This window comes from Apaloderma vittatum, unplaced genomic scaffold (genome assembly GCF_000703405.1).
Source record: "Apaloderma vittatum isolate BGI_N311 unplaced genomic scaffold, ASM70340v1 scaffold1786, whole genome shotgun sequence".
Taxonomy (NCBI): domain Eukaryota; kingdom Metazoa; phylum Chordata; class Aves; order Trogoniformes; family Trogonidae; genus Apaloderma; species Apaloderma vittatum.
Window position 1 is genome coordinate 15,906 of NW_009723163.1, and position 62,551 is coordinate 78,456.

Consider the following 62,551-nt stretch of genomic DNA (forward strand, 5'->3'; position numbering starts at 1 on the left):
ATCACATTGACATGGACTAATAGCTTGGTAGATTATCAGAGCAAGCAGACAACAACTGAGAAAATTATTGGTACCTATTAATATGAGAATGCTAACTGTTATGCTAATTGTGTATTCAGAAGAGAACCAGAGGGCAAATATATGGTACCTTCACAAAACAAAATGTTTCAGCTGATGTTATTACTGATTACATTTGAATTCATACTTTTCAGAACACTTGTGGTTTTTTACGTGTATGCTTGACAGCAAATTTCTAAACATATATTTGATGATGCATCCTGGTGTCAACTGTGCAAGGTCTGCGGTAATTTGTTATCCTAGAGAGTCATCATCAAGTTGGACAACCCAGCTCAGGATGGGAGGACTTTTGAATGGTAATGTCATTTCCTTAACATGTGCCACAGTGCTTTATTTTTTTAAGGACACTGCTGACCACTCACAAATGCACACAAAGTTATGAATGCTGCTTTTCCCCTGTAGAAATATGTCTATCTTATTTCTACTATGTGACATTTTGTGTCACTCATAGGTGCCGGAACATGGCTCTGTATAAATGAGACACCAAGCTCCTAGTTTTTCTTGCTGATTTCTCCTGCTGCATGTAAGAACAAGAAGTGTAAGAGCAGCTTTTTTTTTTTCTCTCCTGTTACCAGAACAGTGCTATTTCTGACATCTTAACTTCTGAGTGTTGTTAAGGGAGGACTAGATAAAGCAGTCTTGTCCTGAACTGCCATTGTGGAATACCGATATAGCATCCTCTTCTCCAGAGCTGGGGACTTGAGAAAGACCTTCAAAAAACTTCATCCTCAGGCAATGAGCTAAGTTAAATGATTGTATCCATCACATATGTGTATAGCACATTTTTAAAATTCTCCAGCGAAGATGTCCCAGCCTCTGTGGGAATAGCCTCAGAAAACACAGGATTTTTGCTTTGCATTGAGATGTCAGAGAAATGTGTTTTGGATTGCTTAATGGTAAAGACCAAGTAATGAGAGCAGTCCTGAGAGAATATAATACATCTGCAGAAAAGTCTTTCTATCCTACATGAGGTTTTTTAAAGAGATGACCTCTCTCTTACAAGAGAGGTGTCAATCAGGGATATTCAAGGGCTACTGGAACATGCTCCTACTTGCTGATCATGCTCTTGAATTTTTTACCCTACTTCATTTGGCATGATTGAAAAAAGAAGTAAAGAAAAGTAGTCTGACATAAAATTGCTATTAAAATGTGAAAGAAGGGGCAACACATTCTCTTTTTTCCTGGGGACAACAGCGGTTAATTCACAGGAGCTTTTTAAATACCACAGCAGCTTCATCAGAATGAGAGGTTTTAGCCATTTCTGCTGAGATGTGCTTTCAAAGAGAAATGATGTTTCCTGGGATACTTTGGCAGTTCTGAAAAACATACTCACCTCATTGCAAGACTGATGAAGTTTGAGTACCATTAGCAATAACCATCTCTGAATATCTTCTAAGGATGCTACTGTTACTACCGTTGAAGACTCAGCAATCTTGCTGTAGCAGCATAAAAATTAAACTGATGAGCTGCAATTTAAGTATTTAACAATAAGGTATCAAGTGAACTATTCAAACATGCTGCAGCTTAGCAATTCATAGCTGTAACTAACCGAGAATGCAACAACGAGTATCAGAGATATTAGTGAGAAGCACACAATGTGAATGCTGGGGAGGGCATAATGGGTGGCAGAAGAAATGAAGCAGCAAAGACAGATAATTACTGAAGGGACAATGATGTTAGTAGCTCTGAAGCTGACAGCAAAGCATTAACTGTCTGATCCAAACCGATTGAAGCTGATGATGCTGTAGTAGTAGCAGCCAATTTTTCTGTTATATTCTAATAGTTAAGGTGCTTGGCCAGGAAGAGAACTGTTTTCAGACCACTGCAGCTTTTTTCTTCCTTTGTGTAATCAGGAATGTAGGAGTTGTGGGAACAAAATAGGAAGAAAAAAAGAGTGGCTCCAGAAATAAAGGCTTAGACACTCATCTTCTGCATAACAGGTTAGTGACTAGTACTTTCCATGGGGAAACAGAATCAGAGAGTCATAAAGATCAACCGGTGCCACAGGAGCCTGCTGGTGACCGAGCAGTGGAGCATCTCCACACAGGAGTGCTGCCTATCCATCCGCTGAGCAGGGTGAGATGCTTCCTGAGCACTACTGACAACAGAAAATTAATGTGAATGGAAAAGGAAAATTATTTGGGCTGGAGTGCATGAGATGCTTTGTCAGCTGTGCTCCAAAATGGGGAGCTGCAATCCCAGCAGCTCAGAAACCCTAGGAATGATGGAGCTCTGCTGAGCTCCTGGTGTTCTCCCGGGGACCTGAAGGATCCATTCAAAGATTCAGATGTTAATTTCTGGCCTGAACGTGGGCCAGTACCTCTTCACTTTAAATGGGCATTTCTCAGAACCAGAGAAATACACAAAAACAAGAAAAGCATTTGACTGACCAGACACGTGTTTTGACACTTCTTTGTTGTTGATATTATTTTTCATTGCCTGCAGGCTGTTCTTCCTGTTTTTACTCAGGAAAATAACCATGAGTGAAATCAGAGTCAAGCTGTTCAAATGTAGCCAAAAGGATGGGGGGTTGCAATCATATTTAGTTATTATCCATCTTGTGGAACCCAAAAACTGATGTATGCATATGATTATTTATCATATTGCTGTAAACTGCTTTGACTGACAGGAGGGAACAAATAGCTTCATACCAAGATCAAACAAAAAGGGTCCACACATATGTATTAGATGACTTTGAAGATCCTGAAGCTCCTTCTGAGTCAGTAAAATATACAATACAAAAGTGAAATGCAGAAGAGTTTGTTACAGTATATTTGTCATAAAACTGAGTGAATTACAGCAACACTTGCAGAAAAATACTGTACCAAGAACGGCACATAAATATCACTTTTAAAATGCAAATATTCATCATGAATCTGTCGTATAAGAATATAACACTTTGTTTTTTACTCAGTAAAGGACTTAAAATGTAAGGATATATCAAAATTATTTGTGTGTAGCTAATAAATAGTATTAGATGGTGAACATTAGGCTCCCAGGCAGAAGAAAAGGACGGCTATTCCTCTAGCCTGAAGACCCTCTCTGTGTAATAATAAGCACAATTCTCATGTTTTTCTTCAACATTGATGTGTTCAACATAGAAAAAAAAAAGAGTTTTAAAGAGGATTTTGCAGACGATTTGTACTGGTGTTTGTAGATGTTTTTACAAGAGGAGAATTTGCACAGAAATAAAAAGTCTATTAACATTTGTAAGTGCAATTGCCCAAGAGACAAAAGGGATAGAGAAGAGGAGGATGCCATTCAAAATTATGACAATCACTGTGAAAATTGTTCTTTCTCTATGTTCCATAACAACTATCAGTCAGCATGAAAGTGAATCTGTTTTTTATTACAATTCTTTTCCTCCAGTTTGTGACCAAGTTATCTTGCTGAGATAAACTGGTGAATTTCTAGCACTCACATTTCCCCTTTGGAAGTTATAGAGAAAAAAAAAAGATTTTTAAAACTATGTTAACATTACAGTGCAAAAATGAGAACAGAGGAATTCACATTTCAGTCCCACCATTTTCAACAGTGCCTCCCTAATTTCAAATTATGGTCGTTGTGTGATTTTGAGTCACGTTTGATTTTTTGTTTGATTTTTTGTTTGACCTTTTGTACAAAGAGGCAGGTGCGAGGAAATATTCAGTCCCCTAAGAAGATGTTACAATAATAAAGACAATCTTGGGAAGACAAGGCAAGGAGGGGGAGAGAAATGCTATAAACCCTAAAAAGTTATTTTCCATTCCCTTGCCTCCCATCCAGAGGGTGCTCAGTGCTTTTCAGAATATGTTTAACCAACACAATCTATCCTATTATGATTTTAAACTTACAGTGCTAGTGATTGACTGATGTTGCTAGTTAATGTAGTGAATATGTTTCCATATATGCTTCATCTGTGTGGTTTAGCTGTGTTGAAATCATATCAATTTTCAGTGTTAACTGTTATGCAGCATAAATAGGGCCTGCACAGAATTTTGAATTGGGAACTAAATGAAAGGAGGCAGAGATAATTCCAGCTGTCACTATCAATATTTCCAAATGTTGGTTTGGTTGGTTGGGGTTTTTTTTGTGTGTGCATGCCTCTCCCATTTTAAATACCAGTTTGGATAAATACGGATAAAACAGAAACTGCTTTTTACTCAGATTTTGTTTCCCCAGGTACCAAACAGGCAGAAGAACTGATGTACACACAGAGCACAACTGTGTTGGCCACGTTCTGACTCGCACAGAAGACACATGCTGCCTGTCCTGCAAGAAATACCTGTAATTTGCACAAATTGTTCTGTGCTACTCATATTACAGATAAAGGCATTACCAATGCAAAAAAAAAAAAAAGCTGCTTATTCAGCACATTGTGACTTTCCAGCTCATAGTTTAAGGCCTCTTAGTGCATCCTCCCTGTGGGAACAGACCAGCTCGGCTGAGAGCACACAAAGCTGAGGTGGAAATCTTTTGCCAGATGCCAACAAATAGCCAGGATTTGGAAGACGAATTATGTATTTTTTAAGATTATATTTAACTTCTATTGGCAGAAAAAGATTGTGGCATTAAGACCACGTGTTAACGTGTGCAGGCACACTTACCTATAAAGAGACCAGAAGGCTCAGCTAAGTGTTCCTTCCTCTGTAGGTGAGAAGGGGATGTAGAGGCAAAGCAAGTGGCTGGAACATGCTGTTATGAAGATTTGCAGGAAAGAGCATTTCCTCTCTTCTTACCATCTCTATTAATCTGTTTTAATCTTGGAGACAGAACAATCCAAAAAAATCCAGCATAGCTGCACTTGCTGTGCGTTTCTCTTTAGCACGCTGAATGATTTTACACATCCACAACCTAAAATATGTAGGGAATAGCTCCCTCCCCTGCAAAGTAGAAGGTATTGCGGCAAGCCATAGAAGACCAATGTTGAACGTATTCCTTAAGCGTTAAAGGGAAAATCAGCCTGTTTAGTTGGATTGCAGTGGTAAATTGCACTTGCTGATCCATTTGTACAGTATTTCCTATATTTAGAGTGTGTAATTTGTGAATTATAGTCAGGCATCTAACTTGCAAGTTCATTTACAAATATAATAAGAGTCTTTAAGAAACACAAGAGAAACAGTTCATTAAGGAAATTCTTCCATAAGAATAAACAAACTTTTCATCTCTTAGACTTTTTTTCTCTGATTGGAGGGCTTATACATTCTTCCAATAAAAGAGGCATCTGTTTCATAATCAGCATGTAGACAGCATAATAGTGTAAGAATACAAAGACTACAAGAACTGCAGATGCTGAGTCAGTTCATCTATCATAATACCTTCTCTCAAAAATATTTGATATCAAATTCTTCAAGAACAGTGTACAAATAGCATACACAGAGATCAATTTTTTTACTTAAAATTGAGTCCCCAACCCCCCCCAAACCACTTTTCTGACAGATCAAGGCTTGAGGTTTATGAGTTTTCATTAGTTCTAACATGTCGTGTGTTTGCAAGAAAACATATGAAGTGATTTAACAGCTTATGCATCCTCTGTAAGAGGTATGGCCTAAGAAGTAAATTAATGGGTTTACCAAAGATGAAAACTGTTGCAGGTAATATTTTCTGCTTGCATTTGCTTAGCTGGTGTTTGGAAATATCCATACTAATTGGGACCCCTGGGTGCAACAGCAATACAAATAATATATATAATGTGAGTATTGATCAAGGTCCTCCTCTTCCCCTAGTGCTAAAATTAGAAATATGAAATTACAAGAAGCACTAGAATGGATTCCAAATGAATTGAAATAATATCTACAATAATAAACTTCTATTATGTTTTTCAGAAAACTTGTAAAGGTATTTTAATGCTTAGCAAAAGATGCCAAGGCAGATTTAGACCAGCAGCTGAAAGGATGCTATTTTCAGAGGTTCATCAGCCAGCATATAGCAATTCTTTTTCTATCTGTCTCTTACATCACATCAAATTTCTACATCTGTTTTTTTTTAAGGTATATCTGATCTTAAACTGCTGCTAATGCTAATAAACATAGCATTAAGAGTCCATTTCTTGTCTCATATGCACTGATTACACCATAAGTAGCCCACAGCTAAATTCAGGATCCCCAACATGTGGTCCAGGGTGGCCAAGAAAGAGTTTGTAAGGTACTACCCAACTGCTTACCTTGAACTATTCTAGTTCAGCTGTATTCTTCATCCAGTCTTTATCTGCATAGCAGAGACCTTCCCAGAACCGTGAAATTAAATGAGAGGACAATAATCTTGATTATACTCCACTGATATCTATGGAAGTTTTTGCCATTAGCTTCAAATAACATCAGGATTAAAATCCTAACCAGCCAGAGCCCTGGTGTAAAGGGGCAGGTCCCGCTGTATGACATGAAAGCCTGCTCATTCCAGAATCAGAATTGTCCCTTCTGGTGTAGAGTGGGCCAAAGGAATGAGACACTTGGATTTTAAATCTGAACAAAGAAGTTTATTTGTCAACTTTAATTAAAAATTAATATGATATTATAAGTTTGCTGGATCCTGTGTATTTTGTAGGCCCACATTTGTGGAACAGACTATTAACTTTGCAGCTACTGAGGAATCCATTATTTTTATTCCCACTAACATTTTTTTTATTCTGAAAGTATAATTGCAAAGAAGCTTTTCTTTACCTTTAGAAGTTTAAACATTGGCTTTCAAAACAGAGTTACAACCTCAGAGTTACACAAGTGAGAATTGAGTCTACTTTATTGAAAACAGTTAATAAATTCTGATTTCAGACCCTCCTACTTGATTTTCTATAGAGGATCTTCTCAGTGTTTATACACATCATGCTCAACATATGCTTAATAACAAATAATGTGCAACCTACTAGTACTAAAAAAGTAAGTCCAGACATATGCCATTTAATAAGAAGCCATTAAAACTGACTGTCGAATACGAATATCAATCATTTTCCAGCATCTGATCTGCAAAATACCGAGATATGTTTAAAGCAAAAGCAAACTGCTAAGCTTCTTGAGTTTGGCCATGATATATAGCATGAGAGTCCTTGTGAAATCCTCTCTTGCAATTGGTGAAACATTCGCATTTGTGGAGAAGCTGGCAACAGGAAGATGACTATTTTAAGAACAGTAAAATAGTAGCAATGGACCAAGAGGTTTCTTTTCTGTGAGATCTGGATACTAGGCAGAGTGCAGGATATAAAGCCCTTTAGGTCCCCACCTGTCACTGCTGACACATGATATTCTCGGACTTTTCTTTGCTTCCTGATGAGTCTTTCCTCGGATGACAAAGCTGCAATAGGAATAAAGATCAGATCACAGTCATTACCAAATTATTACTGGAAAAATTATTACTGGCAGAATTAGTTACATGGAGTTTTTGATGCACTTTATTTCTTTTTTTTTTATTTTTTGTTTTTTTGATACAGCAACTATTTTAAACCCCACAATTGCTTTTTGGTGTTGTTAGTACTATTTTGCTGGGTTGCACATCATTCTTTTGGCTTCTAATTTGTCAGCCACAACGAAGGGCATAACATTATTATGATTGATTATGCTGTCCCAGTTTCTTTCAAATGACATATTGGCCCATAGCTGAGGACAGTATGTAAATGTATAAATATATATCCAGTTGCAATGCTGCACATATGATCTTTCAAAGGTATGCAGAGACATTTAAGGAGCATCTGAGGTCACTTGGCTTGTTCAGCTTGGAGAAGAGAAGGTTGAGGGGTGACCTCATGGCAGTCTACAACTTCTTCAAGGGGGACAGTGGAGGTGGAGGTGCTGATCTCTCTCTGGGGACCAGTGATAGAACATGAGGAAATGGAATGAAGCTGCATCAGAAGAAGTTCAGATTGGACATTAGGAAAGTGTTCTTCACTGAGAGGGTGCTCAGTCACTGGAACAGTCTTCCCAGGAAAGTGGTCACCACACCAAGCCTGTCAGAGCTCAAGTAGCATCTGGATGATGCTCATACAATTTAGTTTCAGGTAGTCCTGTGAGGAGCAGGGAGTTGGATTTGATGAATTTTGTTCTATGTTATGCTAAGTTATTCTATGAGTGTAAGCAACATGAGCTACAGGAACATTCACCAAAAAGTTACGAGGGGAACTGTAAATTCTCATTTTCTTTCAGTTTTCCTGCAGATGTAATTGCAAGACAATTTCAAGTCAATTAACTGTAAAAATCTGATAAGATATAGCCCTATCTCTCCCATCTGACAAAAGCTGAGGAAGACTATAAGAAGCGAGGTTGATGAATAATGTCCTTTGATGTGCCTTCGTGGTTTAGGGATGTGCTGTGCCATAGAGTTCATATTTCTAATTAGTCAGGAATAGCCTCGAAGTAGGAACTGCGAAGCAATTAACTATGGGCATAAATCTCATTGGGAGTTAAACACAGGCAAGCTTCTGGTGAAATCCAGCCCTTCTTGAAACTGAAAGCAAAACACACCTATTGATTTCAGCAGCACCAGCAGCGTATTGACTGCATCATTTACCAGTTCAGCACCCATTTTGTCCTTGATCTGTTTGATTTTCTCCTCCTTAATGAATTTTCCAGTGTGAAATTCACCTCCCATTTTATGCTAGAAATGTGTCGTGACCAGCAGCCTTTTCAATTCACAAGACCAAAATGCTGAGAGTTTCAGCTGATGGCCTAAATCTGTGGCTAAATTAATCTTGTATCTCCTGCAGTGAGGTGGTGTCATTGCAGTGGAATAACACCAGCCTTGGCTGTGAAGAAACCTTTATTTCTTGTGGCTTTTGGAACTGAAAAAAAAATTAAACCCAAAAGGAACAGGGTGAATTTATGAATGATGTTACCTCCAGTGCATTGCCTGAGAAATCATTCCCTGTGACACTACATAGACTAAGGACTTTGAGATGGGAATAACAAGACTGGTGGGCTTGTGTCATGACTGCATTCAACTAGAAGTTGTCTTCTAGTTGTTGTGTTGATGACAACATCCAGAAAGCCCCTGAATGTTTAAAGGAAAAGTGAAATGTGTTATAGATTTTTCACAGTCTTTACACTAGGAAGAATTATGTGCAACATTAGGCTTAAATCGATTTTCAGTGTTTAAACACTGGCCTGGACAGTGAGTCTGATTATTGTCTGCATTTATTTAAATATCAGTATTGAATGTCTAAGTTCCAATAATTTCCATCTTGGTTTAAAATTTTGTTATGGAAACCTTGTGATTCTGAGAGTTGGACTTACTGAGGAACTTTAAAAAGAAAATAAGTTGGTTTTGTTATTTAAACTGTGATAGTGTTGCTTAAATATTCAGGTTAGAAACGAGTAATAAAAACAGAAACTGAGCCACAGAAAAACCTGGGTGCTGAAAAACACATCTTACAGGAACCATATATCTACATTTATAAAGGACTTAAATTTTCTATGATCCTTTGTTAATAAACTTGGTCTTTGGATGTCTTTTCCACTGGCTTTGTGCAAAACAGGCAAGAAAGGGTCTGAGTTTACCTGGCATTCACAATGAAATGCAAATCCACTCTAGACTAAATGACAGATGCTTTCTCCATCCTCTGTAAAGAAGGTATTTTGGGACAGAATAAATTGCTAAGATGGGGCCTTGGAGGGCTGTCGGTCCTTATCTCCACCCAAAAAACCAATCCTATGGGAGCTGGCACATGTTAAATGAAACAATCAAATCAGGAAAGAAAGACATTTGTCTCATCCTGTGTGGCACTCCTTAAGCCACTATTTACATTCAGGGAAAAAAAAAAATTGTTCACAGCTATTGCATGCCTTTGAGAATGAGGAAGCAAGATAGTTTTATAACTAAACATGTATGACAGACTTCTCATCTAATCCTTCATCTTCTGAGGACCCTCAGTTCTCACTGAGGGCATATGTAGTACAGGAGCGATAGCACCTTGCAAATACATGTAAGAAAGAGTATTTCAGGGGTTGCGAGTTCAACAAAAGCAGTGACAGAACTTTGGTACAGGGATGCCACATATTCTCCCTACTTTGCGGTTACGTTTACTTGCTGAACAAGCCATATTTAATTCATTTTGCTTTCCTCTCTGCAAATCATGATGGAATTAGAATGATAGAAAAGTATAATTTCAGCCTCTATGCTTTGTGTGATGTTCCGCTAATTTGCACTCACTTAATTAAGGTCTGACATGGCTCAGCTATTCTTTACACTTATAGTGGTTGGCCATCTGGGCTTCACTAATAAATAAGCACTTTAATGGCTGAACTACTTAATAAACTTTCAATGAGAGAAGAGGGAAATTAAGTCAATTCTTTCATTATGAAAATAATGAAAATAATGCTGTGCCATCTAATTGCTCCAAAGCAGATGTCACTCAAATTCAGTTAAACTGTTTAATGACCTGTGTGCTTATTACTGATTTGACTGAAGGTTTGACACAGTCAAAGTAAATACAACTGTCTGGTAAGGCTTTAGCTTCTTATATTTCTGCTTTTTGCTATTTCCCAAAATATCAATCTCAATCTGTTCTTTTCTTATGATGCATTACAAATTTGCACTGTCTTGTCTGAAATCAGAGTTAATGCAAAATTGTTAACAAACATGTTTTCCTTATATTCAGTTCCAAATGCGTAGTTTTGGTCTCACAAAGAACGTGTCAAATGATTCAAATGCGATGCAAGCGTGAATGTTTTTGGTTACACAGACAGCAGAGCTCCGCAAGGAAGATCTTTGTTTAGTGATTTAGAATTTGAGGTTTTTTTAGCTACTTATTGGGAGAGATATTAAGGCTGCTTTTTCTCTGTAAACAATTTCTTATAATATGCCAAGTTTTAGAACATGGTAATGAAATCTATACAGAAGTTCTTCTTGGTTTATTAAGAAAAAGGCATGCAATATTCACTGATTATTAAAAAGCTATTCAGCACTTCCATTTTTATAAAGTGATTCCCTCTTCCTTCTCTCCCTTATCCCTCTGACTTTTTTAATTAGCTAATTATCACTTAGCACTTACTACTTACACAGAATTCAGAATGGATTATCTCCATTACAAACTTACACCCATGTTGCAGATTTCATGACCACCTAGGCCTTGCAAGGGGGCTTACCCAGTCTTTCCTGACAGAAAAAAAGAAGGAAGGTCAGCCTGGCTATGTAGTGGTTGAGACTCAAAGAAATTCTACAGATGCTGTGCCTCCCACAACATGTGCACTGTTGCTGTGCCACGTAACTTAACCTCATGGTATTCACCAGCCAAAGCCGTTTTCTTGACCTTGCTACAGGTAGTAAGGTCAGTTACAGTTGGTCAAGGCAAATGTTTGTAGGAAAGGTCTAGGCATAGCTAGTCCTAACTGGGGGTGGGATAAGGACTAGATGTCCTTTTAAAATCTGATTTTCCACTGGATCCTCTGCAAATGCCTATTTATTATAGGCAAACAAAGTTTTTCAGATGAACTAATAATTCCAGTAAACCCTAGTGCTGATGTTCTGGATGGATGGCTTCCTGCTAAGGAGTGAGGAGCCTTCAGACATTCATCTCAGGTCAAAGCTCTCTTGATTTCCAGACTCGATGGGAAGCAGACAACCTGGGAGCTGTGGAGGCCCAAAGCCATCCACATGGTGATGCAGCCCTAGAGCAATAGACCCTGAAAAAAAAGACCCTTCAGAATCTGGTGCTGCCAGGAAGCTGGCAAGCCTCCAGCGGAGCATTGTCTGTCTTCCAGCAGAAGGATTTGAATGGGATGTGTTTCTGCAATGTGTTTGTGTTTAGAGTTAGTTAGCATTTTCCATTTTACTAGCCACTTTTTAGCCTACATTTGCCACATCACAGCTCTTATTTGTGTTGGATCAACAACCCACAGCAGCACTTCTGTTCATTTCTCTATCCTTGAGGGAATATGGGGCTACCTGAAAAGCACTATTCCGCACTCTAATTCTTGAATGTGTCTCTATGTTTTCAAAAATAGCCAAAGGTAATCTTTGAGTAAGAGCTTTGCTACATGGAGTTTGAGACCATTGTAATTGTGGGGGTTTTAACTGGTTGTAAACTCTTTGGACTGAAACTCACCTCATTTGTGCTTTCCCATGTTCAGAAGTCATCCATCTCTGTTAGGAAATATGTATGTTTATCTTCCTATCAATATACTAAAAGGAAACTTGTAATTGTGAGGACTTTACGGTTCAGACACGGCTAAAACTCGTGATGTAGAAAATGTTTTAAGTTGCTCTGGAAAATACAGATATTTAATTTGGAAATATGAAAGAGCATAGCCAAACCCAACTCACTTGACAACCAAATACCAGAGATTTGCTAGAAACCCTTCTGGACATCTAGGACATGCAACAAAATCAAAAGCAACAAATCCAGTGACTCCATCACTGTATAACATTTTCCCTCATTTTGTCACCTCTGTGATTATGGTCATTGGCTGCAATTCACAAGCTTTTTTGGAAGGTGAATCACAAGCACATAAAATGTAATGTTCTCTTTTCCTCCATCTCTTCTGCTTTCTCTATTTTGTAGAGTGACCTTCTCCTAGGTTTAGCCAATATGACCCTGCTGGATTATTTTAGGACACAGAAGCACCTCATGACAGTTGGTTTTCTTTCTGTGGTTGCTTTCTCCTTACGTATACTCATCTGGGGAAATCTCACTCTGCTTACTCCAGAGTTCAATGTAACAAGAGTCTTTTCCTAGGGCAATGCTACCACCTTTTTAAAAAAGATGATGCTCTCTGCACTAAATGCAGATGGGGTATTTCATAGGACAAGCTAAATGTGTCTTGCCAGTGCTCTGAGCTGAATAAAATCCATGTGGGCATGGTTAGTACAGTTCTAAGCTTGGTCTGATCATTCCCTGTCCTAACTTATTCCTGTGGTATTTGATGAGTTCAGAGTCAGAGTGAGGTATAGCCTGTGAAGCACTGTAAAACATAGTGTTTCTTCAGCCTAGAAGAGAAAAGTTGATGTTATCCAAGAATATTCTCTCTCGAATGAACAGAGATAGTTCTGAAACTTGAACAAATCTCCAAACATCCCTCAGTGCAATAGATTTTAAGAACCAATCAGGATTTAAAACAGAAAATTAGTACAAACACTTTGTGGTACACTACACAAGGCTGGCCCTCTCTAGTTGGTCTTTCTAGCTGTGGTTGTATTTCACTAACCATCAGCAAATCCAGTTTAAGAAGTTATCTCCACCATTTCTGTTACTTATTCTCACTCCTTCTTAGTTCTGGTAACCCAACTTTTTGTGTGACTGTTCCAAGAGCTGTACTTGTGGAATATAACATAGACTGAAGTGATCACTTCTTAACATTTCTTTTCAAAGATTCTTTATTTTTTAAGCCAAGCTATTTCAAAATTATTTGGAGGATTGTCATGCTCAAATCCAGAGGCAATGATAAACTTCTGGAGAAGGGTTGAAGGACAACACAGCTGGGTACAAATATAAATCTGGAAGTGGATTTGCTGCCAATAAAATAGCAGCTTGTGTGGAGAGAAAGCTGCTTCTCTCTAGATAGTAATTCACTGCAATTTAAAAAGTGAAAATTCTCAGTTAAGCTCTATTTTATCAGGTTTTGATAGGGAATTTTTCAAAACTCAGAAGGAATTTGCAGAACAGGACAATAAGGAAGAGCTGCCAAGCTCTTAATGGCCCCTTGAAGCAAGAAATAATCCAGCAGGTTCTGCTGATGAATGAACTCAAGACTTATTAAAGATGAAACCTCTTTTTCTGCATACTGTCGAGCATAAACACTTGCATTCCCACAATCTCAAAATAACCTGTGGATGGTACAGCACTTGCAGCAAGCCAATCAGAACAGGTTATATGACCTCCTGCTCTTCTAGAGCACGACCAAGATGGTCCTAATCCCTTCTCTCTGAACATTTTCTCCTTTTTATTTAATAGTTCAATATATGATCCCTTCCAGCTTAGGCCATTCTATGATTCTATGATATGCATGCATAGTACTAAACTCCTGATTGAACTTAGTTGTAAAATATTTGTATTCCTGCCTGCAGGTCACCATCTGAAAACAAATGTTTTCTCTGAGATTCAGTATCAGGATGTTTAAAGAGTCTCTAGCACAGCTTTGCTTTTGGCCTATAAGAGGACTTTCTTAGCCTATTCTCATGGCAGAGATGCTCCAACCCTATGATCATCTTTGTGGCCCTCCTCTGGACTTGCTCCAACAGGTCTATGGGTTGTTTGTGTCCAGGGCCTCAAAAGCCAGATAAAGTACTGCAGGTGGGGCCTCATGAGAGCAGAGTAGAGGGGCAAAATCACCTCCCTTGACCTGCTGGCCATGCTTCTTTTGATGCACTCCAGGATGTGATTGGCTTTGTGGGCTGCGAGTGCACGTGGCTGGCTCATATTCAGTTTTTCATCCACCAACACCGTGAAGCCCTTCTCTGAAGGACTGCTCTCAATTGACTCATTAGCCAGCCTGTATTTGTGCTTGGGATTGACTCAACCCATGTGCAAGACCTTGCACTTGGCTTTATTGCACTTCATGAAGTTTGCATGTGCCCACCCCTCAAGCCCACAGCAGTCCCTCTGGATGGCATCCAGTCCACTGTGAATGGCAAAACTTTCTGGCAGCAAGAAGAGGCAAATCTGAGCTTTTTCCAGGAGCTATGGATAGCCAGCCATTAGTACTATTTCTCCTTTGATGGCACCTGGCAGGAGAGAGCTTCACAGGTTTCTTAATAGGTAGCTTAAGTCCTAAGATAGTAATACTGCCAAAATGAATGGTTGCTCCCTGCATCTACATAGTTTCGATATCTTTTCCCTCCTTTTTTCTCTCCTTTCAAAGACGAGTTTTGAGCTACAATAAGGAGCTGATAAGCCAGATCATGCAATTCCACTACTACCAGCATAAAGGAGGGATTGGGAACTTATCATCAGAGACACATGTAGGACACATCTTTTTGGGGGCATGATGGATTTGCTGGGACTGAAGTGATTTATGAAGTTCCATCTTCAGAAAGAGTTGTGTCTGTGCAAAGCTTGCTAACACACAGGGCCTTCCATGGAGATGTTAGAGAGGGCAGCAATCCTTATCAGGATCCAGTGGTGCTATTTCAGGATATCGGTGGTGGTGTCTGAGAGCAAAGCAGCAAGCTGGATTCACAGAATGTGGATGAAATTGGGAGGACCTACTATCTAACATTAAGTATCAGCTAAGCACTACCAGTGTGGGATCCTTGAACCCACACTACCCTTCCTGGACTGGGAAGTGGCTGCTACACTTCCACAAAATCAAGTAGACCAGCATTTCAGAATGCAATCAGGTAAATCAGACACAGAGGCAGTTCCACAGAGCTTGGTATCAAGCCAGGGCTGTCAGCTCCTCTCGCACTCAGGTGCACCAATTCCATTCGGGTTCTTTGTTACAGATGAAGCAATATGTAATGAATTTCTGCAGGAGCGCTAAACCTATCAAATATATGCACACAAGATCCCTTTTCTCTAAACAGTGTAATGTAGGGGATAGCTTATCTATTATTCTGTTAGAGGAATTCTTTTCTGTGTATCACACCAACACAAAATAAACTAGAGGGTTTGAGATGGAGCGATTTCTTTCTCTGCTGGAAAGAATGGAGCTCTAGCCTTTCGCTAAAGAAATAACTTTAATAGTTCTTTTACCTGTACTGGTGTAATAACTACACTTACTTTCTGATTATGGTTTTGGTTACTTTGCTGCTCTAAGATGAACCACCACAATCATGAAAGCTTTGCTGTGTGTTCACATGAAGTTTTGCTTTTAAGGCCAAATATCTAATTAACAATCAGCTGGAGCAGTCGGAAATCAAGAGTAAATCTTTGCTATAAAATGCAATACATTTAGGTCTTCATTCCAATATCTAGAAAGAGCCATACACTGGGGAATCTGATTTGCATGAGGAGTCCAACCTATCTGTAAGGAAACTGCTTTGAAATTGCCATAATTACACAAGGGATGAATAAAGCTCTCTGAGTTTAAGGGAGCAACAAGATGACTCCTTTCCATAATTCCAAAGATAAACTGTTAAAGAGAGCAATCACTCATAAGCAAAGAAGGGCTATGTCAGTCTCAACTCAAATTCTAAGACTGCTGGCATAAGAAGGTGTTGAACTTACTTGAAAATGAAAACCAGCACCGGATACATTGGGCAAACATTCAAAAACTGATTCATGCCTCACTTGGATGTGCACAAAAATCCACAAAATGAAGGTTAAAAAATCCAGTTCTTAGCTGCTTTTCACACCCACACAGCATGATGCACAATATCAAGACTGGTGTATAATCTCAGAAGGTAGAAGTTTTTTCTATTTCTTTTAGAAGTGTTAAGTGATGAAATTTAACGAGACTTCTTTCTCTCCATTTGAAATAGTTTTCTTGTTATATTTTTAACAAAGAGGAAAGGTCTATTTCATATGTTGTGCATGATGCCCTGTTGCTTTGAGTCTCCTTCCTTAGGAATAATTCACCAGTGTTTCAGAGCTGTGAATGAAATCTTCTAACAAAGTCATAGGGCAAACCACATGCCAGCTTTTCAAAAGACAAGCTAAACAGTTCTCAGAAAAAGCCCTTTTGAAAATCTAGGTACTTTCTCAAGTGGGAGATCAGCAATATTTGAGGCCTTGACCTGTACCTAAGAAAGGCAAATAAATCTCCTGTAGTCAGTGGACTTGAAATGGAATGACTCCTCTTCCATGAAAATGGGCATGATCAGCTGGCCTGCAGCTGCTTTGCAAGTTTATTAATTATATTGTTATCCTGACATCCTTTCTTTCACCTCCCCAGCACTCATCTCTTTCATTTATGTGTTGCACCTGATCATAAACATGTACAATCTGCAGCAAAGACTATCTATATATGCCGGTCTGTGAGAGGCGTAACACACGATTCCCTGGTTGTGGTCCCTGGCTTGACTGACTTAAAAATATTATGTATTAGTCAGATATTTTCTGTCCATAGAGGTCAAAGGCAAATGCTTCAGATGCACTTCTAACAAGATAACATGATTGCTCAGGCTGAGATCTTACTCTTTTAAGTAAATTACAATGAAGTATGGTTGCTATTGTGATTTTCTAAAGGCATTTTTTTCTGACTAATCCTTGTTCCCTTTCCACTTGTTGTGTCAGGATTCATGTCTTCATTCCTGTTCTGTGTTGGAATCTCACTTGATGTTTTCAACTAAGTCTGAAGTATGACCACAGTGAATTAAAATGCTCCTCTACCACGATGCTGATGCTGATTAAAAAAAAACAAACCAAAAGCAAGTAAATATCTTACTTCCCAAACAATATTATATGTAACACACTTTTTAATCAGAGCTGTTACTGTTATAAGCTGTTACGTGTCAGATATTGGCAATATCCCCAGATACTGAGGAATAGTTTCACCTGATTACTTGTTTCATTCATCTGTTCTGAATGAACATCGACATTTACTGGTATACCTTCAAGATCTCATTCAGGTTCACAAAGCCCTTTGTATCTCATGTGGCTGGAAAACATAATAGCTGAATAAATGGACTGGACTGCCCAGATGATAGCTACTGCCGTAAGAAATACTGCATCAGGGTTTGTCTTTGGGTTTTACCTAAGTGGATATATGGCTAGCCAAACGAATGAGCCTATAGCAAAACTTAAAAAAATCATAGTCTGGTTGGACAGCACTGCGTAAGGAGTCACAAAAGGCTTACTGGAACTGTATCTACACTTGTCCCCCCCCCCTCCCCTCGCCGACTTTCCAATCACCATCCTCAATTTGTGTATCTTTAAAGCTGGTTTCTCTTTGTAAGCATCTTGATACAACCAGAACAATAATGGTAAACAAGAAAAGCTTAAACATCCTTCAGATATATGAAAAAGAGATTCCCATTACAGAATAAGGGGAAAAGCAAAAGGCTCATGCTAGAGGGTTTGTCATGAAGATCTTTGTATGTAAAGCACTTATTAAATAACTGCAAATAGTAATAAAATCCAGATTAAGAGAAATCTGTTGAGAATTTCCCAATTCCTTTTTTTACACATTTATAAATTAAATAATATTTTCTTTCAGTGAGTACATACATCTTTGGGGCTACAGTAATTCCAGTACCATTTAAAAAAGAGATGTGATAATCATTTGCTCAATTATTTGAAGCCCTTTTCTTCCACTTGTGTGTAGCTTAGTGCTAGATGAGTTATAGATAACAGTGCCACTGCCTGAAGTGCAGCTGGGTAGAAGTGGCAAAAGATTGTTTAATTTCTAAGAGGTTAATTTAGCCTTTATATCTATTACTACTGATCCCATCTGTTACAGCACCTAGTTCTCTACTGTCTTCTAAAAAAAAATAAGCTTATCAACATTCAGACAATGTCAACTGACAATTGTTTTCCTCTTCTCCCTGTGCAAAGATTAGACATGCAATTTTTTAACCAAGGAAATTGGCTAAAAGTAAATTTTTAACCAAAAAGAAACTTCTTTTACAACCAAATAAACTCTAGAAGTCAGCATAGATTGAAAAGGAGGAATTGGGTGAGTGCCACCCGGCATTACGCATGCTTGTCCATACGTGTTTTTCACCTGTGCAGACACAGCTACAGTAAACTGTGATTTAATCTGCTGCTTCTATTTTGAATTTGTCAGCATTTTCCTTTTAATCAGATTCACCGTTGCATTTTTTAGTATCCAACCTTCATTCATGAGTTTGAGGAAAAACAGGAGAGTACTGGTATGTTCTCTGAAAAATGAGTGTTTTGCACTGAGGAGGTGCCAGTTCTTTTAGGATCTCAGAAAGGAAGGCAGCAACACGCAAAGCAGGTTAGATGATTTATTAAGAATGGAAAATAGAGAAAAGGGGACAGCTCTTGAAGCTGGGAAGCGCAGGTGTTCCAGAATAGGATGAGCTCCGCCCTGTGGGTCACAGCACACTGCATGCGGTTCTCATGGATGCTGGGGTTCACCACCTCAGTGTTCACTGGCACGCGGAGGTACAGACTCCTCAGTCACTGACAGCTGTCAGGTTTGGGACCTGGACTCAGCTTTGACGAGTCCTTTGGACAGCATGCTCCAATACTTTTGTCTCAATAAAGGCAAGCTTCCCAGAGAGATGCATGTATTATTTGAAGTGCCTAAGATATGGTGCTATACATATAATTAGGATTGAATACATATTGAATACATGCAGATAAGCTACTTACACTTTTTATCATGTGTACTTTTATCAGTTATGCTACTGTATAAAGCAGCTGCATGTTATCCATGGTGCAGAGGCATACACGTGAGTAACCTTGCTCTGCTGGTAATGGCTCTCAGGGTATTCAGAGCAAAGCTGTGTACGTGAGAAGGCAGCAAGCATACAGATCTCTAACTCCTCATACAGTAGTCCTCCAGCTGGCTCATTACTGATGGAAAAGACCAAATGAAGAAGTTCTGAATGAATATTAGTGACATTTCTCACCACCTGTTATGTTCAAGATAGCCTCATAGATCCCAAAGAAATCACAGTTTCCAAGCAATGGTGTTTCTGTGCTGACATAGACAGTTAGAATTCAATTTCAGCAAAATGAAAAAAAAAAAGGGAAATCCAAGACTGGTTGAACTCAATTGAGAACCCAAATATATCGATTATGAGGAGAAATGGAACGCTACAACAAGACAAGTTTTTTCAATAAGTAAAAAAGCACTTCTCAATACAGTGCCTCTTCTGAGGTCTGTCTGCTCTATTTGAGCAAGTAGTTTCATCATGCTTTTCATCAGATTAAGTATTTACTATTTGATTGAAGTTTCAGACCAGAATTCTTTACAAAGCTGAACTGCCAAAAGCAGAATACATCACTGTCACATTTTGCCTTGTGTCAGTTTCAGTCAGAATTGATTTCCAATTCGGATTTTCTTTGCTACATGTGCTTGACAGGACTATTTGGTCCAGCTCTACGCTTTCCAGACACATATTAGCTGATGACCTCAATGTTTAAAATTAAGGTTGTGTACCTTTGCCATAGCCACTGAGAAAAGAGTTAAGGATTCCCTGCCCCATGGCATCAGATCAGCCACCTCTTTACCCAGACTGAAAAGTAGGCCAAAGACCTTCACATTTTTCCAAGCCTTACCATAAGAGCTAGATGAGCTTTGAATACTATTGCTATTTTTACAATGCCTTGGTAAGCTTGCTGTGAAAAGGTACGCTTAAAAGGTGTTGTTGTGTAACACGTTCTTTGCCAGAAAAAATGATCTGATGTGAGCAGGCCCTGGCACTTGGTGAAGTGCAAGAATGCATCTAGCTAATGAAGAATATTGTGATTTTGCCAACTTTTTTTTTATATATATATATTCAGTTTTTAAAGGAAAATCAAACAGACCTCTGTCCGTAAATTCTGGAAACAGAGGAATTAAACTTGTTTAGAAACATAATTATGAAATACTAGTCCAGTTAATCAGTGACACACAGGCTGCAATAATATTCAAAAGGTTGTTCATTATCAAATCATGTAGCTCATGGCAGTTAACAGATTTCTATCAAGATTTTCAAGCTACAATATCTGATTTTTAGAAGTGCACTGATAAATATTTCAGGAGCACTCCTCATTCCTAACTGTCCTTTTGTGTGTAACTTCTGACCTTTCCCATCCCTTCAAATGAAGCTTTTCAAGCTTTCTTTATTGCTTCTTGTTCCTTCAAGAAGGACCTAAATTGTTTTACCCTCAACAAAACACAGCAAATAGTGGAAGCATAAAGTAGTCATCTCCCTTTAAGACAGCTGTGGCTTTATGAGCAGCGATACCTTAGCCCATCACTACATGTACCACGGTACCTATGAATGATGAAAAACCAAAGGGCAGCTTGTCAAGATGATCTTTGACATCTCTTTTATACTGTGGGTTTATGTCAAACTCCATCACTGCAACTACTTTGTTTTTTTTTTAAGGGATTTTGCGCCTTTAGCATAGTAAATGGTGAAAGGAAAACAGAATCTTTTGAGACAGAGTATCTTGAGAACGTGTGCCAGAATAATAACATTAAATTGCTGCTGTCTAGTGCAAGCCCCTTACCCACCTCGATGTTAAAAAGCTCCTCTGGTAACACACATCCCGCCTGTGACTGACTGTATTTGGCATTTCAGAGGGGCTCTCAGTTGCTTAAGTGGGTCATTTGTAGACAGAAGAAGAAAGAAAAAAAGTCCACGCTTAAATCTGTCTGCTCAGCAGTTTTCAGTGCTCAATTCTGCTATTCTTGTAGTCACAAAATCCAAGCAGCATTTCTAAACTTCAGTCATTCAGAGAATTCATTTCAGCAAAATAACACCTCCAGAATTCAAACCTACCTGATAGCCAGTCTTCAAAATTACAGTTAAATACAGACACAGTTATAAAGATGTAGCTTATACTTCACAAAAGTATTTTTTTTAACAGTGGTAGTCTACAGGCTGCACACACACAGGACAAGTGAAGGAACAAATTTATGCTCAAAGCTTTGCATGGAATAGGAGTTACAAGAGAAGTTAATTTTCTCCTCTCTGGCACACATGCCCACATTAAGCATATTTCTTCCCATTTTACTTGCAAAAATGGAAATAAACCAAGTATCTACTAAATAAAGATTTTTTCCTAGCCTTTCAAATTTCTTGTTTTACGCAGACAAATTATAACATGGCAGTTTTACAGAGGTACCCTCTTTATGCATGTACTGAAGTTGTAGTAGAAGGCAAGAAGGAAAGACATTACAGCATTCTTCTGGGGTGAAGTCCATCCACAGCTTTACAACACATACAAACACATTAATTATAGCACAATTCTGCTCCACATTGTGCAAGCACTTTGGATCTGGGAATCCTTCATCAAACTATAGTTCTTGCTAGGAATTTCATGTACAGGAAATGCTGTGAACAGGAGCTGCAGCAAACTATCTCATAAAGACTCTATTACTACTTCTTGCCTTTGCTGCTGTCCTCTGAAACTTTCCTTCTCTCTTCATCTTCTTATGAATTTGCTTTAAGTTCTTAATATTCACTGTTTGGTACACTTGGAATAATGCTTATTTGAAGTAAATCCTTATTTGAATTTTTTTCTCTCCTCCACTGAAGAAAATTTTCAGCAGTGCTCCCATTCCATCTGGAGAATATACAGAATCACAGAATCCTTAAGGTTATGTTTGCTTAATTTTTTCACTTCATTAAAATATTGAGCCTTGCCCCTTATTGCAGTGTCTGGTTACCTGCCAGTTTCACGTATTAATGCAATAGTTTTGGCACAAAAGTGTCCTGATGGGAATAAATTCTTGTCAATATAAAACACTGTGGTACTGAAGAGCTAAGCACTCACCCCTGTTAACAAAATTAAACTCTTTCTTCTGCTGCAAACCTCAGCCTGTTAGCCTGTGGGCTCTACCATGTTTTTGCAATCCTACTTCCTGCTGCTCAGTAGCTAAAGGATTAGTATTAAGGAAAATATTTCCAAGTCTTGTCTGTAAATCTCTGGATCCCGTAACAGTAAAAGCTGATGAGAAAGTTTAATCAACACTGAACAGCAGGTCACCTACAAGGCCTGCCTCCTGGTTTCTGCAATATGTTATTTATTTACATTCTGGTTTTCCAACTGAAGCTTTAAGAGAGCATGAGGCATATGGAAGCTTAAATTGAACTGATTTTGGAGAGACTTTGAATGTTAAGTTTTTTAAGCCCTTGAAACAAGGACTTCAAGAAGCCAAATAATACAGGTGCCTCTGAAAACATTATTGCACATTTATTTTATATGCTTTTTTAATATTATTTTTAAAAACTTTTTTTAAAGTTACAATTTTACCACTTTTATGCACTTACCTGTAGTTGGAGGGGAGGATAGGTTCACGCTCCTTTACTGTTGAAGTTTGATAATTTTCCCTTACAGCTCCTACTTTACAATCAGATATTCTTTGTCCTTGCTAGTGGTAATTTTGCTGTGTGCTACATTCTCCACATTCTCCACAGACCTGCCATTTAGCTCATACTTCTAGTAAGAAATTGATGTTTTGATGCAGTTACTTTGTGTGCTGCGGTGTATGTGGATGGAGGAAGAAGATGAGGCACCAGGAAGGCACGTCTGAAGTTTTCCTTGGGTCTGAGTGTACCAATGTTAACCTGATCTACTAGGGGTTAAACTTCTGAATGTCTTTCAATCCATTACAATCTATTACTATAATTTTAAAAAAGGGTTAAAACAGACATTTGACCTTTTATTAACATTTTAGAAACTTAAATCACACACCTGGTCACGAAAGTGACCAAGGGAAATGTGACTTCTGTTTCTATGAAGGAGGTTGCTGGCAAGAGCTGAAAGTCATTGCTACCCGAGATGCTGAGCCATCAGAAACGGGAGTTTGTGGGTGCTGCAAGTTCAGGACACAGCAATCTCGAGGTTTCCCTCCGTTGGTCAGTTATTCTCAGGTCTCGGCGCTGACCAAGTTCCATCTCAGCGACTTCCATTGCTCCACGTAAAGGCTACCAAGGAGACACAGACATTTTCAACTGTCTATGCACTAACTCCTATCCACAAAGTGATGTTTAGTATTGCCAAATGCATAATTTATCATTACTAATTAAAATTATATTTAGGAATGGAATTAAACATGTACATTTCAGTCCAACAAACTATACAAACATTCATTTGGAGAACTTTGCTGGGTGAGAGCTACTGATGACAAATTTTTCCATGTCTTATGCACAAGGAACTAAAAGTCAAGTACAAGAAAAACTGAATACTTGGAAAAATCTTTATTAAGCATTTTAATACAATATTCAACAGTAAAAAAATAAAGTGATGTATATGCAGAGTTTTCTGGCAGGGATCTCAGACAAAGTATGTAATGAAATTGACTTAGTTTAAACCCAAGTTCAAAACATATTCTTATTTATTACTTTACAAAGAATTAATTAGAAAAAATGTACAATACCAACATCAGAGTTATAAACAAAAATCCAAAAATAAAAACATTTCCTTCCAATACTTTTGTACACTATATACAAGAAAATAAAAAGAAATTGCTTTCAGTTTAACCCCAAACTTCTGAAATCATTTGGATATAGCCAGTGTCTGAAGTTTTATACTATTCATTTAATAACTTGTTATAACTATTTTTTGGATTTGCATTTATTCACAGATTCAGGCAAGCTTTCATAAGCCAGTACTTCTCTTATGTAAACTGCTTGTTCAATTTCAAAGTAGTTTTCTTTCATACTTTTTAAAGGAATATTGGTTCTTCCTATTCCAATCAACAAAGAATAATCTCCTGGTTTATGACATATAAACAGTAAGATTTTTTCAGAGTACCAGAAAAGTATCACATCTAGACGAAAATTTAAATGACAAATTGCATCACAGCCCTGAGAAATGTCATCTAATACCAAAATAATAATCTACTTACAAGCACTCCATGTTGTTTCTGAACTTTCTTAAAAAGCATTTGTTATAAACGTTAAGTAATTTTATCTGATGAAAAGCATTTAATTTAACAAGGGTTTATACATTAATTATCCATGAACAAACATGCCCTAAATTTATCCTACAGACTGCTGAATGCAATGTAAAACCACTGAGTGATTTTTCTAGTCCAGCCATATTTTCAAACTGTGATATCACTAGATCAGTTCTGCATCTCTAAATTTAGTCATACAATCCGATTATGTAAGACAGAGATGGCAGATCTGGGCAGTGTAATCTTACAGTAAATTTAGCCAGATATGTAAGAGCCTTTGAAAACAGAGACCCAGCTAATAAGCACACTAACAATTTTGGTACCCAACAGGACCTCCTTAAAAATCATAATGATCTACAGAATGTAAATACTCATTTTACAATCTTGAACTTCCTTACTTTCATGGCTTGACTTCAGTTTCAGTAATGATCATTACATGGTCACATTTGTAGCTCCATCAAAATCTGACTGGGACACAGCAGTTACCTTAGCACGATTAAAAGGAAGAGTTTTGTCTAAATGTACGTATCGGTGCAAAATCAAAGGGGTATCTGAAACCAGACAAACCTCTCTGTCAAACTGGCAGAGAGCAGGAACACGTGCTTGCACAAAGTAGTCCGAGAGAAAGTTTACTGCAGAGCATCTTTTCCCTATCTCTACTGACATGGTTAATTTTAATACAGAAATTAACAACGCAGCACCATTCTGACTGTATTTTCGGAGTAAAACTCACCAGTTTAGAGTAACCTCATCACTGTCTTTTTGAAGGACACATGGATATTAGATTGCTTCCATCAGCCTGAGCCAAGCAGCCTCCAGTGAAAAGCTTAGCACCTCGGCTTGCACGCCAGGAAAGTAGTGAATCTATCAAAGCATATCTTACTTTCACACTAATATACAAACTAAAACGTCATATACACAGATTGAAACGATTGAAACTAAGAAACGAAAAAAGAATTTCTTTTATACAGTCTCTGATCCTAAAACCCCTCAAAATTGCATTCTTACTGGATTACTTCTTTTTAGCAACACATCGCTATATATCTTCAGCAACTGTAGTGTCAAAAATTTGGTAACAAACTTGATGTTTCGTCACATCTCTGACATTATATGACCGGATGAAGCATTCCAGCCACGGCAAGTCATCTACAAACGGAACACAAATTATTATTTACTACTCATTTCTAACTTTTATATAGTATGTAACTTAATGTTAATAGCGAGAAAGAAAAATTTACTGATTTTGAAATCCCAGTCTGTAGCTTAAAGTTTCCCACATGATCCAGAAAGATGTTCAGTGAGCATCCTCCAAGCCTCGTTATCCTCACCCCAGCACATGGGACCAGTAGCTGTACCGCCACACAGCACATACAAAGACTTTCCAATCAAAAAATCTCATCTCCACGTGTCTCCATGAGACAATTTCATTGGTCTCAAAGAAAAAGTCTTTTACAGTCTTTATAACAGGGTCTCTTAAAGAGGTCTCTTTAACAAGACTGCTAAGGGCTCCATTGTGGTTGCCAGTGGTCACTGGGAGCCATGTACCCTGAGGGAGTACTCTGGGGAGGCCGGAGCTGTGGCAGACACATAAAGCTACCTCGGATGTGTGTTAATTTAGGCAGAGCTATTTCTGCTGCAACAATCAGTGCACAAAAACCCCCGTGACTGGATTTGCATTAAGTTTTTGCTCAGTGTCCTCAGATGTTTCCTGTAGAAAGGTATGCTCTAAATCAGCATGTGCATTCAAAAGTAGAATCTCACCCAAAGCATGTGCCATACGCTGAATTCCCTTTCAGTTTTGCCCATACATGAGTTGAATTCTAAGACTCTGCGTATGCAATAGCAGATTGAAAGGCTCTCTCCCTTCCCACCCCACATTTAAAATAATGGCAAACCAACCTAATTTTCTTCCTGAAGGGCAAAGCATATCCATGGCTATCTGCATCTTTTGCTGAAGAAAATCATTAGTTAAAATTTCAGAGGCAGGAATTTGGAAAAACTTTTCCTGGAAGAGAACAAAGTAGTATGAGGTATTTGAAGAGGGGTAAAAAAAATGATTACCCAGAACCATGACTGCATATTTCTTTTGTCATTTAAGCAATTCAAAATTATACAGATAGGTCACACAACAGAAGAACAATATTATTTCTAAAACTGTTCAGATATAGAAAAACAACAAACTGAAAAACTGAATAGTCTGTATTTCAGTTCCCCTGAACACGGGGACTACAGACACCCAGAAAGCACACGTGCAGGTTTGTATATGTAACTGGCAGATATTTCACACAAACTTTTATGAGGAGACAACGTTATGGCCAGAGAGGATGGTCAGACCTCTCCAACAGTCCCCAAGGACTGCAGTGGGCAGAATGTTTCGATAGGAAAAAAATCACTGGCAAAACAGGTGGCACTGCAACCTGGCTTCAAACAAGCAGAACTCCCTTAGTTGAGTTTCATTTTTTGATAGTTTTAGAAAACATGGAGAAAGGCTTACATCATGGGATACATTTCTGAATGGAGGTGCAAAATAAAAGAGACACTGGAATCTTAAACACTCTCCATGTATTTTTAAACCATACACAGTAAACACAACTGACAAAGCTCCCATTTTATTTTTTCCAAGTTTGTTACCCGATTTTGTATCTCTAAAGGCTCATCATCTTACACCTTCTCAAAGTGAGACAAAGTTTTTGATGGCAATTTCTCCTTTTTCTTAAAAGATACAAATACAGAATCGTCTGCCTTTGTGTAACTTCTGTATGACATGTTGAAAGGAAGTGATCAGAATTCAGTGGGTGATCCAGCATCAAAACAGACACAGGCAACTATTCTTTCCTCTCACTCTTACAATTCTTCTCCTGACTATAAATTTTTTCAAGTTTTTCCTGCAATGACTTTGACGAGAGGAAAGAACTAAGAGTGTTCCTATGGAAGTATGACTGCAAGCTAGTGTAAAGTTGCACTTCAAAGTATCCCAGTTTCTTCTCAGGTGGTGCTGAAGGACTGAGTTTCAGCTTGGAAGGTATTGCCTTATCTTTGAAGTACCACCAGCAAAAAAAGCAGCTGGCACTTAAGAAATTGTGGGGTTTTTTCTCTGCCGCTAAGCTGTAGTACTCAGCACTATCTGATAAGAGTCTGAAATACCCTGAAGTAGAGATTTTTGGAATTCTGCATCAAGAGATGGTTTAAAATCTTTCCCTCCCCCTTCATTTTGCAGTGCAGTTTCTTGCTATAAAAAGAAAACAGGACAGCAGAAGGAAAAGTCCACTAGCTGAAAAGAGGATTGCAGTCTTTGACCTCCTTTGCTGCTGATACACTGTGTATTTCAAGAAAACACATAATTCCCAATATTATTTTTACCTACAGACTTAAACAAGGAAAAGAATTCTCTTCAAAGTCATTTAGCACAATGGGGAAAACCATGCAGGTATATACCCATTTAATAGCATATGGGGCGGGGGGCAGAAAAATGCCACTAAATTGTTTCTCAGACCAATTGTGAACAAAGTTGTGACTCTGAAGTGCCACTGCTATTTTGCACTTGTATAGACAGACTACTCCAGATGTGTAATGTTAGATCCTGATATTCCCAGCTATGAATTGCTGGAAAAGGAAAACATACAAATGCACTTAAGAAGAACAAAAGGTACAATGTAATACTAATCTATTTTAGATAATAATTCTCCACTTTACCAAGTTCTTCTCACTTTTTTATTTTGCCCATTTCAAAATTATTGACATACCATCTCAAAAATTAAGGTAGGAACTAAAGTGGGTGTGTGCATGTATGTGTAAAATCCAAACAAACAAAAAATCCCAAAAGGTAAAACAAAAGGAAAAACCCCACAAAGTACATTAGCAACAGATATTTCTACTGTACGCAAAAACACGTGTAAAGGAATAAATTTGCTAAGGAGGATGCTAGACATAAACAACTCATCTTCAGTCCTAAATTGGGAGATGTAGGAAGCAATGACCAGCTCTTGTCACAAGTCCTTCACCTTCAGCATCACAAAAAATTCTTACTCAAACCATCTTTGTGCATTAAACTGCTCATCGAATAATAAAGCTTCTGAATTAGAGAAAAAGGAAAGAAATTATACTAACACAAGTATAACACAAGTGCCCTAAGAGGTTTCTGTAGGGGAATGTCCTAAGTCAGGTGATTTTGAGACTTTTCATTAGTGATATGTTCTATGGAATAGAAAATAGGGCTGCGATGTTTACAGCAAAACCAAGCTGAGGAAACTGCAAGTACACAGAAGTAAAGAATTTGAATTATTTTTTGACAAATTTGAGAGTTAGTAGGACCAAAAAAAAGCCAACCCCCTCCAATTTCCACCAGATACATATATAAAATACTGTTTTTAAACAACTGCTGAAACAAAGAGTGAGGATTAATTTCTTAAAGCCGATATTCTACATTCGACATGAATGAATAAGCAAGAAATCAAGTGATTGCCATACTGGTTTATAAGTATAGAAGCATTATTTGGCAAAGCCTCATGCTGGGGTACTTTTTAACTTAAATGAAGACGTGCACCACCTGGGAAGAATCCAGAAGAACAAAAGTGCGTATGGGAAGAGTTTGCAGAGAACTCTGATATGGAAGAAAAAAATCTCTGATATGAAAAAAAAAACCCCAAAACCAAAAACCCCCTCTTAAATGGAAGAAGATAGAATGAAGGGTGTTTTTTCAGCCTTCAGAAGGTAAAATCGTTATGCAGTGTGTAGTGACACGAAAACTATCTGCTTTTTGGTGCCTCAGGTAGCAGAAATAGTCTTGTTTCAGAGAAAACTGAAGGTAAGCTAATTCTATGGTGGGTAAAGTAGTTGAATAAACTGCTTCTGAAATCAAAGACAAATATCTCTGTAGCTATAGCTGAGTCCTGCCTAGGTTCAGGGGAAGGCAGGCCTGTTCTATTTCACAGTCATAGGAAATAAAAATCAAAAATTACTGAATGGCTAGATTCTACCAAAAGTTCAAAATAAGAGGTAATGCGATTTTGAATCCAGAAGTTAACTGCATAAATCCTGAAATGCTCTCATCGTTCACACAGCATTCAGGCTGCATAGTTTAACATTCAGTCATGGAAATGTAAAAAAAATTATCTACGGAAATATCAAATAACCTATTTACAAGATTGAGCTATGTCTTTATGCTTTGTTATTCTAGACTCCGATATTTTATTGAAAAATTATTAACATTACGTTCTGTGCATCTTCACCAATGGATAGTATTAATAAAGTCACAGCACTTGTAACTGTCCCAGCAAAACACTGCAGGTAACATAAAATGAATATTTCTGTACATTCATTTGCTATTTTAAAACCGAATAAATTCCAAGCCCACATAACCTGTACAGTCTATCTTTACCTAGATTTACTTACATCATCAAAAAGGTATGCATCTAGTGCTCCTGTTCCATCATCCAGTGTAAACTTCATAACAAAAACATACCGGAGCAGCTCAATACCTAAAACTGAAGAAAGAAAAAATTAATCTGTTTCTTAGAGTAAATATGTAAGCCATACCGTAACAACTCAAGCTGACAATATCCCTCTTTTAACAGTACGCAACTTTGAATACTATCATTAAAAGTATACATTGACAGGCTAAAAAACAGAGGCTCTGAAAAGCAAAATGTGACTCATATTTTGAGGGCACATTACAATTTACCGAGAAGGACTTAAACAGATGAGTCTATAAAAAAATGCAGAAAGATTTTTTTAAGTACTTATTCTCATCCTAGTAAAAGAAATGCTAACACTGGTTTAGCTCTTGGATTCTACCTTGGTAGGATCGTCCTACTCCTGTTCTTTCATCCCTGGAAGATTAAAGGAGACTTGCTCTTAATTCAGGGATAACATAGCATGCCACCTGAAAACCTACCTTCTCAGGAAAACAATTTGTTTCATATAGTGTAGTAAAATCTACTAGGCAAAGTCTTATTCAGAAAAACTTTGCTGGCAGTTCTGAAAATATTCCAGCATGCGTAAATGACTACAGACATTCTCTCACTGGCAGCAGTCACTGTTGTGCTGCAAACATAAAATATCTCAAACATACAAAGTTACTGCAGCTCTACATCAGTCTTTTCTGGGTACACCTGGTTAAACTGGCTAGTAATTTTTTTGTTCAACTGATCTGATATAGTTGCAGGTTATCATTTAGTCTGAAAATATAGATGATAAAAGTATAGTATACATAACAGAGTTTAAATGCCAGAAAGCTTTTAATTAATATTTTTTTCATTTTGAGAATTAAGTGTTAAGTGTCAAGTGCAGGTGCTGTAATACTGCCAGCTACCTACAACTGTACTGCTTGAATATTTTTTCTTTTATAAAGAAAGCTTAGATACTGCTAGATATTCCAACTTAATGTTAAAACACAAACTGATGAAAAGAAGAATATTCTTTCTCCTTAGCGTGCTGTGAAGTTTTAAGCTCCATTTTACCTCTAGCATTTGAAGCTGTTGACTACATAAAATAACACAAGGAATACACAAAGCATGGAACACACATATTTGTTATGGCATAGTTCCTGTTATTTGAATATTATTTCTTGCAGACTCTCTGGAATATGCTTAAGATAGGTAAGGATTACAGAAGATAAAAGTCTAATTTGTACTAGCTATTAAAATAAGTCAGAAAAACTATCTTCAAAAGGAAAAGCAAGACTAACTTCTACAACTACAAGCACATACACAGTTTAAAACTAACATGTGCAACCAAAAATTCACCACATCAGTGCTACAACAGGTGCTACTAGTGATATGTATGGTAGAAGAAACTATTCAATACATAAAATCCTTTAATCCATACTGTAATGGTCTGAAAAGTAAATATTTTATTTCAACTGGTAAAAGGTGAATAAATTTTACAGCTTTATATTCAAGCATAACCATAAATTACATGATTTCTATACAAAACTGTAGCCTAGAGACCAAAGTATTTAATATAAAAACTTCGGTATCGAGGCACCAAAGTATTTTGAGACAATATAGTATCAGCTGACCTTGTGCTATTTCAGTTGGTTCCCACGACGGCTGTTGTTCCACTGCGATGGAACTTAGGCTCCTGACAGGCTTTGGAGCTGAACACTGCTTGCACCTAGCATTTAAAACAAGGAACTGAGACTAATCAAACACTGCTTTATTTATACTAGAAGCTTTCTGCATAGGAAAAAAAAGAAAGTTATTCTGATTACTCAGTGGGGGCACAAAAGTAATTCTTTTGCTGTTTAAAATAACTATTTTACCAGACACACAAGCTTTAGATCACATCAAAACCCTTAACGTTGCTTTTGAATTATCCCCAAGAAAAAATAAATCATTTTGGTCTGGAAAAGGCCACCTCAGTGATAGGAAGGAGAGAAACTGTGCATTAAAGCTGAGAGAATTGGGACTGGTGAGCCTGGAGAACAGAACGATTTGGGGAGACCTTATTGCAGCCTTTCAATATATAAAAGTGGCTTGTAAGAAAGACAGAGGGAAACTTTTTACCACAGTGACAAGATTTAGATTACATGTAAGGAAGAACTTCTTTACGATGAGGGTGGTGAGGCAGTGGAACAGATTTGCCCAGAGAAGTTGTGGCAGGCCCCTCCCTGGAAGTGTTCAAGGTTGGACGGGGCTTTGAGCAACCTGGTCTAGTGGGAGGCCTCCCTGCTCATGGCAGAGGAGAATGGTAAGAGCAGAATTTTGGCTTTAGCTATGTTTAATAATATTAACTATAAGCTATTAAAACAATCTCTTATTATTGGTGGATTTACAGCAGTAATTATGAATTTTACATGTGGCAGTAAGCAAGTGCTACAAGTGGACAAAAATACTGCAGAACTATTTTCAACGTTGTTCTCATTTGCCTCAAGGAATAAAATCACAGAACAACTATTTTTTTCCAAAATAAGCTTCTGTGCTAGTGTATTACAGTTGTAAATTAAAAAAAGACATTTACTATCTTTTAGAATTGCATGTAAAATGTATGATAAAAATCAATAGCACTACTTCTGCTCAGGTCATACAAAGCCAAGCCCAATGAATTTATTTTTTTCCTTTAAAAATATGATCCAAACGACAATAAAGCAACTTAGCTGTGAATTGTTTTTAACACGTATGTCTCTCTCTATATATAGATATATATGAATATACATGCATATGTATATGCATACAATTATTTAAAGAAGTATTTAAGCTCATTTCTACAGTAAAAATAACTTTGCTTTTCATTCTACTATACAGAATCTTTTTTAGACTTTCCCAAGTATATGCTAGTCACAAAAAAGCATGTGGAACAAAACTCTGAAATGTCAACATCCTTGTGAGCTTCCTTCCTAAATAACCTATAGGCAATCACAGGATATCTTATAGAGCGTCGGTTTTTAACAATACAGCCATTTAAACAGAGAATGATGCCTGAAGACGAGCTGTGCGTAGCCTGGGAAAGAGATGGATTACATCATTACAAAAGTGCAAGGGCAAATATTCTGTACTGGTAAAGATTCACTCCTGGTACAAACAGCCATATATTGCCTTTATTTAAAAAAAGCTGCAGTCATCTCTGGAAAGGTGAAAACAATATATGACAAAGAGAAAAAAATATCTGTATTCATTTTATCAGGCCCTCTTGAACTGCTTGAACTTATTAGGATCGTGAAGAGGGAGGACTCAATAGCCTGCATGAAGCAGACTGGTATTTCGGTAACGGCACGCTGCTGCACAGGACTGGGAGAACACCCTGCTGCCAGCTCTCACTGTGTGTACTTTATTCCACTGCTCCAAGGCTGTGGAATTTGGAAACCTGGGGGATGCTGTGTCTGCAGTGACTGATATTCGCAAACAGGCAAGGCACTTTGCAGTGTTGTGGATCTCAATGAATGGCAAATGGTGAGGAAGGGCTGTCCAAGATCCCTGATTCGTTCCAAAACCCAAGGAATGAGAGAGAGAAGGAGACATGGACTGACAGCCTGAAACTATTTTCTGTATCTCTATTTAAATCTTATGTGAGTACAAAAAAACCAGTTTTAAAGCAATGTATGTTTTGACTTTAGTCTCATGAGTAAGACCAGAAAATAGTATCTTTCTGGCCAGAAAAAGGAAAATCTGGAGGAAAACAGGAATAGTTACGCATTCTGCAGCCTGAAGAGACTCATATGTGCATTTCCATTTGCAGTACAGTGCCCAACCCACACACCACAGGCATGACTGAACCTGGGGTGCTGTGTAATTAAGGAAATAAGATTTACAGGGCAAAATAAAGCCCAGCTGCAGCTGAGTCCTTTGATACGAGGTAGGAGCATGGCATTTGATCAGCAGTATTGAGGTAAGCGATGATGTTAGGTATTTTGCATCAAAGAATCTTTGGGTAAATTAACCCTTGAGCACTGTAGTTTGAATTACTGAAGAAAATAATATCTGTTACTGCAACTATGAAAATATCAATGAATACTTTTAACCTACCCATAATATTTTATGCTTCCTTTTAAAAGAAAAGGAGCTGAAAGATCTAGTAATTCAAGATCATCTTCCGTGGATCTCACAGGAATAACACATTTAAATCTTTTTGCAAGCTTCCAGACTTCTTTTTGTGTTCCACCTATTAAAAAGAGAAAAACATGTTTTTTAAAAACTGCAATCAAGAACAAATTGAACAACTTGCATTTCTTGGCTGATTAGATGTTGATTTTAGGAAGTGCCATAAAAATTGAGACTCAGTATTGAAAACTGAAAAAATGGTCCGTAACATTCCTACTCAACACCGGCCTCAATAAAGAATCAAAGATAGACATTAATCAGAGCAGATGCCTTAACATCTTCCTCAGAGATATCACTGTAACCATGAAATTAGTTAGTGTCACTTTCATATTATCTCTTCTATGATTTTCCTAGCAATCTAGAATAAACTGACTTTTTGCAATTATTTCTAAGAAACTGTTTATTTTCAGCTTCTAAGTGGCAAAATTCTGTTAACAAGTAATTTATGAAGAAGTAGTTCTATAACTACATCATAATTGATACGGAGTGGGAAATGCAGAACCACCAAACAGAAAATTAGCAGGTGTTGACAATAATAAGAATCACCGTGATTTCAAGTGCAAATAATAAAGATATGAAGGAGCATCCAACTACTTGCTAAATGTAACATTTCACTCTTCAGTTCAACTCATCTGTAGCAACCGTTACGGATTCCCCTCGCTCCCTGTGTAGGGTCACAAAATGCTGTCTATTATCCAACTGTTTCCTCAATTCCAGCCCAACAGATGCCAAACACTCAAAAATAAGCTCTTCCTTCAGCATAATGAAGAATATTGTGTTGTAGAAGAGCAAATTACTTGTGTTTAACAAACAAGTAGAATCTAGACCACGTTTGCCTAACAAAATAACACAATGTGTTTGGCCTTTGGTTGTTGTGTGTATCTGGCAAAGTGCTGGGAGGATTTCTGGGGCAACTTCAAAATCTCCACCTCCAAAAACTTGAAGATAAAAATTAGAATAGCATGAACAGTGTTCTGTGAAAAAAGCGCTGAAAGAATGATTATGCCTTTTCCTTGTGCTCCAACACAGAGTACATTTATCCACATATACATACTCAGCTGCTGGCACTTTAATATCTGAAAAATAAGATTCACCAATGTATTTTGTTTAGTTATTTTAGGGAAATAGCATAGAAAGAGATCTTTCTTTTTTTTTCTAAAGTTGGATTAAAATAAATAAATCCAGTTTGGAACATGTCAGAAATAAAGTAGCTATCAGAACTTGTTGAATATAAACCAAAGCAGAAAACAGAAGGGGTTTTGTCATTGACCCTTACACAAAGGACCACCTGACTTTTATTTGCTTATTCACACCATTACTTGGGCACAACTGAAGACTTCTTTTTAAACTTGCAATGCTATTATATGCAACTGTTTATTACTTCCTTTCTAATGAAAACACTCCTTATTAGTATTCTTGCTAAACGGCTTTGTTTAAAGGTTAGTGGTTATTTCTCTTCCTTGAGGAAATCTGCTAAAAATCAAACCAAAAAAAACCTCATGCTGCAAGTTTTATTAATATGAAACAACACTGACATCCAGAGGCTGACAAAGTTAATTGTAGACTTGTATTATCAGAAGCTTTAAAAAACTTTAACACCAGTACAGATAAGAGGGTTTTTTTCTAGAAGATTCAGTGAGTTTTCAAATCAGAACTGAAAAATCAGTAAGCACAGCTAGAAAAAAAACATACTCAGTTGTTAATTTTAGCAGAATCAACAATAAACTTACTGGTATAGTTTTAAACTAGACAGAAGCATCTTGCAAGACCTTCACAGATGACTTTTTCCTGTTTGCACAACAGCAACTTAAAGCTTCAGCTGAGCTTTTCTTTTCTGTGAAGATGCCTTTATGATCATCACTATTTACACTGAATACACCATATTTTAACTTTGCAGATACTCAGAGGAGACACTGTGCCATTAGAAGTGGTATATTTGCAATTTATCTTACCTTCTATCATAAGCAAAGTATTTTCAGGCTGCTGAAGCAGTTCATCATGCTTTACAAAATGGATAGCTATTTTTCTTTGTTTCTCGTCTTGCGTAGTCCACGTTACAGAATCATACCAGGACGTACTGTGCAATTCTGGGTTTGGGGCAGTAACGGCAGAGTCTTGTAAAATTAAGTCAAAGTCATCTCCATCTGGAACTTCCTGCCTAAAACAATTTCCAAAATTAATTACTAAATAACTAATGTAACTAATATAACTAATATAACTAATATAACTAATATAACTAATATAACTAATAACTAATTAGGCAATCTAGCACCAAAGATAACAGAACTTTGAATAAATATTAATCTATAGTACTGACAGTTAAAGCATATAGAGGAAAAATAACTTTCTTGATAATATCAGTTTAAACATTTACAGTTGTATAACAAATTATGACAAGATAATTCATTTCTACGTTAATAAATATGCTAAGTAATCCAATCTTACCTAGGATCAGGGGCAGCCTAGTGGCTTTACACACACATATATAACTCCATGGAGAGCCAAACACATTAGCTTTATGTGGTTTCAGTTGGGCCTTAAAAGGGCCACACAAATGCATATCACTTGAGTAGAGTGAAAAGACTGTATAAAGTCATATCATTTCTAGTTTTATGTTCTAGGCTGTTCTACTTTGCATATTTGGAGGGGGGATCCTCAGCATCCTCATAGGCAAACTTAGGAAGTGTGAATTAGATGAATGGATAGTGGAGTGGATTAAAAACTGGCTGAAAGACAGAGCTCTGAGGGTTGTGGTTAATGGCACAGAGCCTAGATGGAGGCCCAAAACAAGTGGTGTTCCCCAGGAGCCAGTACTGGGTCTGGTCCTGTTCAATATATTCATCAATCACCTGGATGAAGGGACAGAGTGTGCCCTCAGCAAATTTGGTGATGACACAAAACTGGGAGGGGTGACTGTGCTGCCATCCAGCGTGACCTGGGCAGGCTGGAGAGTTGGGCAGTGAGAAACCTTATGAAATTCAACAAAAGCAAGTGTAGAGTACTGCAACGGGGGAAGAACAACCCCATGGATCAGCAGAGGTTGGGGGCTGAGCTGCTGGAAAGCAGCTCTGAGGAAAAAGACCTGGGAGTCCTGGTGAACAGCAGGATGGCCATGAGCCAGCAATGTGCCCTTGTGGCCAAGAAGGCCAATGGCATCCTGGGGTGCATCAAGAAGAGTGTGGCCAGCAGGTCGAGGGAGGTCATCCTTCTCCTCTACTCTGCCCGTGGAAGGGCTCATCTGGAGTCCTGTGTCCAGTTCTGGGCTCCCTGGTTCAAGAAAAACAGGGAACTGCTGGAGAGGGTACAGCAAAGAGCTACAAAGATGATTAGAGAGCTACAACATCTTTCCTACTGAGAATAGCTGAGAGACTTGAGTCTTTCTAGTCTGGAAAAGAGAAGATTGAGGGGGAACTGATCAATGCTTCCAAATACTTAAAGGGTGGGTGTCAGGGGGATGAGGCCAGCCTTTTTTAATGGTGCCCAATGACAGGACAAGAGGTAATGGCCACAAACTGAAACGTAGGAAGTTCCATCTGAACGTAAGTAGGAACTTCTTTACTTTGAGGGTGGCAGAGCACTGGAACAGGCTGCCCAGAGAAGGTAGCGGACTCTCTGTCTCTGATGATGTTCAAAACCTGCCTGGATGCCGCCCTGTGCAACCTGTTGTAGGTGAACCTACTCTGGCAGGTGGGTTGGACTACATGATCTCCAGAGGTTCCTTCCAACCCCTAACATTCTGTGATTCTGTGGGGAAAAAAAAAAAAATAAGGGCAGGAGCAGAATAGCTTCACATATGTACCACGAAGGGAAAAACTGCAACTGCATCACAGAGTTTCTTTCTTGTTCTGCTACAGTGCACTATTTGTACATTTCCAGTTGTTACCCACAGAGAAATAATGCAGGCCATTCAAATTTTGCCAATATTATCAAAAAGAGGCAAAAAGGCAGTGGTAGGCACACAAATTAATAAAGCCTTAGGATGTTTTCTCCTAAGCAAGACAGACCTGCTGGCTTCAGTTAGAATATGAACCATGACAAAAAGCCCAATGAAAAAAAAAGTCAAAAGCTTGGGCTATTTCATAAAACACTGAAAGAAAGTAGGTTTCAAGCTTCAGAGTGAAGTTAAAGAAAAAATACCATCAACTTCTGCAGATTATTCTGATGATTCCATTTTCAAATCCAAGAGCAGCTGCTTCCACCAGTGAATAGAACAAATTCCTGCCTATGAATGTACACTTTGATATGCTTCTGCTATGACTGTAGAAATGACACAAAGTTCCTGAACCTGAACTTTCATTTCATGAACACAGCGCCGTTCACATGAACTCCTTACACCTGTGTTCTTTGATTACTCTTTTAAATGCAAAATCAATGGACCTCTACAGCTTGCCTGTAGATCTCCCACAGAGGCAGGAATGGAACGAATTGATTTTGAACTAAGCTAACACGATGGTTGAAGATTCTGTAACGTGGATACATGAATAAAACTATATCTGTGTATATTGATATTTTGCTATTTACAGAGAAGCTTTCAGTCAAAGTCTAAAAACCAAAAATGCGTCTCTCACAAGGATTTTATATCCCAAGCATTGCCTTCATCTTACTGCACAAAGTGTTAAAAGGAACAAACTTGCACTGAACTTGGTTCAGACAGGCTCTTTGGCATATGCTAAAACACAGCACAACTTCTTCTGCCACAGCAGAACATTTAAGAGAGAAGGATGTCCCTAAATTGTTTCCTTCCTGGGTGCAGAACAGCATCACTGTATTTCACTGATTCCTTCCACCTTATGCACAAAGCATGATGAAAGAGAAGCTAAACCTCTAAGAAAGGACTGCATCATTACAGCAGGATGGTGGTACTAGTAGTAGCAGGATACATGCTAACTAAAGCCTCACAAATCTGGTTAAAAGTCTGCCCTAATTCTGTGACAAAGAGAGGAGAGCAATATGTGAAACAGGAAGAGACTCAAATGAACAAAAATGAAGATATTAACTGGTCAAAAATATATAAAAATGCTGTAATAGTCATGGAAAATTGTGGGATAAGGAGGATAAGGATAAAATTCATAACAAACAAACAAAAAAAACCCCTATCAACTGTATCTGCTTATTACTATACAGAGTTGGCAAATATACCCCCAAAATGACAGGAGTGGCAGTTGGTAAGTATCTCCTTTTTATATTTGGTAACAAAGATCACGTATTTGTATGTTGTGAAGATGAAGAAGCATTTCCTCTTACACTAGCAACAAAGAAAATGTTATAACAACATTTGATAAGGACCAACACTGTTTAACCTGCAAGCATGCTACTTTGCATCCAAAAGCTGCAAGAGGAGGACAGTACGGGCATTTTCTTGTCATAGTGATGTTTGTATCTAATAAAACTTGATTATGTAAAAAGTTTCAAAAGCCTAGGAGAATGCTAAAGTGCCATCATTTAAATAAAGCAATATTTTACAGCAGTAACAATAAAGCTATTTGCTTGGGACTGATGCTAGGCTAAGTCAGGCAAAAAACGTGACACAGGATTTAGATGATCACGAATAGCACTGTACTGCATGTCCCTCAGCAGTTTAATCAAAAATAGACCATTTCAGACAAACTTTCATTTTTACATGACTATGTATCAGAAATGGCGTATGATTATTTGACTGAGCATTATTTGACATAATGACAAATGGTATTAAAGCGGAAATTACAACAACAATCTTAACATAGAGTCAGTGAACTGACTCAGGTCAGAAAAAGAAGGAAAAACCACCAAGGCGAATGGTGTTTACGTGATATTTTTGGGTTTGGAAAAGATACCTTCTCTGGAAGACATACTTTAGTCAAACATATTTTATGCATTCACTTCGAGACTATCATACCTTTTTGCCTGTCCTATTTTAAAACTGCAATATAGAAACAGGTATTTAAATATAGCTTTGGTATGGGAAAAATAGCACTGCTGAACTTGAAAATAAAGAAATATTATTGTTTTGAAAGCACTTAAAAGATACTGTAAATGGAACTCATCTGGTGATTTAAAATTTTTCTACCTATTACCAGTGAGTTTTACATCTTTGCTCTAACATTCAGCTCATTGTACACAAACAAAAGGATGAAAATACACTCAAAATCTAGGCATTCCAAAACATACAGAACAATTCCTGATTATTTTTATTCTGTGAAACACTTACAAAGAGTTGCATTTGGAACAATGAAGTTTAATAGACTGATAGAGTTTCTGGGGTTTGTATGTTCTCAGCTTTGCTCTAATGCGGTACTGTTGAGGAGCCGTGCTGTTCAGAATGGTTTTCAGTTCTGTGTTATCCAAATGCTGATGATCTGTTAATACTGCAAAATAAAAACACAGACACACAAAAAAACCCATGCATACCTAACTGAACATCATAATATTTAGAATACAGGAAACGGCTATTGCAGATATGCATTCTCCTTTAATTCCCAGCTTTGTTTCCATTTCCAGCTGCAGCCTCACTTTTATCAACATGTTACAACAGTTTTTAAGATAAATTGCAACAGGCTGTGAGATTGCAGCCTACTTCAGAGTATGGAAATTCAACATGAAGAGAAAACCAATGAAAGCAGAATATATAAACATGCTCTATTCTTTAAAATGAAATTAAATTCATGAACTTGAACTCTTAGAAGAGCTCTTTCTGTAATAAAGATACTATTTCAACCTTTGAGCTAACTCTCAAAAATATTTTTGTTGTTCAGTAAAAATAAAATTCACCTTCAGGTCAGAATGCTTCTTACCTGTAACCGATAACAGCTGACATCTCTGTAGGTGTGCTTCAGAATCTAAAATCAAGAAGAATTTCCTAGTTATTTTCTTTCCTTTTTTTTTTTGTCATGTGGACAAACATAGATAGACAGGCAGAGAGATACACACACAGAACCAGATGCTAGGCAAAGGAAAAATAATGAATGAAAACAATATAGCAAAAGGAAAAGGCAAGGTATATCAGGACAGAAACATTAGATATCAACAGTTAATATAGTGAGAAGAAACCAGAGTATACATTAAATAGCAATGCTCAACAAAATGAACATTTTTGCCCTACACTTCCTCTTCCTTTGAAGCCAGTTGACATGGCAGGGAGGTTGGATTACATGATCTCTAAGGTCCAATCCAATCTAGGCCATTCTATGATTCTACAAAATACCTACTGGGAATGACACTGCTGACACAAACAGCGTTCAACACCCTGTAATCCTTCTGGACACGGGCATAATTACATTATTCTAAAAACAATATCAATTGTCTGGTCCCTCCTCCGAAGAACCTCTACTACACATGCACAGTGCAGTAAATATGCACAAAATTCTTTCTACATTTGTAGTGTTATGGTCTAAACATTAAGTATTTATTTATTATGACCTGTTGGAGAGCAGCATAGGGAAAAGGGACCTGGATGTCCTGGTGGACAGCAGGATGGCCACGAGCCAGCAATGTGCCCTCGTGGCCAAGAAGGCCAAGGGCATCCTGGGGTGTATTGGAAGGGGGGTGGTTAGTAGGTTGAGAGAGGTCCTCCTGCCCCTCTACTCTGCCCTGGTGAGTCCACATCTGGAATATTGTGTTCAGTTCTGGGCCCCTCAGCTCAAGAGAGACAGGGAACTGCTGGAGAGAGTCCAGCACAGAGCCACAGAGATGATGAAGGGAGTGGAACATCTCCCTTATGAGGAAAGGCTGAAGGAGCTGGGTCTCTTTAGTCTGGAGAAGAGGAGACTCGGGGATGACCTCATTCATGTTTATAAATATGGAAAGGGTGAGTGTCAGGAGAACGGCTCTTCTCAATGATGTCTTACAATAAGACAAGGGGCAATGGGTACAAGCTGGAACATAGGAGGTTCCACAAAAATATTAGGAAAAACTTTTTCACTGTGAGGGTGACAGAGCACTGGCACAGGCTGCCCAGGGAGGTTGTGGAGTCTCCTTCTCTGGAGACATTCAAAACCCACCTGGACACCCTGCTGTGTGACCTACTCCAGGTAATCCTGCTTTGGCAGGGGAATTGGAATAGATGACCTCTAGAAGTCCCTTCCAGCCTCTAACATATTGTGTAATTCTGATTCTTCACTTTTACATCCTTTTAGAAATAGCCTGTCACAGTACACAGTAACACAGAATTTTAAACGCTAGAAGCAAAGATGCAGATTACGTCCAACCAGCTTTAATCACTCTCATTTATTCTGGTTTAAAAATACCATTCAAATAATAATAATATGGGATCTGCAGAACTGCCTATAAGCTATTACTTTTCCATGGCGCTGCATCTTGCAGCTCTGCCAGTGATGTAACTTCCCATCCGAAGGCTTTAGAAGGGCTCCACAGCAAACAGCTGTTTCCTAGTATTTCCATCCAGTGCTTGTCTCTCAGGAATCCTGCTTTAGAGGGAGGGAGTTGCATCGCTCTGCTTTAAGATCTAATATAGTATGATTAAGAACACCATCTATATTTAATAATTTATTCACTACCTCCTAAAAGAAGTACTTTTCCATGTATATGAAAGGCTTCTGCTGTGAGACAGAAGGATAGGGTAATGTCAATTTCCAGTCTAATAAACAAAAAGGATTCTCTGAGGCTTTGTATGTGAAAGTAACATTATGCACTTAAGAGAAGCAGTAACTGTGACCTTATCTTGATCATATATATTTACATACATCTTAGAATAAAAAGCAAATCAGCTTTCAATTGCTCTTACCTGTAATATAGTTAAAAGTGTCATCCAATTCCACTGAAGACATGCTTTCCATATTCAGACTGTCTTCCAGTTCCACAGATTCTAAGAATCTAAAAAGAAATGACTGATATTTTCCAACACAGAGGTCTTTCACATATATACATTCAAATACATATGTGAGAATATACACATATTTCTATGAAACCTACTGCTTATCAATAGATATGTATAATGTTCAGACATAAATTTTCCAGCAGAGACACAAAACTCAATTGAACCAGAAGTTGCAGGAATGTCTATTAATGATGCAGATGAGACATTCCTTTCCAAATCACTTCTGGAACTTCAAACGCAATACAGTGACAAAGGAAATCTGTATTACTGGAAACAGGTTTCCTGATAAAGGAGTGTGGACTTGGGTTACTCAGGAGGAGTACAAAGACGTCATGAGGTTATGCAGGGAGAAAATTAGAAGGGCCAAACTCCAGCTAGAACTTAATCTGACTATTGCTGTAAAAGACAATCAAAACCATTTCTATAAACACATTAGCAACAAAAGAAGGGCTAAGGAGAATCTCCATCCTTTATTGGATGCAGGGAGAAGCCATAGTGATGAAGGATGAGGAAAAGGTCAAGCTACTTAACATCTGCTTTCCCTCAGTCTTGAACATTAAGACTACTTGTTTTCAGGCACCCAGTCCCCTGAGCTGGAAGACAGGGACCGGGAGCAGAACAAAGTCCCCATTATCCACGGGGAAGTGGTTAGCAAACTGCTGCTCTGCGTAGACACACGCAAGTCTATGGAGTTGGTTAAGATCCATCCAAGGGTACTGAGAGAGCTGGCAAAAGTGCTCATCAGGCCACTCTGCATCATCTCTCAGCAGTCCTGGCCGACTGGGGAGGTCCCAGAGCACTGGAGGTTAACAAGTATGATGCCCATCTAGAAGGAGGGCGGGATGGAAGGAAGATCTGGGGAACTACAGGCCTGTCAGTCAGTCCTCAGTGCTGGGGAAGGTTATGCAGCAGATCATCTTGAGTGCCATATGAGACATGCACAGGACATCCAGGTGATGAGGCCCAGTCATGATGGGTTTATGAACAGCAGGTCCTGCTTGACGAACCTGATCTATGACAAGTGAACTGTTTGCTGGGTGAAAAACTGGCTGGACGGCCAGGCTCAAAGAGTGGTGCTGAATGGAGTTAAATCCAGCTGGTGGCCAGTCACAAGTAGTGTTCCTTAGGGCTGAGGACTGGGGCCAATTCAATCATCTGAACAGTCCACTCATCTGAACAAGGAGATTGAGTTTACTCTCAGCAAGTCAGCAGATGACACCAAGCTGGGCAGGAGTGTTGATCTGCTTGAAGACAGGAAGGCTCTACAGAAGGACCTGGAGAGGCTGGAACAATTGGCCAAGGCCAAGTTTATAAGGTTCAACAAGACCAAGTGCTGGGTTCTGCACCTGGGTCACAACAACTCCACACAATGCTACAGGCTTGGGAAAGAATGGCTGAAAAGTTGACTGATGGAAAAGGACCTGGGGGTATTGGTCAGCGGCTGCCTGAGCATGAGCCAGCAGTGTGCCCAGCTGGCCAAGGCCAACAGCCTCCTTTTATCAGAAATAGTGTGGCCAGCAGGACCACGGCAGTGATCGTCCCACTATGCTCTGCACTGGTGAGGCCACACCTTGAATCCTGTGTTCAGTTTTGGGCACCTCACTACAAGAAAGACATTGAAATGCTGGAGTGTGTCCAGAGAAGGGCAACAAAGCTGGTGAAGGGTCTAGAGAACAAGTCTTATGACGAGTGGCTGAGGGAACTGGGGTGGTTTAGCCTGGAGAAAAGGAGGCTGAGGGGAGAGCTTACTGCTGTCTACAACTACCTGAAAAGAGGCTGTAGAGAGGTGGGGATTGGCCTCTTCTCCCAGGTTAACAAGTCGTAAGACAAGAAGAAACTGGCCTCAAGTTGCACCAGGGCAGGCTTAGGTTGAAAAATTCCTCACAGAAAGGAATGTCAAGCATTGGAATAGAGTTCCCAGAGAAGTGGTGGAGTCATCATCCCTACGGATATTTAAAAGATGTGTGGATGTAACCCTTCGTAAGATAGTTTAGTGGTGGACTTGGCAGTGTCAGCTTAATTGTTGGACTCTGATCTTAAAGGTCCTCTCCAACCTAAATGACTCTACGACTTTGTATGTATGTAACACAGTTCAGTAAAGAAGTTACGCTATATGCTTAATTTTGAACACCTTTAAGTGTTGCTGTTTCCAAGTAATAAAAGGCATATGCTTAAAATATGCTTAATTTATATGCTTAACCATAGCTTTTATCTTTAAAAGATTATAAGCCACCATAAAACAAAATATGTATGCTACTGTGGCCAAGGCTTATCATTATAGCACTATAAAATTGAAATCTTATTCCTTACTGTATTTTAAATTTGAAGAATTATCCCCCCAAATATTTATTCCTCATCTTAGTGGTTGTCAAGACATAGCCTGTTCCAGAGTTTATGCTTCTTACCTATGTTTACAACTCTAAACTATTTAGTTATTATATTAGCCTAATGTCTTCTAGAATAATCTAGGAAAAAAATAACAACCCTACATACAGAACTTACTCTTTTAGTTCCTTAATGTCCGGGTTATTCTCTGGCAAGACTCCTATTCCTCGCCCATAACAGGTGCCACCGTGAAGATGAAACTCTACACGTGAGATCTGTTCATTGTCAGCACTTGCTTGTTTCGTGTGAATACTGTAAATCCTCAGAAAACTTCCGATCTAAAAACATAAAATAAATAAAATTGTAACACAAAGTTGGCTATTTACTTGAAAAATTGTAGGCCTCACAAAGCTTCTTTCGTGTTTTCACTGCATCACAGAAAGGTTGTCAGGGATCTCTGCTGACTGCCTAGTCCAAAATCCGTGCCCAAAGCAGAATCAATTAGAGCAGGTTTCCTCAGGCTGTCTCCAGCTGAGTTTTGAGTATTTTCGAACATGGAACCTGTCTGAGTGAACCTGCTTGTTTCACTTTATCAGACAACATTACTGGCAGTAAAGGCTGATTCAGAACCAGCATAAGCCTTCTTACTAAATCTGATTCTCAAGCAGACTTCAGAATATCGATCAAACGAGCGAATATATTCCTTTCCTGAGGTCACAATTTGTCTTCTGGATTCACAACACAGCCCTCTAGAGACTGAGGTGCTGTGATTTGTCCACGTACAATCTCACCCAGCAACTGACCTCATGTCCATCACCATGCGCAGCACATTGCCTGTTTGATTTTACATGCAAACACATCTGATAACTCAGAATTCTTTATAGTAATCTTACTCTTACATTACAGGTAACATTTTTTCAGCACAAGGACAAAAGGCAACACATGTTAGAAATGCAAAGATTTTGGCAGTGTTCCTAACTGTGTTAGATTTCTCCTCAGGTACAAGGAGAATATCCTTGTTTCGCTTTGAATTATTTTGTGTTCTCTGAAATAGTTTTAGAATGTTACATAAAGAGACTTAAGCTAATTTACACAAATACAGATTAAGAAAGAAGTTATGGAGTCTGAACACCGAACACATACAATGGTTTGAGTTGGAATAGACCTTAAAGATCATCTAGTTCCACGTCGTCCGTCGTCCGCCATGGGCAGGGACATCTTGCACTAGACATCTTTATAACTTTGTTTTTATTCCAAAATATCACTGCCATTATCCCTTCCCACAAAAAGCCCCAACCAACACCAAGGGGCTAAAGGCAGACAGCTTGGAGATTAAATTATGTAGTTACTTTGCCTTTTGACATGTTTTGAAGGCCTTTGAATCAAATTAACTAGCATCCAATTTTGTTTTTTTACAGTATAACCTAAGATACAGCTGATAGCTGGCAAGCTACACAAATTCCATAACTTGCACGTATGTTCACACTAAAGTATCTTTTAAGTAGCCTTATATAAATGATACATTACTTTAAACTGACTTCAATTAACATTAATATTACAGCAGCCAGTCTGTTACGTCTCATTTCAGCTTCAGCTCCCACTTAAACCAGTAGAAACTTAACAAGTATTCCTATTAGGCTGGTCTGGCCAGATTTTAGTACAACACTTATAAATGTATGTATATACATGGATAAAAGCAGACAAAGTAGCATAATGATTCCAGAATTCTCCTCTGTATCAAGGAACAGGCTGTGACTATATAATGCTGGTATCAAACTGCTCCTTTAAATGATAATCCCACATGAAAAAGGCAGCATATTTTAAAAATTCTGGCATCAGGGACATAAAACGTGCACTTCAGCCAGCACCTATTTCGCTTCTAGCATAGAGCGCTTACCAGAGTTTGAATTGATCTGCACCATTAGGGGGCTGCTCATTTTGTTCATTCAAAGCATATAAACAGGACAGCTTGTGTATTTAGATAGCAGCTAAGAAGCTTATCTGGAGATTTTTGTTTGGGTTTTTGTTGGGTTTGTGAGTTTGGTGAGGTTTTTTTGTTGTGGTTTTTTTTTCAGATGCTAACTTTCATTTATCCAAAATGCAGACAATATTACCAAATATCACAATATCAAAAAATGCAAGGGATAGTCATATTATAAAACTAGTCCAATAATCATGACAAATGCTTTTAGAGAAAGGTTTTTTTAGAAGTTCTTAGCTAAGTTCTGCTTATGAAATAACCTTATGTCAATATAAAAGTGCCAAACTACTTTTTTTTTTTTTCCCCCAAGAATAATTTGTATATAGGCAGGAAAAATCCTGTGTTATATAGTAAATACTTAGGGGTTTTATACATTGATTCAAAATCAATGTATAAACACCCTGAATATTTACTATATACACAAACATAAAACATGAAACATGAGAGAGGAGAACCCAGAAGCCAAGAATATAAAATGCTGGTTTTGCCTTCTAAAACTTGTGTCCTAAAATCCATGCAAAAAGTCAACCAAATTACGTGTTTTAGTGCAACAGTCAACTTCCCAAGATTTATGATCACTATAAAAACCCATCTTCCCATATCACTTGAACTACAGGAAAAAGAGGCTCGTTATAATAAGCTGGAATAGTGGAATACTGGCAAAGTCGGGAAGAGGTGCAATTACCGGCAATTCCTTTGGGAGGCAGCGTTGCCCACTGTTAAGAGCGGCGAGCAAAGGGGGCTGCCACGGCTAAAAATGCTGCCCCGTTTCTGTTGCTTACAGAACGCCTGCAGACCGAGCACACGTTATACACTTGACTGAGAAGAAATTATTATCCACATTAAGGTAAACACCGTGATTTACAGAGCCATCACTGAAATCTAGTACAAAACCATCTCCTTACTTGACTTTACGGCAGTTCTGTTTATGAACTCCTACCTACCTCGTTTAGAGCAAGTTCATTTAAAATTAAATTAAAGCACTAAGAACACATTGCTTGCAGTAATACAAAATATACTAACAGTCTCTTTGCAGTCGAATTAAAATAAGACTACCTAAAAATACATATTAAGGCTAAAAAGAATTAAAACGAAGAAGTCACAAATGCAGTTCCCTGTAACTAGCCAACTAAAACAACTTTTTAACATAGCAAATTCTCATCATTATTTCAAAACATATAGGGTTGTGTTCATATTTAAGACACTGATGAATTCAAAATAGTCATTTATCCTAGCAGTTAAATGTTTGGCCAGAAAGACACTCATGACAAGAGGCTGTCTTTATCTACAGGAATCACTTACTAAAATAATCTGTATTAATTTTTATGCCTATTTTATGCCTGATATATTCAATGAGATTTCTTTGTCATCATATTATCATATCAACAGTCTAATTTTACTGAGTAAACTGCATCACTTTTTTGCAAGTGAGACAAAGCATATACACAGCATTTGAGTGTGGACCTTTGAAATAAAACAAGTATCAAATGCATTAAAGGGTTTGGAAGACTTCAGAGTGGGATGAGGGGTGTTGCAGTTTTGTTATGTTTCCCTTTTAATGACTATAAAGATAGAAGTGGGAAAAATACCACAGACAGGCCAAAAGAATGATACCTAGGCCTGAAAAAATATGAAGCTAGATACTACAGTCATGTAACTCTTTTAAGCTGCAGGCTGAAAATGTGACTGCCACGATAGAAAAGCAAGTAAGACTTCTTAGTCCAAACTACTAGCAAAATAGACATGACATTGTATATAGTGGGAGAAACAGCTAAAAATAGTCAAATTCTGCATCTGGCGATACCTAAACCAAAGTAAGTACTATGAAGCTACACTCTCTACAGCTGCCTGAAGGGAGGGTGCAGTCAGGTGGGGGTCGGGCTCTTCTCCCGGGCAATCAGTGACAGGATGAGAGGGCACGGCCTGAAACTGCGTCACGGGAGGTTTAGGTTGGGTCTCAGGAAGCTCTTCCTCACGGAGAGGGTGCTCAGGCACTGGGATGCACTGCCCAGGGAAGTGGTGGAGTCACCGTCCCTGGAGGGGTTTAAGGAGAGGCTGGATGTGGCACTTAGTGCCGTGGTCTGGCCGATGTGATGGTGTTGGGTCACAGGCTGGACTTGATGATCTCAGAGCTCTTTTCCAGCCTCAAAAATTCTTTGATTCTGTGAAATCACAGACTAGGACCTGTATGTGTGCTCAAGGTTAACTGTTTTAATTGTATTACTCAGAAAACGGAAACATAAACCCAATGGTATGAAGCCGTAAGAGGAATGCACAGCACCACATCACAGAATGGCAGCACAGCAGGAAATCTCCACCCAGCTGTGAGCAGCTGGATCTCTACTGTGCTCTGACTGACTGCTGATGATCACCATCCAGCAAAACGCCCCAAACCCATGTCACAGGTCTATTCTCAAGCTGTACAACAAGATCTATGTGAATCCTGAGAACCTCTGGAAAAACTGGCATAAGAAAGGCTGAAGTACTGAGGCCTCAAAAATAGGCGCTGAGCTAAAGTTGACCACAACTCAACAATATATCTAATATATATAGTATTAATCGCACATAGTATTAATTGCATATGTAATGTTACTAATCTATTTCAGTATGTATATATATATTTTGATGCCAATCTATAAAAGCTTTGCTGTAACATTTATTGTGTAATGGTAACCAGTAGAATGATCTTTATTTAGTGGCCAGATGCGAGGCCATCAAACTAGACATCTTCTTCTTTATTTAGAGGCATGTTGCAAGGCTGTGAGACCAGATGTCTGGCCTTGTTGAGAAATATGTGGACCAACACTGAGAAAGTCCCTTGGATTCCTCCTTTAGCGCTGGCCAGGTTTCGGGTGGAATCCAATAGGGAGGGTGATACCAGATGTTCCCACATTTGAATTATATAAGCTTGTTTATTCAATAGTATAAAAAGCTGGACCTTCTTGCAGTGACTTTGGAGACCTCACCTATGAGTGGACGCACTGTGTAGGAGCTTGCAGTTGCCAGGACTGGTTCTCCAAGTCCTCACTGCGACTGGGGCTCCCCAACCACTGTGGATCTGGATGATAGTAAAGTATTTGGGCAATTGGTGATGGGTCTTTCTCAATTACTATATTTAACCTCACGTAGTAATGATTAGGTGCAGTACCCTGCTTATTCTCTTTGATGCTTAAAACTAGAGTATAATAAGCTTATTGTTTTAACTAAATGCATTACCTTGTATGTGTAATAATCTTGAAACAGATAGTAAAATAAGCCTACTCTATTGTTGGTGTCTGTGTCCTTTCTATTGGCCTCATCAATTGGCAAAACAATGATTAAAGAATAACGAATTACAATGGGAGTAACTCTACACTCCAGAGAGTTAGTTGCAGGCTGTAACTAGAAAGCTTCATGCACCCCAGGTAGCCAGAGGAAGAGGGAAATTCAGGAAAAAGCAGAGAACATCATTGTCTTTGCTTAGCTATAGTTCTTGCTCATGTCTTTATGTCCCAGGAAGTAATCTACTTCACAGATGAGATTTCTGAAAATTCTATTTGTGTTCTGCTAACGCAGGAAATGCTGAAAAGCCACAATCTCACCCAGCAGGAAAGGGAGTAAATATAGAGGACAAAAAGTCTGCTTACAGTATCAATTGTAGCATACCTTTCAATATTGCTGAAGTTCTCTCCACTGAAAAAGCGTAAATACTATTTTACTGTCTCTAAATGGGATGAAATGCTCCTCATCTTTGGTGTTCTCTGGACTGACCATCCAAACTCTTGCAACTCTTGAGTTAGAACAAAATCTTGCAGGAATATCTTTGTGCTCCAGGATTCGCTAAAAATTCACTATAATACGTTACACAGCATCTCTTGTGCTTACTCAGAGCTTCCTTGTCTGAGCATGTGCCTTACAAATGTAATTTGAAAAAAAAATTTAAAAATCAGTTGTTTGCCTTTTTTGTTTGTTTGGTTGCTTGGTTGTTTTTTTTTCTTTGATCTGCCCTTCTTGGTATCCAGGTTGTGTCCTTTACAAAACATCATTTACAATTCCATAATAATTTACATTAAAAAGCCAATTTTAAGCAACTGTCGAATGCAGAAAAGATGGCTGGAAAAACTGCACTTTTACTGTTTCTAGTACAATACATCTAGTGCAGTTTCTGTCCACACCGTTCTCATGTTCGTGCTTGGGAAGGTGAACACGCATACACCAAATGCTCTCCAGTTATATACTTCTAAAAGAAATCTTTGCATAGCAAGACACTGAACTGAATATATTATACAGATTAATACAGAATATTTCCGTTATACTTTCTTACTATATGATGTGATTTTGCAAGACACTGAACTAAAAATATTATACAAATTAAGAGAGTATTTCCATTACACTTTCTTACTATATGATGCGACTTCCAATAGTATTTAAGAGGCCTTTCATTAGATCTTTCACTTTTAGAAAAGTCCCCCAAAATTTTATTTTCTTTATTCTGTGAAATAAAATGAATTGCACATACTACAACCTGAATAAATCTTCTTGAAGTTTAATTTTTAGGATATCAGCACTTCTGCTTCAGTAAATCCCCTGAAGACAATGCACTGAAAAGCAGCGTTCAAAAATAAGCCAACTTAAAACTTCTACAGCTTGCATGAGTGAAACTACTGCAACTTTGGAAAAGCCAGGAGAAAACAGCTAGTGTTGATCACTAAGTCAAACCAAGTTTTTTGACAGTTTCCTTTGACATTAGAGCTACTGCTTCACAACGTAGTGTCCGACAAAGGCACAGATGCTTTAGAAGTAAGAAAAATGGGCTTATAGGAAGGAAAACAATTGAAAGAGTTCATGAAGACATCCCACCTACCACATATTCAACAGGACTTCCTGAATATAAATGGGAGGAGAGAGTAATAAAAAGAGTATCATCAGCTACTAAAGAAAATACACTTTGTTAATATTAAAATGTATCCCTTAATTTCAAAACATATTGCTTCACTGGAGCATCAGCAGTTACTTATACCAACAGACTACAGCAGTCAGCAAGAGAAAAATTCTGGAAGAGAACCTCTAAGTAATGAAATACTTTTGTGAGTTTTGTTATGAATTCTTACAGCAAGGCAAGTTATTTTGCTCTCTGTTGTTTACTTATGAACTGGCACTGATATGAATCAAATTGATTTCAAGTCTGCTGATAGCCTCAGCCTAATAAATGAATTCCATTTATCTTTATTTTCTGGTAAATACTTTCTTAAAAATGATGCTTGGATATTTAGAGGGCAAGGCATAAAATAAAAGATACATTCTTTGCTAACTTACTATATTCAGAAGCAAGATGGCAGTATTGCTGAAGATCAAATGTTTAATTATGTTGTTGTTTTCTCTATCTAAGCATAATCAACATTAGTGACCCACTAAATGAAGATTGGACTGCAAATTGCAGAAGTTTATAGAACAGAAAATCTTTTATTGACTTTAGAATTACAGGCCTTTAATGGGACTACAAGTTCAACCCCACTTTATATCATTTAAAAAATAATTCTCTAGCATAGAATACATTTTCTGAGTGCATTATTTTCACAGGATTATATATATTACAGTGTCTGAAAAGAACTGCCTAATTGGAAGAATTCTTCTCATGGCAATTTTAGGGTAATGAGACTGTTTTACACATGTTGAAGTAATTTTGCGTTCAAATAAAATGTACGGGAAATACAGTGAAAGAGGAACATTTGAAACTAATTAACAGCAGAACTGAATTGATACGTTCTCTGAAGCGAGCTCTAAACAGAAAATGGGCCCCAAGAGTTAGAAACACCAAACTGTGCATTACCTTAAGTGATTTTGCCAGCTGTACATGGTTATCATAGACTAGAATGTCCACTGTTAGATCTCGCAGCTGATAAAGACGACCTATTTCTCCTTCCAGGTCTCTTGCTTCCACAGGCACCTTCCAGGTTGGGTAGGGACATTTTGTGCCATCCCACACCTGCAAGATAAATGAACTATTTCAATATGCTCGGAATCCTTTACATTGAGATTTTTAAGTAACTTTTATTTTTTTAAGCAAATTTGTTGTTCAACTAAAAATTCATAGCAATAAGAAATCTTAACTGGAGTCTCAGTCAAGTCCTCAAATAACTTATAGTAGATTTTATGGGATTAAAAAAAAAATATAATTTCTTACAAAGTATAAAATAACCTCTACAGAGAAGATGATCACATATTAAGACCTGGGATTTCGTAATATTAAAAAACCCAACCAACCAAAAAAAAATCAGCACTAGCAAAACCTCAACTGTTTATCTAGCAGTTACTATTAGAGTTAATCATATGCAGAACTGCCTATATTTTAACATTTTAATCCTGCTATAGGTTTTTTTAAACACTCCAGCTACAGCATGTGAATAGAGTGCAGAGTATATATTCCCTTAATTACTGACGATCTCCTACAGCAGCATACATTACTAGTCATACAGAACATATTAGTAAAACATCAGTATTTAACACACACGCTTAATAACAAGGACTCTAAAAATTGTTTGCCTAAAGCTAAGCTCTTGATTCACTTAAGTTTTGAAATACCAATAGAGTTATTTTTTAAGGTATCAAAGTTATTGTGAAAAAGTAAGATTACCAACAGACTTAATACTTTGGAACCCAAAATTTTCCTGCTTAAGCCAAACATTAAAATTTCAGTGACAGCTGCTTACAATATATTCTGTAAATCATGGTTTCCTGACTTACTGAAGATATATTCTTCCAAAAAATAACAGAAATAATCTTAAATATCAGCACAGAAAAATCTAGGGGCATTTAGACTGACGACTGAAATTTTGCATTTCATAGGATTTCATGCATAAAGGTTCAACAGAAACTAATTTTCAGTTAGTTTGTGATACCAAGGCATTTTGTCCTGTGAGTTACGCACTGAGGAGTGGGAGGAAAAAAATACACCAAAGCTTAATTTTTAAAGGGTTTCTACCTGCCATGCTTTACTGCAGTGGATCAAAGGAGCCACAGGAAAAGATCTAAGAATCAGCAAAGCCATGTGTAAATACACTGAGAATAACTCAGGGCTGAAATGCTCATCCCAAATCAAAAGATAAAAGGGACAACTCTTCACACTGAAAATGACCCATAACATCAAATTAATGTTCCCAAAGAAGAGCATATTCTGAAGGACCAAGATAATGGGGTGATACAAGCTGCCACAGATTAAAAAAAAAAGCTTATTATCTTCTGATCCTGTACCATGAAATGCTTAAAACCACCTTTGAAAGAGAGCTAGCCCACTGCTTAAATTATCAAGCCTCTTCCAGAACTGAGCTTGAGAAATATAGATTTACTGCATATATATTATGAATTTAGTCACTTTGGCAAAATAAAGAACCTTGTCAGGCTTCCCATTATTTTTCAAATGGCTTTACCTGAGACACTTTGGTAGTTCTACATTTAAGAGTTGGATTTGACAAATGCATTAAAATAACCTGAATGATGAGTACTTAGTTTTCAGTAGTCCTTTGCTTGGGGAACTGACAGGGTCAGAGTGCCTTCTGGAGGAATTTGTAAGCTTTCTTTACAAGAAAAAATACCGTTGGAAAAATAGATGGTCTTGTTTTTTACTTGCTCAAATATGAAAACAGATCAATCTCTCTACCTCAGAGGCTTGCCAGCTTCACTTTACTGAAATTATGAATGTAAACACAGAGGATCTGGTTTCAAAAAACCAACACTGGTCTAAAAACCAGCACTGATTAAATTAATTCTGGCTAAGAAACAGCAAAGGGTTCCATTACCGGTCGTGACCAGACTGAACAGTTAGTGACAACCTTTGATTATCACGGTCAACAAAGCACTGAAATGGGAGAGAGACAACAAAACCTGTTTCTCTCTTCAGCAGAGTATGCTAATTGTATGACACGATTAATGAAGACAACTTAAGTGACAGAAGGACAGAAAGGAATAACTGTAAAACTCCTATGAAAGGCATAAGTGACAGAATAATATCTAGTGTGAGTTTTTTAGCCTTCACCAATTTGAATAATAAAATTCTCAGGAAAAGGTAAGCACTAACAAGTTAGCAATACTGGTTTTATGCTGTGTCAACCTCAAGTGCCGTGCATATCCCAATTAATTTACCAAATATAATCTTAAAAGTTATGCTATGGGTGATGCACAAAATCACTGAAATTAATTTTAGTTGCCTCTGAAGCAATCTCCACGAGTTACATAAGCTCAACGCTTAAAAAAATCATTATATTTTATGGTACAATCAAGCATGAATATTACTGATATACTTGGAATGACATGAGAAACTTAAATCATTACTACAGAACATATAATTAAATATAATAATATTTAATGATTACTCAATTTGAGCTAGTATTGAATTTGGTTTGTTTTTTTTTGTTTAGCAAATTAACAAAATAATCAGAGATCTGTCTACAATTTTTTTAAAAGGCTTCCTTTCCATCATGACCAACATTTAACACAAAAAAAGGGATTTTGCCATGCTTGAAAAATAGAGGAAATTAGCAACAGCATACTAATGTTAATCTATCATTTTTAGGCTTGTCTGATGTATTTTAGTACAGACTTAAGGACTTACTATTTTATACCACTAAAAAAATACTGCCAAAGGCATTATGTATCAGAAAAATTGATTTCATTTGATTTCAGACTTTCTCAGATCTACTCTTAAGTTTCAACCCCCAAGTCATTACCTTTACTATGAAAAACGGACAAAATTGACTTCAGATCTTACATGACAGAAAATAGTATAAAGATGTATTAATAATTTAAGAAAGCACTTGTCTCTTCCTTGCAAAGGGTCCTTCAATGCTGAACATACACTTATTATTGAACAACTTAATTACAGTCCACAAAGTTCTGAAATTTTACTGCACTCATTTGACATATATTGCACAAGGGATAATTAAATAGAAATATTTGTAACAGCTGCAAAGCATATTATAGGATGACAGTTCAGGTTTGTTTCTACATACTGCATGCATTGGTCTGTACAAGCAAAATCTTTGCTGCTGCTTGAATCAAGGAATAATGCAGCGTGTTGCTTCTAAAAATGTTGTAACAATACAGCTTAATATGGTAGAAGCAATAAATGATTTTATGAAGTACTAAAATGGAAAATAACACGTTGTCCATCACTCACATCAATTTGTAAAAGAAAAATGAAGAAATACAAAGAAGTTTCAGAATAACACCAGACATAAATCTGGAACTAAACCCAAGAAAATTATGCAGACCTCATTTCATTTGGCTGACGCTAAGGATCAGTCTTGGGAAGTACTCTGCTGTTGTGTGGCACTTTGCACTTTGTACTTTCAGTGAGCACTGATCCCCAAAGCACTTACGTATAACTAAAAGAAGCTACCTAAAATCCATCAAGGCAGATTACATAACCCATTCATTCATTCTCTAGATAGTGACAGTTGCTGCATTAATTATATCCAGTAGATCTAGAAAAATGAGCAATAATTGCTGCTGAGGGAAAAAAAAGGTTACAAATTCAAATAAATAGTACTTTTCAACTTTAAGAAATCTTGATATTTATCTACGAATATTTATGAAACAAAGAACCATATCAATGCTAACTTATAAAATCTCTCAAGAAATAAATGAACACCTTTAAAGAAAACTAGGATTTCTGTTTTGTATTCATAGAAATAAGATGGTCAAAGATCATAAATTTGCTTAACCTCAAAATAATTATCTATATAATGTTATTTATATCTATGATTATATCTATTTAATCAAACACAGAATCACTATGTCTTAAAAAATAAACCTGACAAATTATTTTTAAAAAATAAATCTACCTTTAGAAGAAAAGAAGATCCATCCACTTTTGCTTTTCCTACCAGCTGGCAAGTGAGATCAAAGAACAGGGTTGGCTCAACACCAGACAATTTTGCTGCTGGTCCAGAGGAGGAAAGATTACTCGCTGCCCAAACACGTAATTCTTCTATTGTTTTCCGTTCTTCATCCATGAAAGTGTACACTTTGCTAGAAGTTCGAGGAACTAATGCTGCTCCTACAGTTCCATCAAATGTCAAGGATGCAAATCCTGCACTGTTAACTCCCTGCATTTGTCCATTGTATTCCCTGATCTGTAACAAAATACAAAGAAAAATAAATAAATGATTGCACTGCACAAAAATATACACACATTTCCGTTTTATCAGGTGCATGAAGAATGCACTGATCATCTTTGTTCCTGGTGCTATTATGAGAACGGAGTCAAAATAAAAATAAAACAAAAAATGGAAATTAACATTAACAAGAAAGGGAAGTGAATAAGCAGAAAACAATCTAACAAAAATCTAACAAAAAAACGATTTTTAAAAGGTAGACCAATACCTACCTACTGATTTACAAATCAGCGCAGAGCATTTTATTCACAAATATCAAAATATTTGTGTAGCGAACACATTAGGATTGCTTTTTCAGATGGGGAAACTAAGGCACGAAATAAATTTTTAGGGATCTCACAGACGAGTGATGGTGGACCACAGTTATATAGATTCCTGCTTTCTGCCTCTCACAAAAGTCCCATTTCCTGACAGTATGGAACTGAAAAATGTAAGATTCAGTTCCAGGAGCTTATTTTTTTCATATAAAGCAGTGATCAGCTTTTACCTCTTGAATAATGAATATGCTTTCACAATTACTCTTATGGCTACTGCCCTGCATATGGCAGGTCCCCTGGATCCTGCTGATTTAGCTGTGTATCTGCTACCATATAAATCACACTGCACCAAGTCTGAAGCTTTCCTTCAAGGATCTAGTGTTACTATTCCCTGCACTGGAGATACAGAGATACAGATATATATATATATACACACATATACAAAACACTGCATGACAGCTTTCCAGTACCTGAAGAGAGCAACAGGAAAGAAGAAGAGGGACTCTTTACTAGGCAGTGTAGTGATAGGACAAGGGGTAACGGTTTTAAAGTGAAAGAGGGTAAATTTAGACTAGATATTAGGAAGAAAGTCTTTACCATGAGGGTTGTGAGACACAGAAACATGTTGTCGAGAGAGGCTGTGAATACTCCCTCCCTGGAAGTGTTCAAGGTCAGGCTGGATAGGGCATTGAGCAACCTGGTCTAGTGGGAGATGTCCCTGCCCATGGCAGGGGGGTTGGAATTAGATGATCTTCAAGGTCTCTTTCAACTAAAGCCATTCTATGATTCTATGACTCATAAGCCAGAAATCTCAAGCCAACTGTTTTGAGCCAAACCTTCTTAATTAAAATTTGCTTACCAAAAAAGCAACAAGACTTCCGAATATAGCATTTGTGAGACAATATACTTTAGGATTCCCAGTGCTCAATTTTCAAACGGTTGAAAATCCTAATGATTTAAAAGTGTAGTCTCTGAGAGATGTGACAGAAGTTCTGAACAGCAACATCTTTTTACCAAAACATTGTCAACGATTCAGGTTTATATTTTATAAACAAACTGAAATTTAAAAATCACACAAATCAAGTATTCCTTGACCATTCATAAACACAGCAGTCCAGTCTCAGTGACAGAACTCCTTTAATCCCTGCTACTTTTGACATAATGCATTAATGCATTAAGGATCATCTCTAGGATAAACTTTCATTTACTTCAGCATTCTCCAGACCTGACCAATGTAGTACATCAATTCATGGTGTAGTTTTTCTTCACTGTAACATTAAAAAGCTTTAGTCTTTTAACCTTTACCTTAAAATACAGAAAGCCAATGGACAAATCAGGGAAATGCATAGTTTTATCATCAATTTGTTTCGATTATCCATGATCTGTAAAAAATGTTCCACTCTAACACTGACTTGAATATAAATGCAGAGTTTTACTTTAGTTGCTACTAGTGGCATTATATTCCACAGCTTCTCAAAATAGGTAACATCCAGAGGGAGTAAAAAGTCTCTTTCATCACTTTTACTCATCCATCTGCTATCAAAAGATACTTCAAGCATATTTTTAAGTATCATGTCTGACATGCCAAATATTTCTCAAATTGGTTTAATTTCCAAATCACTTATTCATTTACAAACTTCTTCATCAATTCTTTTAGATCATCACCAAAATATTTTGACTTCTTACTAAAAATTCTGTCCTAGAACTCTAGCCTATTTATGAGGGCTCTAAACTTTTCAGGAAACCAGTTCCCAAAACAACTTTGCCTCCCTGGGCTTCAGTTAGTATTTCACCGTAGACTATTTTCCTCATTTCTCAAATCTTTCATGTTATGTTTTCAGCACTCAAGAAGCTGTGCTGGAAAATACTGAACTTCTGGCATCTCCTAGTACCCTCATTTGGTGGATTTCAAATCAGCCTCAATGTAGGGGAAGGTAGTTATAAAATAACAAAATAAATAAAATATGTAAGAAGGTAAGCCTAAAGTGTCATGATGAGAATATTACCAATGATCTTGAAGCAAAAGCAAATGTCCTTAGGCATGTAGAGAAGCCACTGAGTAGTCTCAAAGGTAAACAGCATCCAACCACATTATTTATTGAACAAGAGAACAAATAGGAAAAGTAAATGTAGAACGGGTTGGAGAACAAAATATTTCACAGCTGGAAAATTACTTGTGTCAGACCTGCAGAACAGATGACAGTCAAAAGAAATTTTCCAGGCTTGTCCTTTAAAAACAAATCATTACTAAAGTGATGAGGAATGTTGGAGTGTAAAAAGAACAAAATCCATGTGCAAATATATCTTTATGGCAGGAGTAGATCTCAGATCAAATTAAGCAGTGATACTGTAAACTAGATATATTTTACACATACAAATGATTTCTAAATTGAATTAAAGTTAGGCAAAAAAGCTAACCTGAGACTTCTGTATATGATGACAATTCTCCTTCAGTAGATTTTACGTCTTTTCTAGAGGCTTTGGGGATTTTTTAAAAAATTGAGGTGTGGGCAGAGGGGACTACACATACAGACAGGGAAGACTGGTATCACTTTAAAAATTCCCTGGGAATTATAAATACGTCCAATAAATAATGGTTATTAAACAAAAATCTCTTCTGGGGAAAAAGAGGAACAGATACAGATATCTGCTTGTTCTAAGCAGATAAGTAAGTTCCAATACTTATTTGGCATAGGTTTTGCAAACTAAAGAACAAAAGGTGAAATGTCACCTCAAGAAACTACATGGACAATAAATTCTAGTGATTTCTATGGGGTGCAACTCTCTCCTGAATATACTTATTGAAAAGAAGCTAATCTTAAAATATTTATAAATAGATTTACAGCAACCTAAGCCACCTGAAAAAATTTTATTTCTGTTAGTGAAGTTAGTGCTCCTCGCCGCACTCAAATGAAAAATGCAATAGTAAGTACCGTATAAAGCTGGAATAATAGCATCTCTAAGGTAGTTTTCCATCAAAACTGATTGTTAAATTGCAGAAGCAAAGGACTGTCATGAAACCACCGCAGTCACAGATCATAAACCTATATATACTATGCTAAAGTACATGTTCTTATGAAGAACTCATAAAAAAAAATTAACTATTGATTTGTGGAAAGATCAGGAATAGAACACAATATTTTGAAACATGAGTACATTAAGCTTAAAACTTGACTTATTTATACATATAAAATTATTTCAAGACATAAAGTTGTTCATTTATTTTTTACTTGAAATACTTCATCATCTGACATGCACTGTCCAAACTTGTATTCCAATTTAAGTATACATTCAGCTGAAGCCCTCACTGTCAGGCATCTTTTACATAAGCAGAAGTCAAAAACTTCTGAGCTCTGTGATCTGTGGCTGATAACAAAATAATAGGTCAATGTTCACATGCTGCTACCCAGTCTTCCCTTAGCCCCAGAAATGTAGTATATGTGAGATACTAGTGAAAAGGAAGAAAGAGTGCCATGTTGTCTACAGGCAATGGATCTCCAAGAATTAGTTCCAGTGGTGAGCTCTGTATTTCCCTCTGATGCTGTGCCACCTCAGGCTTTGGCTTGTTGAGCCAAAATTCCACAACTTTCCCAGGTAACTTATTTCAATAACTCACTACTCTCTTAGTTCACAAACAGCTTTGGAAACACCTCCTTTGCCACACTAGGTCTTACTGTCTCTCTAGATCCATAAAGTTCCCCAGCACTGATTACTAAATATTTTGATTGTAATGAGTATTTTAAAAGATCTGTAGCAATTTGGGGAAAATACCTAAAATTTAATTATATTACAAGTGAAATTCCAGATGGGAACTTGAGATGGTTCAAAAAATGAGTATAATATAGTAGGTGCCAAACACTCTTCTAGTTTGTTCGTATGAATGGTGGCTATGAGAAAGGATATCTTTCTAGAAGATGGATAAAAATTATACCTCATTCGAGGGGAGGGGGGCTCCAACTCACAAAGGGATGCCCTTCAGTTCTCCCCATTACTCACCAACTCAGTCAAGGTTTTAGAGCGACAGATCACTGCACTCATCTTGAAAAATGGTCTAAAATAGCTAGAGCAGATACTTGATGGAAAAACACAAACAAATAAAACACAGGTTTTCCATTGTGTCCAGACAAAAAAGTAGTTTACTTAGGTATTTATCTTATTTCCTTGGGTTCGTTCTTTTCTATTTTTGGCTGCAAAGGTAGCCAACACAGAGCAGAACTTCATCTAAGATCCACTGGTGCCAGACAACATAGGCTTCCGATCCATCTGAATTGAACCAGAGAGCTTTTAAAATTTGGAAGTACCTCATAAGTATTGCCTGTCATTTGAACTGTGATGAGTTATAAACAAAGATAACTTTCTCCTGTTAAGTGTTATTACTTTATCAGTGGTTCTGACACTTCCAAGAAATAAAGCAGAAGCAGGTGGAAAAGATGTCTTGCTCAGAAATTATGTTTATATGCCTCAAACTACCTGAAAAAAATCAGAAATGAATTGTCTAAATTTTAGGGCATGAACAGCCTCAACAATTTAATTCCTAAGTGGCCTTTCTATTAAACAGAAGTTGCTTCTTTGTGTTATGGACTTCTTAGGGGAGGGGGTGGAAATCAAAGTGCTAAATTTATGGTGATTTGTCCATTTTGGATTGTAGCCACTGAAAACAGTACGCTCTATGACCAGCATCACCTACAAGGATATTAATAGCTAATGCCCTTAATTCATTCCTGTTCCACCAGTGCTGAAACTTTTGAGCTTTATCACGAATTGCACAGGGCTAAGAAGAGGCTACAAGTTAGAGTAAGACCTTTGGAGATGTTTCTTACTAGCTCCCTCCAGACTTGGCAACATGAGAACACCCTGAGGTCCCAGAGGAAGGCAAGATTAAAGAGGAGTTTGCCCTGGTTGAGGAGGACTGGGTTAGGGATCAGTTTGAACACTTGAACACCCATAAATCCATGGGTCCTGATGGGATGCACCTGCGGGTGCTGAGGGAGCTGGCAGGTGTCAATGCTAGGCTGCTCTCCATCATCTTTGATAAGTCATGGACAA

At 37.7% G+C, this 62,551-nt stretch overlaps 1 protein-coding gene across 1 annotated transcript; it reads right to left on the reverse strand.

Moving 5' to 3' along the window:
* Positions 1-25,479: 25,479 nt before the first annotated feature.
* On the reverse strand, positions 25,480-57,206 carry POT1 (protection of telomeres 1; the record flags this gene model as incomplete). Its single annotated transcript, XM_009871989.1, has 12 exons — positions 25,480-25,589; positions 26,343-26,448; positions 29,835-29,926; positions 31,462-31,556; positions 33,905-34,040; positions 35,932-36,137; positions 40,167-40,323; positions 40,750-40,794; positions 42,699-42,787; positions 45,294-45,454; positions 52,907-53,062; positions 56,916-57,206. Coding segments are annotated over 12 exons (1,644 nt in total), but the record flags the coding sequence as incomplete, so codon positions are not given.
* Between the last annotated feature and the right edge of the window lie 5,345 nt (positions 57,207-62,551).